This window comes from Rhinichthys klamathensis, unplaced genomic scaffold, assembly GCF_029890125.1.
Source record: "Rhinichthys klamathensis goyatoka isolate OS25496 unplaced genomic scaffold, OSU_Roscu_1.1 h1tg000230l_1, whole genome shotgun sequence".
NCBI classification, from domain to species: domain Eukaryota; kingdom Metazoa; phylum Chordata; class Actinopteri; order Cypriniformes; family Leuciscidae; genus Rhinichthys; species Rhinichthys klamathensis.
In genome coordinates this window covers 785624-857712 of record NW_026606754.1, presented here as the reverse complement: position 1 = coordinate 857712, position 72089 = coordinate 785624, and the positions used below count along the sequence as shown (strand labels likewise).

At 43.6% G+C, this 72089-nt stretch overlaps 3 long non-coding RNA genes across 3 annotated transcripts; 2 read left to right on the top strand and 1 right to left on the bottom strand.

Annotated features, from left to right (window-relative positions):
- Positions 1-4702: 4702 nt before the first annotated feature.
- LOC130099467 (uncharacterized) lies at positions 4703-5410 on the bottom strand. The gene is made up of 3 exons (XR_008808390.1): positions 5076-5410; positions 4938-4976; positions 4703-4820 (listed from the first exon to the last, which is right to left on the bottom strand). It is a non-coding gene; the product is annotated as an uncharacterized LOC130099467 (long non-coding RNA).
- Positions 5411-30649: 25239 nt separating this feature from the next.
- LOC130099498 (uncharacterized) lies at positions 30650-48211 on the top strand. Its single transcript, XR_008808398.1, has 3 exons — positions 30650-30736; positions 47925-47993; positions 48114-48211. It is a non-coding gene; the product is annotated as an uncharacterized LOC130099498 (long non-coding RNA).
- Positions 48212-62128: 13917 nt separating this feature from the next.
- On the top strand, positions 62129-62592 carry LOC130099497 (uncharacterized). The gene is made up of 3 exons (XR_008808397.1): positions 62129-62215; positions 62304-62372; positions 62495-62592. It is a non-coding gene; the product is annotated as an uncharacterized LOC130099497 (long non-coding RNA).
- Positions 62593-72089: the final 9497 nt, after the last annotated feature.

Genomic DNA, 72089 nt, shown 5'->3' with positions numbered 1-72089 from the left:
TTCACTTGCAAAAAGAGCAGTGTGAAAGCGAACCGTACCAAAAAAAAAAAAAAATTATTATTTGGTCCGGACCAAAGCAAGTGAACTATAGGACTTTCCTGGTGTGAATACACCCTTAGACAGTATTCTAGGTTATTACGTGAGGAAGCTTTTTGTCTAATAATTAGAATCTCTCTTTTTTTCAGAATTTAGTAGTAGGGAAATTACTAGTCATCCAGTTTTTTATATTAGCTATGCATTCCGTTAATTTTGTAAATTGGTAAGTTTCGTCAGTGCATGAAGAAAAATAGAGCTGAGTATCATCAGTATAACAGTGAAAACTAATGGCATGTTTCCTAATGATATCTCCTAAGGGTAACATTTACAGAGTGAACAGCAACGGTCCTAGTACTGAGCCTTGTGGTACACCATACTGAACTTTTGATCAATAAGACATCTCTTCATTTACTGCAACAAACTGATAACGGTCAGATAAGTATGATTTAAACCATGCTAATGCAATTCCACTAATGCCAACATAATTTTCGAGTCTATTTAAAAGAATGTTGTGGTCAATAGTATCAAATGCAGCACTAAGATCGAGTAACACTTATAGAGAGATACAACCACGATCGAATGATAAGAGCAAATCATTTGTGACTCTGATGAGAGCTGTCTCAGTACTATGGTACGGTCTAAATCCTGACTGGAAATCCTCGCAGATATCATTTCTTTCTAAAAAGGAACATAGTTGTGAGGATATTGCTTTTTCTAATATCTTTGACAGAAAAGGTAGATTCGAGATCGGCCTGTAATTGACTAATTCTGCAGGATCAAGTTGTGGTTTGTAGTATCACTGTGAGTATCACACTCACAGGTGTCTAGCATTCAATACAGAAATGTTTCTGAAACTTTACTAAGTACATAATTTATTCTTAATGGTAATGCAAAGTGATAGTTTTCTTTCAAACTGTAGATTTCAAACCTTTATTTTTGTTGCATTTGTTGGTTAATAAAATGTAACTACTAGTTGTTGTTTTTTGTTACTAGTGTAAAATATATAATAGGCATATAATATCTCAATATTCAGGCCACTGAATCTAACCAAAATCATGCAATCCTATTACGTGATTGGCTAGTTACTAAGCGCAGGGGGTGGGTCTTGAAGAAAAAAATCCCACTGAATTAAATGTGAACCTTGAAATGTATTTTGTTTTTCTTCCCATTTTAGTCAACCCAATATTATTACTATGCTGACTGGCAGTCTTCTGTAATAAAGGCAGGCAGGCAATTTTTGTTCCTATTTTTAATATAAAAAATAAAATAAAATTGAATATTGAATATCGTGCAAAAGTTTGTGTATTTCAGTAAGTCAAATTAAAAGGTGAAACTAATATATTTAGTATATATAATTATATACATATGCATGATTATACTTTTCAGAGGGCCAACATTTCTGTATTTAAAATCCTTTTTTTATTGATTTCATGTAATATTAAAATATTCTGAGATTTTGAATTTGGAGTTTTCATAAACTGTAAGCCATAATCATCAAAATTATAACTTTTGCACGATATTCAAATTTTTCGAGTTTCACCTGTATACTGTTACACATCTTATTCTCTCCTTTTTTTTCTTTTTTTTTTAAAACGCTTTACGTCAGCGTAGGACATAACAGGTGGTTTACATGAAAACTCCCAAAGTCACTTTGTGAAGAAATACTACGCCTGCACACATACACATTCTTCTACACACTAAACAATACATTTCTATTGGTTGCAGTAGTGGTGCAATAAATCTACACTTTGATGGAGAAGCGTTAATAAAAATCACCATTTTCACACATTTGAATTTATGTAGTTTACACATTTAATAACGTTTCTTTTTCAAAAAACTTGCACTTTTTAAACAAGTTTTCAGGACCCCTAAACACAATTGGCATGTAAAATAAACAGCCCAGATACTCAAGTTTCCCTTTTTCGATGAAAACTGTCATGTAAAACCCCCCTTAGAATAGAATTACAAGGACTACAAAAGTCAACTTCCACATTTACAATGGCATGAAATCACCTTTGTTTTGAACAGAAGAATTTTTGGTAACATTTTACAAAAAGGTTCATTAATTAACATTACTACCTTAGTTAACATGAACTAAGAATGAACAATACTTCTACTGCATTTATTAATCTTATTTAATATTGATTTCAAAATTCACTAATACATTATTAAAATCAGAGGTTTTATTTGTTAACATTAGTTAATGCACCGTGAACTAACATGAAGAGCTGGATATATATTAACTAACATTAACAAAGATTAATAAATACTGTAACAAATGTATTTTTTAGTTAATGCACTAACTAATGTTAATTACTGAACCTTATTGTAAAGTGTTGCAGATTTTATTTTTTATTTTTTTAAAGAAGCACTTTTCCAGAAAGATAACTGGTTTTATTGACTCAAAATGAGATCTGAAAGTGGCAGATGTAGAGACGGACAGATCTACTATGAGACTTAAGAGCACAAGCATTCAGTCAACTTCCCATCAACCTCAGTGGGGACATGGCTGGATTCGGTCAAATTCCAATCCAACTCAGCAGGGACTTGGCTGGACTGTTCACCTGGGACATGGCTGGATTCTGTCAACTTCCAATCCAACTCAGCAGGGACTTGGCTGGACTCTTCAGCTGGGACATGGCTGGTCTCAATCATCTTCCCATAAACCTCAACAGGGATAGATCTTGACTCTTCAGCTGGGACATGGCGGGTCTCAGTCAACTTCCCATCAACCTCAGCGGGGACTTGGCTGGACTTTTCAGCTGGGACATGGTTGGATTCTTTCAACTTCCCATCAACCTCAGCTGGGACATGGCTGGATTCGGTCAAATTCCAATCAAACTCAGCAGGGACTTGGCTGGACTGTTCACCTGGGACATGGCTGGATTCTGTCAACTTCCAATCCAACTCAGCAGGGACTTGGCTGGACTGTTCACCTGGGACATGGCTGGATTCTGTCAACTTCCAATCCAACTCAGCAGGGACTTGGCTGGACCCTTCAGCTGGGACATGGCCGGTCTCAATCATCTTCCCATCAACCTCAACAGGGATAGATCTGGACTCTTCAGCTGGGACATGGCGGGTCTCAGTCAACTTCCCATCAACCTCAGCGGGGACTTGGCTGGACTTTTCAGCTGGGACATGGCTGGATTCTTTCAACTTCCCATCAACCTCAGCTGGGACTTGACTGGATTCTGTCCTATTCCTATCCACCACAGCAGGGACAGGGCTGGATTCTTTCAACTCCCCATCAACCTCAGCAGGACCTTGGCTGGATACGGTCAACTTCCCATCAACCTCAGTGGGGATAGGTCTAGACTCTTCAGCTGGGACTTGGCTGGATTCTGTCCAATTCCCATCTACCTCAGCAGGGACAGGGCTGGATTCTGTCCAATACCCATCTACCTCAGCAGGGACAGGGCTGGATTCTGTCCAATTCCCATCAACCACAGCAGGGACAGGGCTGGATTCTGTCAACTTCCCATCAACCTCAGTTGGGACATGGAAGGACTCTTCAGCTGAGACATGTCGGGAGTTCCCATCAACCTCAGGGGGGGCATGGCTGGATTCTGTCAAATTCCAATCCAACTCAGCAGGGACTTGGCTGGAGACGGTCAACTTCCCATCAACCTCACTGGGGATAGGTTTAGACTCTTCAGCTGGGACATGGCTGGATTCTTTCAACTTCCCATCAACCTTAGCAGGGACTTGGCTGGACTCTTCAGCTGGGACTTGGCTGGATTCTGTCCAATTCCCATCTACCACAGCAGGGTCAGGGCTGGATTCTTCAGCTGGGAAAGGGCTGGATTCTGTCAACTTCCCATCAACCTCAGTTGGGACATGGAAGGACTCTTCTGCTGGGACATGTCGTGACTTCCCATCAACCTCAGGGGGGAGACAGGGCTCTCCGGCGCGGACACGGCAGGGCTCTCCGGCGCGGACACGGCAGGGCCCTCCGGCGCGGACACGGCAGGGCTCTCCGGCGCGGACACGGCAGGGCTCTCCGGCGCGGACACGGCAGGGCTCTCCGGCGCGGACACGGCAGGGCCCTCCGGCGCGGACACGGCAGGGCTCTCCGGCGCGGACACGGCAGGGCTCTCCGGCGCGGACACGGCAGGGCTCTCCGGCGCGGACACGGCAGGGCTCTCCGGCGCGGACACGGCAGGGCTCTCCGGCGCGGACACGGCAGGGCTCTCCGGCGCGGACACGGCAGGGCTCTCCGGCGCGGACACGGCAGGGCCCTCCGGCGCGGACACGGCAGGGCTCTCCGGCGCGGACACGGCAGGGCTCTCCGGCGCGGACACGGCAGGGCCCTCCGGCGCGGACACGGCAGGGCTCTCCGGCGCGGACACGGCAGGGCTCTCCGGCTCGGACACGGCAGGGCCCTCCGGCGCGGACCCGGCTGGATTCTGTCAACTTCCCATCAACCTCAGTTGGCACATGGAAGGACTCTTTAGATGGGTCATGTCGGGACTTCCCATCAACCTCAGGGGGGAGACAGTCGGGCTCTTGGGCGGGGACACGGCAGGGCTCTTCGGCTAAAGAAAATTAGTGTGAAAAAAAGCTGAGATTATCTTTCCTATATAATATAAGGATTATAATATAACACTTATTGCGTCAGTAATTAAAAATAATAATAACAATAATAATAATAATAATATCACCTTTTTGGACAGTTAGCCCAGATGCATTCTGCAAAGACATCAGAACAGCCATATTACACTTCACAACCACTGGCCATGTTTGATTTTGTTTGTTCACACGAAGAAAACACAAGGGGCCATCTAGAAAACAAAAGGTATTATTAAATTTAATACAATAAGTCATCAGGCCTTGTTAAAGTTAACTATGCATAGTGTAAAGAAAAGCATTATATTAACCACTACATAAGGGTTACAAACCTTTGCTCAATAAATGATGCCCAACTGGAAAAGCAAATCCTGAAAAAAAGATGCAAGGTTAAAAAAAAAAGAAGAAGAGAAAGTTACATACATATTTAGAATATTTGAAACATTGCAATAAGGTGAAAACAATATTACCATTGAGCACCAGTTGGTGACACATAAATACTAAAAACATAAAGTTTGAAACTGCCATCTTGATTACAGATGAAACAAATCACCAATCTATCTATTCTTTCTAAACCAGGCTTCAAGCCAGGGCTTTTAAAATAACAGATTTTCGTCACCTGGGTTTCTTGTTACAGTGAAATTAGTGACAGAGGACCTGCTCGTTAACATTCCTGTGCACTCATTGGTTGGTTGTGATTTTCAAAATGTTCAAAGAGGTTTTTACTTTTAGTTTCAACAAGAAAAAGGGGCAGTATCTTTAAAAACATATCAGATTATATGATTTTTCTATTAAACCAGACAAGTATTTATAAGACACAAAAACAAATTAGATGAATAAGGGTGTTTTCACACTGGGCACATTTGGTGCGGTATGATTCCGGTTGAAGAATCACTATAGTTATTTTCAAAATGTTCAAATAGTTTTTGAATTTATTTAGTTTCTACAAGAAAAAGGGGTAGTATCTTCATGAACACGTCAGATTATATGATTTTCCATTAAACCAGACCAGTATTTATCAGACAATAAAACAAAGAAGTTTTCACACTGGGCACATTTGGTCCAATTCCGAGCGTGATTGTTCCTGGTGCCCCCTTCAGCATTGGGCTGGTTTACACTCAATAGCTGGTTTACACTTAATAGCTGTGTCCAAAACAGCATACTCACTAAGTAGGTACTTAATTTCAATAAGTACTTACTTAACGAGTGCTTAAAGGGGTGGTTCAGGATTTTGGACATCGGGCCTCATTTCCAAGTTAGCCTTAGTGTTATTTATCAGTGGAGACAGTTTTCAAAAATTTTCATCCAGTCGTTCCAGTTGCATAGTTCGCCAGTGCTAGGCTAGCACGCGTCAACGGTAACTGCTAGCCTGCCATTAAAAACAGTTTTACCCACTCCACAGTACACCAAAAGCAAATAAATTATAACGCCAGACTATCGATGTAAATGTCTGTTGGAAGAATAATGTTAAAAATCAAACTACTCTTGCATCTCAATGATCGCAATACATTTACAGGAACTAGTTTCTCAGCAGCGGCGGAATTTTCCTTTCCCCCGGTTAGTAGTACTGCGCCGAAAAGTAAACACAGAACCAAAGCGCACTACAGTCGGGACTACCTGCACTACCTCTCTCTCACTACCTCTCTCGGTTGCCTAGGTAACTTAATATCACTCCGCCGCTGCTGTAGACTGTGCTAATAAATACAGGGAACAAAGTATAACTATTGCAATGCAATGAAAGGGTAGTTTGAATTCTAACATTCTCTCAACAGACATTTACATCGATAGTCTGGCGTTATAATTTATTTGCTTTGGTGTACTGTGGAGTGGGTAAAACTGTTTTTAATGGCAGGCTAGCAGTTACCGTTGACTCGCGCTAGCCTAGCACTGGCGAACTATGCAACTGGAACGACTGGATGAAATTTTTTGAAAACTGTCTCCACTGATAAATAACACTAAGGCTAACTTGGAAATGAGGCCGATGTCCAAAATTCTGAACTACCCCTTTAAAGAGTAGGTACTTTATAGCCTGATCTCATTAAGTATGATTGCGAGCCGTACATCATCCACCATGTTGACGTTATCATGTGTCCTATGACGTTATCACAAGCGCAACAACTTAAAAGAAATGAGCGACAGGTTTAAATAATCTATCTGTAAATATCTTGATATTGACGAAACTCATTTTGTGGTCTTGAAGAAACAGCTGCCCATTTGTTTTGTGATGTTGTGTATAACCAATAAATTATGGGTTGATTTAAGTTCTTATATTTTTGTTCTTATATTTTTTAACCCACTAATGTGACCCACAGTTTTATCCTGAAAGATATCATTTATTGTTATGAAACCCCCAAATCGTCATCTTACGGTCTTGGAACGACATGAGGGTATGACATAATTTTCATTTTTGGGTGAACTAACCCTTTAAATCTCCATTGTTTTCCTCTTTTTCTTGTTGAATTTAACTCTCGTTGTATCCCTCAGGATTATAAATAGCAAACAAATAAAATGCATTTTCTTTATGTATTATGATTAAGTAATCAAAGATATTTAACCTCGTCATTGTGATTTTTCCCCCGTGTATATAATCTTATATTATAATTACTCATGATATTTATGGTTTTCGTGTTTTGTTTTTTTGTTATTATGATTGTTCATTGTTGAAAGATACAACCATAGTATCTTTCCCTGATCTTTCTGTAACTATAACAAAATGATATGAGCGACAGGTGCACTAACATCAGTAACTCGACAGCCCTACCTAGAACAGTTTTCCTCAGCGTGGCCACCATGGCCCTATCAAGGGACCCGCAGGCGTGACGTGAAGTGGCTCAGGTTTGGCAGGCGTGACGTGAAGTGGCTCAGGTTTGGCAGGCGTGACGTGAAGTGGCTCAGGTTTGGCAGGCGTGACGTGAAATGGCTCAGGTTTGGAAGGCGTGACGTGAAGTGGCTCAGGTTTGGCAGCCGTGACGTGAAGTGACTCAGGTTTGGCAGGCGTGACGTAAAGTGGCTCAGGTTTGGCAGGCGTGACGTGAAGTGGCTCAGGTTTGGCAGGCGTGACGTGAAGTGGCTCAGGTTTGGCAGGCGTGACGTGAAGTGGCTCAGGTTTGGCAGGCGTGACGTGAAGTGGCTCAGGTTTGGCAGGCGTGACGTGAAGTGACTCAGGTTTGGCAGGCGTGACGTGAAGTGACTCAGGTTTGGCAGGCGTGACGTGAAGTGGCTCAGGTTTGGCAGGCGTGACGTGAAGTGGCTCAGGTTTGGCAGGCGTGACGTGAAGTGGCTCAGGTTTGGCAGGCGTGACGTGAAGTGGCTCAGGTTTGGCAGGCGTGACGTGAAGTGGCTCAGGTTTGGCAGGCGTGACGTGAAGTGGCTCAGGTTTGGCAGGCGTGACGTGAAGTGGCTCAGGTTTGGCAGGCGTGACGTGAAGTGGCTCAGGTTTGGCAGGCGTGACGTGAAGTGGCTCAGGTTTGGCAGGCGTGACGTGAAGTGGCTCAGGTTTGGCAGGCGTGACGTAAAGAGACTCAGGCTTGGCAGGTATGACGTGAAAAAACTCACGGTCTGGGAACCAAAGGACAGGGGTACATAAAACACAGGACTAGCAATCATCAGACCTGGGCATACTGGTGACTGTGATGGGCCAAGGTCGGTGGCCATCGGAGCTTGCTGCATGGTTCCCACCCCAAAGAGTCATCCTCAACCTTCCCAACAGTGAAGGAGGAGCATAGTCCATAAATTTGATGAGTGAACCTCGAGGACCATCACGGATGAGTCTTGTTTGATAGAACTCATTGAGTCCATAACAAAAAAGTCAATAAGGGCAAAATCAGGAAAGTCGGTGAAATGCGCAAGGTCTAGGAAATCTCAGGTGTGGTCCTCGAGTGATTTGTTACCTTGCTGTAAACGGATGAGTTGAACAGCTGGATCAGTGGTGGGTCTGGGTCTTACTCTGCTGCTGGATCTGTGCATGGCAAAGTTTTTCTGTTACGAACTGCTCCGAGACAAGAAGGTTGAGATCCAAATGCAGTTTATTAGAGTAATCCAGAATCATAATCAAACACAGGCAAAGGATCAAACACAGGAAGTCAGTCCAAACAAAGAAACAGGCAGGGGTCAGAGGCAAAAAGTGAATCCAAGAGACAGGCAAAAATCCAAGAGACAACCAGGGAGAATGCTCAGAAATGCAGCGCAACAACATACAAAACTTTGCAGTGAGTGATAAGGTGGACCAGGCTTATATGGTGTGAGCTAAACAAGATAATGAGACACAGATGAATGTGATAATGGACAAAGAGTCCGGGCAGTGAGTTATGGGAAATGTAGTTGTGAGGGAATCATTAAAGTCTGATGTGGAATACACTCTGGTGGCTCTCAAGGGCACTCCACCTGATGAACATTACATAGTCAAAAAGCCACAATTTTAAAGCATTGCAAGGTACAATGTATTCGACTAGTTGAAATTTGCTGTGCTTTATATATAGCCTGGCTCCGCTCTCCTACGTACTTCCACTCAATTTTAATTTTCCGTCCGTACTACATCTGGGTTTGTGGTATATTTGTGGGTTTTCTTCGGTCAATTTTTTACTGGTCCAATCAGCGAACAGAGGGAGTGGCGGAGAACGATGATGTTGAGGTTGTGCGCTAGTTTGAGTCGTCATACGTCACGACCAAACGTTAACGATTGGTTATGGCAGACCCAGAGTGGCTCTAACCAGATCCAATAGTTTTAAACTTCAAAAGAGTACCCGCCTACAAGGAAGTTAACGCTTGTCAATGGAGAGTGTCCAGACTCTCTGTACAAATGAAATGTACGAGAGTCTGGTAGGACCAGACTACTTTATATGGGCCTACACAAAGTGAATGCCTGCAATCATTCAGTCAGTGACGAATGCACAAAAAGTGCAGACTAATAAAAACATTTTGAACTTTAGGAAATGATAAACGGAATGTAGAGGAAGTTCGCGCAGAAACTATATTCACTTTTTTTAAATAATCCATTAAAACTGCTGAGAAACGAGGAGCGTGAACTAAAATTATCTGTTCCACGTGCATACCCAGGAAACTCATGAATATTCATCTAGGCTCCGCCCACTGCCTCTACAGATTCACAACTCACTTTTGCTCCACATTTCACACAGACCAATGGTGCAAAAGGTAGAGCACGCGAAACTTGTCACTTGAAAGCAACAAAGAGTGTTTGAGATTCGTCGCAGCAGATTCAAGCAGTTGTAGTTATGTATTCGTGTTTGTGCTAGAAAAAAGACATCGGTGAGAATATATTCCACAAGTGTGCAACTCTAATTGAACGAATTCACATACTGTTTTAATTATTCTTATTTCTTTTGATTATTTTAATTTCTTCTATGTAAAGCACTTTGAATTACCATTGTGTATGAAATGTGCTATATAAATAAACATGCCTTGCCTTGCCTTACTGATTTGCGGATGAGCTAAATTTCTCCGTGACTTCACATTTTTTGATGTGGGTGTGTGAATGCGTTTCGCACCATATTCACTGAAGCAAAAATGTGAGCGCACAAGTTTCTTAATTTGTGATTTGAAGAATAGGATTTGTGCACCTTGAATGAAAAATTAAAAAAATTCTCTCTGTGACTTTAAATTTACTGATACACATGTGTGGCTATTCTCTACAACTACAAATTCCTTTGTCACAGGCATTCAGTTGATTTGCACCAAAAATATATTCATAGTATTCCAGAAAGCGGGTTATGTGTCATACCCGGATGTGTTTAAGGGTATGTAAGCGGATACTCTCAACTTTCTGTTCCAAAAACGGAGGTAACGTTCAGTAAGTAGCCATAGCAACCTATTCTCTGAATGTAACCTTTTCCGGAGCAGGTTCCAGGGTTAGTTCACTTCAGAGGTGTTCAGCGCATGCATGCCCTATTGACGAGGCTCCAGTGGGCATGACAGACTGCGCACATTATTATGTATATATAGTTATATCGATATATAAAGCTTTATTAAAACAAGGTAATGTTAATTTTATTATAATATATAGCTATATAATTCTCCTCACACATTGTTTTCTATGCTATAATGTATTTCTATAATAAAAGACATGTATGATATAACATCTTTCACGTAATGTGGAAGCAAAATGACTAAAGTTTATTTGTCTGACTCCACTGGGAGAATTTATTCTTGTTCAGCATAAAGCACAGCGGCGCAACGAAGGCTGTCCCCATTCGAAGGGTCCTTATAATGCGGCTTACCATCAGTGTTGCCAAGTCTGAGGTTTTCCCGCGGAATTGGGCTACTTTTAAGTTGTTGCCACGGGTAAACAGTTTTTCCACGGGTTGATTTCGAGATTTCGGGTTGACCCTCGAAAGTACGATTTTGACGCTCCAACACCGCCAAAACATCCCTCAGACGCACAAATCCAGTGGAGAATTAGACCACCAAATGGAGAAGAGCTGATGGGCTTTTTGGGCTACTTTTGTTGCACAGACATGGCAACCCTAACTACTGTCCTTCTTTCCACGGGCCACGAAGGACAGAACGATGAACCAGCACCAGCCAAGAGAAACGAGATCGAGAGGATGAGCTGATTGAGCTAATGAAGTTTCAGAGAGATACAGAAAAGAGGAGATCACAGGAGAGCAGGGAGAGAATGGACAGATTGGTAGAGAAATAAACTTTTGGTTATGTGAATTAAAATGTGTAAATTAAACAATCATATAGGCCTACATTATTTGTATGTAAGTTATAATCTGTAAATTAAACAAAAAATTATTTCTGTTCATTGGTTACGTTTGTAATCCAAGTTATAACTTGTAAATGTAATAAAGAAATTATTCTGTACATTTATTTTTGTTATGTCAATTAATTTGTACATTTGATACAAAATAAATTGTTCTGTACATTTTTAATTATATTTTTACTAACCCACACTTTTTACAACTATTTACAAGATAAGAAAAACAAAATAAACGTTTAAATTAACAGTATACATAAAACAGATTGTAAGAAAACATTTTCTGTAGACTTTTATTGAGCTGAGCAGGAGATCCTGGTGCTGCTGCTGGACTGGGATGGGCTGCACAATAGAGACACTGGTAAGGCCTGTGGGAAACATCTGGGATGAGCGCATATTTCTACTGTCTACCAACAGCTTTGCTGGGCTGACTCAGTCGATGACTGCCAGTCACTGAAATTGTCAGAAAGAGGGAAGAATAAAAGAAATATACTCACATTCTCAAAAATCAAACCATAAAATATTTTAACATGCAAAACTGTCCTATAAGCTAAACTCTGGATGACAGCAGCCATCCAGGACCGAACGTTGCCTATCCCTGATCTATAAAACACAATTTTAGTGTTTTTATTATATACTGTTCATATTTTTTTAAACAATATCTAATATCATAATCTAATATCCATGTGAAAAAAAGTCAGTTTTTCATAAAAAGTACAATATTTGCATCTGAGATGAAGTGTATAACATCTCGTATTTTTTATGCAAAACAAAGTTATACAACGCAATAATAGGGATTCAGTTTGCCTAATAACTGTTCAAGGAAAGATGCTCCCCAAATGAATAAACACTATATCCTTTTTTATATTCCCATGCAAACAACAATAATTGTCAACACCCAAAAAGGAAATACAAGAAAAAGAAAATCAACTACAATAAACAAAACAATGTAACAGATAGGTACTTTACAGGAATTGGTCATTAGGATGCACAATTCAATAAAGTGTAAATTGATGTCTTATCTGATGGTATAGGTCATCAAACAATGTCCAAAGTTGAAGCAGTCCCTTAGTAGATGAATAATCCAACCATTTGCGATTAATTCACTCCAAACGATAACAGTTCTCATGCATCAGACTCTTCCAAATCAGGAACAGTCAAAAGTAAGCCAAAAGTCCCAAGCTTACATCCCTCTGGGCTAACATGCAGTGTTAAAGTCACCGATAAAGAGTCCTTCTAAAATACATACAAATAAACTGTATCAAACTTCTTAGCAACAAACATCATCATCAAGGCATACTTTTAAATAACAGGAAAGAGAACAAATCCTTACTTTAAGTTGAGCTTGAAATGGAACATTTCCCAACCAGGACATAACACAAATGCAGGTAAGCCATGCTTTTTACTGCTGCTGTTCTGTTAACTGCTAACTTCTTCTTCTTCTTCTTCTTCTTCGGCGTATAGCAACTATTTCTTGTGCATTACCGCCACCACAGGACTGGAGTAAGGCACGGGAGTTACTGGCTATTTTAAATATAAAAAAAAAAAAAATATATATATATATATATATATTTCTTATATCCTTTTTAAAAGGCCTGTACTTTTCAAAAAAGAAAGTAAGAAATCAAAATTCTCCCTTGACCTTCTGTTCAATAGTGTTTTAGTTTCTAAAGACATTTTCTTTGCTTTCAACTCATTAACAAACCTTTGCCTTGCCTCATTGTATTTATGACAGTACATTATTACATGCTCTACTGTTTCAGGTATATTACTCTGGCAATACTCACAATTTCCATCTCCATGCTTTTTTATTAAAAACATTGTACTATTCAACTTTGTATGACCCAACCTCATCCTAGTCAGCACAATTTCTTCCTGTCTTGATCTGGTTATGTGTGTGTCTTTTCCCACTTTCCCTTGTATCCTATATAGATGTCTTCCTGAGCACCCATTATCCCAGATATGTTGCCACTTTTTAATAGTTTTAGCCTTAACTATACTTTTTATCTCTGCTTTACTATACTTTACATCAGCCTTTCTCAAAGTGGGTGCCGCGGCACACTGGGGTGCCCCCTGACTTTGTCAGGGGTGCCGCCAAAAAATTACGTAGGCTAAAAATATATATATATATATTTGAATTTACATAAATACATTCTTCTTCTTTTTAAACATATGAACGTATTAATAAAATTGTAAATTCATTTTAGATAAATATATATATATAAAATTAACCATAAAAATCCGTCTCACAAGACCGAAGCAAGACACACACACAACTTGACGCAAGTGACGCAACCTATAGCAACAACTAGTGATGGGCGGATCGATCCTAAAGTATCGATACTTCGATACTGACGTGGTATCGAAAAGGATCGCTCCTCACATAAAAATATCGATCCAAATGGGTATTTTTTTTACCAGTATTTTTTTATTAATTTAGCACGCAATTCAGTGCGAAAAATAAGCGAATGTTAGCGGGTAATTGTGTAGGATATAACCTTTTCTCCTAGTCATCTGTATACAAGACGAAACCAATCAATCACAGAGAGCGTTCGCTGCTGGTGCTTCGCTGAGCTCACATGCCCAGTGCGTTTGGGAAACGAAGCCTTGCTTAGACGACAGAGAAACAATCGGGAGTTATTTCGCAATAAACAAACCAAAACTGTACATAACGATTTAAAATGTTGACGTCAGTAAGATCTTTTTTATGAAATTAATATTTTTATTCAACAAGGATCGATGCATTAAATTGATCAAAAGTGACAGTCAAGGGTTTTACACTGTTAAAAAAAATCTACTTCATATAAATGCTGTTCTTTCAACTTTGTTCATCAAATAATTCTGCATAAAATGTTTCATAGTTTCCGACAAAATATGAAACTGTTTTCAACATTGATAATAATAAGAAATGTTTCCTGAGCAGCAAATCAGCATATTAAAATGAATTATCATCATGACTGGAGTAATGATGCCGAAAATTCAGCCTTGATCACATGAATAAATTACAGTTTACTATGGCATAGAAAACAGATAGCCTATGTTAAATTGTAATATTACAGTTTTTACTAAGAGAAATAAAAATCTTACAGACCCCAAACTTTTGAACAGTAGGCTAGTACTATAATTAGGGTAGTTTTGTAAAAGTCACTGACTAATTAAAGGGGAGTTGAGAGCACAAATCACAAAATAGGACTAGTAGTCATGAAAACGTGTTCAGATTTAGCATATTAATGATGCATTCACCTCATAAATCATGACACACTGCTCTAGCACAGGAAAGTGCATACAAGTTCAAATGCATGCTTTTAAAATGAAAAAGTATCGGTATCGGTATCGATATCGGCGATACTGGCCCTGTATTTACTTGGTATCGGATCGATACAGAAATTTGCAGTATCGCCCATCACTAGCAACAACACCGACCGCGCGAACGCGCGTCACACAGCAACTGCAGGCTCTGACAAACACACATACAAACTATACTATACTTCTGCATAACGTGTCTCTTTTTACAACAAAAATGTGAATTCTGCCGGTATTCAGACAGTCCCATGCAAACAGATACAGATCCGGCCTACAATCGCCTACGTAGGCGAAATTTGTTTGACATATGATGTTTTATAAACAAAGTTCGGGAGGAGCACGTTCAAATAATCATTCCAATCAACTTGTCATCAAACAATTACCATGTCTACCCTATCAGCACGAAAGTAAGCATATAAATATTCACTCTTTCAACTCACCTAACATTCCTTGACAGTTTCAGCATCCCTCCACCACCCCGACTCCTCACTCTTGGCTTATCTTATTTATTTATTTATTTCACAGCCAGGAATACGGGGGGAGTGCTCTGGGTTCGGGCCGAATACCTAACTCGGAGCCCTCTCCTCGGACAGCACGCCAAATACGCATTTATTCTATCTGACTTATTTGTAAGTGTGAACTCGTGAATTCTAATCGTAAACACAGCCATGTTGAAGCCTGCAGTAATGTTTTTCATTGATGTTATGGCAGTCCACTCTGCTTATTGTTTTTCGAGAATCTTGCACTCCTGTTTGTCATTGTGCACGAAACTTCATGCCAATAAATCATCAGAAATATTGCTGACTTGTGCGCGTCTCAAGCGCACTCTTTACGCTCGTGCTAATGCCTGTTAGTTGTCCGTGGATTTGCCTATATTTGGCGCTGAAAATGGAAACGTCTTTAGACATGGAAAATCGATTTTACAATCGATTCAATAAACGTTTATGTCTCAAAAATCGATCAGGATTTTTTCACAAAAGTGATAGCCCTGTAAAGTTATTATTATTGTTATTGTTATTTACAGTTTGTATTATGCTCTGTTCATTACTGTTCTGTCTAAATAAACAGGACATTTGCATTTACATTTGGGTTATGCAGTGTTTTTAATTTATATTTTACACAGGGGTGCCTTGAGATTTTATGCACTTTTGAAAGGTGCCCCGACTGAAAAAAGTTTGAGAAAGGCTGCTTTACATCTATATCTATATTGCTTTTATATGTTGCTCTCTTTGCATGCTCATCGGCCATTTCGTTACCTTCCACTCCTATATGGGCTGGAACCCATAAGAATGTCACCCTCCTTCCTGATGCTTGTATTCATTTGCTAGCTGTAAAATTTCAATTAAAATATCTTCCCTTGAATCAGACCGATAGTTCTGAATACTGAACATTGCTGAACTTGAATCAGAGGCAATCACTGCCTGCAGACAATTGTTAGACTCTAGCCACAAGAGTGCTAACCATATGGCAACCAGTTCAGTGGTATACAGTGCTAGGTCATCATTTATCCTTTTTGCCTTTATTATTCCCACCTCAGGGATTGCATAAGCTACCCCTACTCTCTTCTCAATGTTTTTAGATGCATCTGTAAAAACCTTTACACACTCTTTGTATTTTCCTGTTATATTTTTGCTTACCCCATACTTATCCACTCCATCTTTCTTCCTTTCCTCCAATAGTCCTAAATCAACCTTCAATTCTTCTAACATCCAAGGAGGCACTACTGGATTTGCCACTGTTGGGCTGATGTTCAGAGAACCAATTCCCATGTTATTCACCTTATCTTTTATAACCCACCCATAACTTTTAATTTTCATACTTTCTTTTTCCTGACATTCCCTTAAAACTGTCTGAGACATGTGGTTCTCTTTATGCCCCCTGATATTTGCCCAGTATACCAGTGCTAGCTGGTCCCTCCTCAAATGCAGTGGCATCTCACCCACCTCTACTTGAATTGCAGCTACTGGAGAAGTTTTTATTGCACCACTAATTATCCTCATTGTTTGATTTTGCATACCATCAAGTTTGTTTAAGCTTGTCTTGGAGGCAGATCCATATGCTATACAGCCGTAGTCAAACACTGATCTCATCAGACCTGTATATATGGTTTTTAATGCTGACCTTGTTGCACCCCAATCTATCCCACATAAACACATCATAACATTTATTATCCTTTTACATTTATCTACCATCTTTTGGATGTGACATGCCCATGTCAACCTCTTATCAAACCAGACTCCCAGATATTTAAAGATCCAACCCTCTCAAGCTCTTTATCTAACACCATTATTTTTAATTCTTGGTTAATTTTTTTCCTTGTAAAGAACATAACCTTTGTCTTCTCTATTGATATTCTAAACCCCCATTTCACTCCCCATTGCTGAACTTCATTCACAGCATCTTGCATCTTATGCACAATAAACTCAATTTTCCTTCCCTTCTTCCACATTGCACCGTCATCCGCAAATAACGCTACTCCATCTAGGCCATGCAAGTCTTTAAATATCTGGTCTATCATAATTACAAATAATAAAGGACTCACAATGCTTCCTTGAGGGGTTCCATTTTCTACTCTAAAACTCTCACTTAGTTCCCCATCAATTTTAACTCTCAATGTTCTTTCAGATAGGAAATCTCTGACCCACTGATACATCCGTCCCCTAACTCCCATCTGATTTAATTTAATTAATAGTCCTTCTGACCACATCATGTCATATGCTTTCTCTATGTCAAAAAACACTGCCACTACAGTCTCTTTATTCACTTGAGCCTTTCTTATGGCTTCCTCCAGGCATACCACTGGGTCCATAGTACCCCTTCCCCTTCTGAATCCACTCTGGTAACATTGCAACCATCCTTTTGACTCTACCCAATACATCAGCCTATCATTTATCATTTTCTCCATTGTCTTACCCATCTGGGATGTCAATGCTATAGGTCTATAACTGCTTGGACTATGAGGGCAGTGGCGCAGATAGGATTTTTTAACTGGGGGGGACCAAGCTGTCAGCAAATGATTTAAACTCAATTCGTTATTTTGCGTAATTTGGGCTTTAACTAGTGCTCAAGTAGTTTCTTTATGTAATTTGGGCTAATGATTTGCACTAAAAAGCCATTGGGGGATTCTTGTTTGAAATCATGGATAAACAACAATGAACAAAGGTAAACAAAGGCCTGATAGTATGCCAATCACCCACCAAATCTTCATGTCTTCAGCAAAGTATGTTTTATTTAAACATTTGCTTATCTCAGCATACAAAGTCTATCATTATGAACAAAAAAGCAAAGAACCTATGTGCAAAAAATAAAAATAAAATAACAACAACATATTTTCTACTGTGGCTGCCCTCCTGCAGATCCTCACTTGACTGACTAGGGCCTGCCTTACTGTCATCAGAAATCACCTGAGGCCAGGAGGACAACAGTTTAAATCTTATAATTTCAGTTAACCCTCTATACCTCTATAGAATGTGAATATCAATGTGAAATACAACATATTCCTGAGAATTAATAGCTAAAACTACTATTTCAAAAATGTCTAGGAATAACTAAAAAAAAAAAAATTAAGTGTTAATTACAATTTTGTTGCAATTTATAGATTAGAAATATCTTTCAAATGATGTATGACATATTAAGAAATGTTTTTCATAGCCCATAATTTAAGAATCTATATCCTCCGTTGCTCCGTACAATAAAAAAAAAAACATGATTTCCTGCTATAAGAGGATGCCAAAAGTTTATGTAGGCCTTTATTTGTTGTTTGCATAAACCTTGCACCACACAAATTTACTTATAGTGGTTTACACGACAGTGGACATACCTCATCAATTTATACAGTACAATGGGTTAAATGATAAGATAAAACATTATTTCCTGACGACGATAAATTGTTTGATTTATCCAACCATTCTTTTTGTGTTCATTCATTATTTGTCTCTGTCCACTCACCTAAATGCATAGTTATGGTCTCCACATTTTGCTGTTTACTAAGTGCAAAAGCCTTATTGTCAGACTAGCTATTCCCCTTAACAAATCTAATCTGCCACATCTGGGAAAGTCAACAGGCATAGGATACTTACATTGTTTGTTTTTTGAAAAAACGAGGTGATTGTTTTTGTTTTTTTGTCGCTTCATTGCCTTTATGTGGCATTTATACAGTCGATTTTGTTCAGTTCAGAAAATCACAGACTCAGCTCAGTCATAGATGGTATATGATCACTATGGTTACCGGTCCGCTCCTACAGGCACGATTAAGGCAGCTACTAGCTCCTCATAGGACCCTGGCGACGTCACTCAGGAGGAGTCGTAGCACACACACAGAGAGAGAGTGTGTAAACGTCGGTGGCATGAAGGAGCATCGTGTGTTTAATGACAACAGAACAGCGTGTAGTGAGAACGTGGGTACAAAGTAATGGTGACCGGTGTAGATCAGCCTGCGTCTGCCCCGACCCGATTCTGAAGCAGCGGTGGGCCGGGACACTCTACTTTGGCTAATGTACATATAGCGAAAACATTGGTTAATCCTCTGTTTTACCGATTTTTGTCACCTTTTGTAGGGATAGTGAGGGGGGGACGGATCGGGTCACTATAAATCTGGGGGGGTCATGTCCCCCCCGTCCCCAGTGCCATCTGCGCCCTTGTATGAGGGTCTTTCCCCGGCTTCTTAATTGGTACAATGATAGACTCCTTCCACTCTTTAGGGATAGTTCCCTCCATCCATATCTTATTGTACAACTTCAACAGGACATCCTTACCACTATCACTCAGATTCTCTAACATTGAGTAGCATATAGTGTCTTTTCCTGGAGCTGACTTTCCTAATTTCTTCAGTGCTCTATTCAATTCTCCTTTTGTGAACTTCTCATTCAAACTATCACTATCCCCATTCCGATTCTCAAACACTCTTTGATATTTAGATACAGTTTCTTCTCTCCCTTTTCTTTCTTCATAACTAAGGTTTTCTAAACTGTGTACTTTGGCTAGTGTTTTTCCTATAACTTCTGCTTTCTCCTTACTAGAAGTTATACTGTCATCTCCATCAATTATCACAGGATATCCATATTCCCTACCATTTCCTTTCATTTTCCTAATCATCCCCCAAACCTTCTCTATTGGAGTAGTTCGACCTAAAGAATCACAAAACTTCCTCCAGTACTCCCTTTTTGCTTTCCTGACATTTTGCCTTACCATTGTTTGCGCTCTCTTGTATGCTATCAAATGCTGGAAATTGTGTGTCCTCTTAAGTAATCTAAATGCCTTGTTTCTTTCTTTAACAGCTTCCTTACACTCTCTTGACCACCATTGCACTATTTTATTCAAGCGTTTAGGTTTTGATTTTGGAATAGTGACATCTGCTGCTGCTATTATTCTTGATCTAATTTCTCTAGTTAATACATCAATACTTGCACTACCATCAACACATGATAGCCATTCCTCACTTAGCTCTTCAAACTTATCCCAATCAGCTTTCTCTACAAACCACTTCTCTACTTTCACTTCTTTCTCTTTCTCTATCTCCACACCTGTGTGTACCTTTATAGGATAGTGATCACCACCCACTGTGTTTCCTCTTAACACCTCCCATTCACATTTGTCCGCCACGTTTCTCGTGCCAAAGGTTAAGTCTATTGCTGAGTCTTCCCCCCTAGATACATCTATCCTTGTCCAAGTTCCATCATACTAGACATACTAGTTCTTTCTCTTCTATAAATTCTTCCAACACATTCCCATTTACATCATCTTTATCACCCCATAAAGTGCTATGTGCATTAAAATCTCCACACCAAATAACTCTACCCTCCAAATCTTTCCAAATTTCCTCAAGCTGGCTACTTTTTAACTGATTACATGGGTTGTAGAAATGTATATTTTTAATATTACCCTCCACAGTGACATATTCCAATTCTTCTCCTTTCTTAATTTCCTTGTACTGCAACCCTTTCTGTATAAAAGTCATAATCCCTCCACCTTTCCCATTCTCTCTATCCCTTCTTACTGCATTATACCCTTTTATGATAAAATCTAGCCTAGGAATTAACCACGTTTCTTGAACACAAATAACATTGGGCTTCTCCTTAACATCTTCCACATACTTCTTAAACTCCTGACCATTCGCAATTAAGCTCCTGGCATTCCATTGGAGTATTATTAACACCATTAAAAGGATCCAACCCATGACTGTGATTGTTGAGTTTCCTCAAGGATTTCTCCAATATTTTCCCACTGTAACCCTTTTACATCCAAATACTTCTCAGCGGTTTTTACTATAATCTTAATCCTTTCAGTCCTGCTAGTTGTCTGGGCTGTGCAGTTAATGATTTCTGCCATGAAGAGCACAAAACCTACTTTGCTCACTATCAATGTTTCTTCCTGAATCCTGTCACACTTTACACATCCGTCATTGTCTTTACTGTTGTTCACTGCATTTTGTGGTGTCTTTGGTACTCTCCTGGCTGCTTCAGCATACGTGATTTCCTGATTCACTTTAACCTTCTGGACTTCTTGCATTCGCTTGTACACTTCACACCCACCATATGCAGCACTATGCTCTCCACCACAATTGCAACATTTTTTCCTTGCCCCTTCCTCACATTCATCACATTTGTCTTCACCTCCACATTTACTGCATCTTATTTTCCCTTTACATGCTGCTGCCACATGCCCATATCGTTGGTAGTTGAAACACCTCAAAGGGGGTGGTATGTACATCCTCACATCGTAGCTCATGTACCCTATAAAAATTTTCTCTGGAAGTCTTTCTTCTTCAAAGGTAAGCATTACTGAGAGACTATCACATACTACACCATCTCTTTTTGTTTTTAATCTTTTTGCCTCACTCAACATTTTTTATATTTGTACATATCGTCGCTGTCCGATGAAAACCGCGTATGTCCATTTTGCCGATTTTGAGATTTTTTGACGGATATAATGTCCAGGTTCATTTCCGTATACAGCATGCTTCACATTATCTAAATGACCAATGAAAAGTTGTGAAATCATGTCATCTGATTTTCACGTATATCCATTTGGTGTCAAAGCTGTCAATCACACCGCGTATCTCCCACCCTGTGGATGCATCTCGCCGGTCTCGTGAAGTTTCGAAGCACTGCTACTTGGGCACAGAGATATCACGCAACACCTGAAATAAAGCTTGCCACAAAGAACCGGCGAAAGTAATGATTATGCATGAAACATTTGAATTGTTGATAAAGTTGACGATGCAGACTCGCCATCTTCGCAGTAGTGAACGCGCCTATAGAGAGAAATGCACACTTCATATGAAGTGCTTATTTATTAATCCAGGCAAATTTGTTGATGAAACATTGATTAAAATGAAGATACAATTTATACAAAACGAAATAAAATTTAAAGAAAGGCTTTCTACAAAACAAAACTTAGCAGATCAAAATCTGACCCATTCCAAATGTTTTCCGATATAGGCCTAATTGGTCATCTTATGATCCTATCTTACTCATCTCATGCGGTTCCGTTTTCATATAATCAACATAGATGAAATAAAAAAAAATAACATTGTATTATTTAAACATAAATATGAAACGTATGTTTAAGTTTTTTAACTTATAAGCGTCACACCGCTCCGCTTTGCTCACATGCTAATAATCAAATAATACCCAGCGATCTTCGAATATTATTTTTGCTTGAAAATTTCGTTTTGTATAAATTGTATCTTCATTTTAATCAATGTTTTCATCAACAAATTTGCAAGCTTTATTTCAGGTGTTGCTTGATAGCTGATCTCTGCGCCCAAGTAGCAGTGCACCGCCTGCTTCCCCCTCATAGTATCAGTCTATCATTGCCATGTTAGTGTATTGATTCATTGTCCCTTCATAGTTTGCAAGAGACATATAATAAACTGAGCGTATTAATAAACTGAGACGTAGGCTATTTAATAAACTGAGCGTAGCCTATTCATCTGTCAATATGAAACGCGACTGGGTCATTCTAATTAATGATCGGAAAAACGCGTATCGACCACCGTTACTGTAAAATATGCACGTATGTCCATTTAAACTCAATTTTGGTCAAATGTGGATTATATCATTACACTGGCAAGAATATGGTTACATTTAAAGTTGTCGTACCAAGTATGACAACGCTACGTTCAACTGCTTTTGAAATTACGTGTTTTTTTCACTTCCTGAAAAGTAACCGTTTTGGACATACCTGAGTTTCATCGGGCAGCGACGATATTCCTTCCATTGATTCCTTCTCAGGGATTCCTGTTATTACTCCTCTAATTCTTCTTTGATCTTTCACCCCTTTTATTTTCTGCCCATTTAATGCATTTGCCCTGACTGCCTTCTTTTGTTGAACCTCATCCTTACACTTTACCAATAATGATCCATTCCTCAATTTTTTCACACTATTTACATCCCCAATTTCCTTATGTATGGCTTTCGAAAGTTGTATTGGACTCCATACATCAAAAGTCACTCCCTCCTGCACCAGTGAGATAAACACATTAAACTCTTTTCCCTTTTCCCTATCTTCTACCTCAGAATAAACATCTGATATTCCCAATGAGCTCTTTTTCTTCCGCTTATTTCCACTCACACCCGCACTCTCTACCTTCATTTCCTACTCCGTCCTTTCTCCAGTCCCACGTGGTCTCGACCTTCTTCTTCTTCTTCTTCTTCTTCTTCTTCTTCTTCTTCTCTTAGTTAATGGCGGATTTTGCAAACAACTTAAAGTGCATACCGCCACCTACTGCACTGGAGTGTGTAACATCATATCGCTCAACTATAAACCCTATTAGGTATCTTATTAAGGTACTCTCATATTCTGTTCACCAACCCAGTGTCTTTAAGAAATATAAATAATGCCTTCCTGGTGATTCTTATCCCCTTTCCTTCTCCTTCTGTTCCCAATAACCCCATCAGATTCCATTCTCGCCCTGCCTCCTGTACCCTATCATGAAATATCTGTCATTCCAACTCAAACAATATACAATGCAAAATTACATGTTCAACATTTTCTTTAATCCCACAGTTTTCATTCACTATTCCTTTTCCCCAATAAAAACAAGGTGCTATTCGGACCTGTATGATCTATTCTCAGTCTTGTGATCAACCGTATCAATTTGAACCGGAGTCGGACCCGGAACAAGATGACGGCCGCAAAGAAGTTCGACAATTAAGGCTTGAACAGGACGTTTCTGAATGGTTGGTTGACATAATGTCACTTTGATCTATCTTTGTATGCACTGGCAGGGTAGAGTAACTAAGTGAGATGTACGAACGCTATGTGTTTACTGATGTATACGTACTCAGTTTGTAATAACACAATAACCATAACGCGTTGTTCATTATAAACGTGGGATGCAGGGGAAAACATATAAGGGGAATGATTTGAGGCAGGGGAAAACATATAAGGAGATTAAAACAAAAACACTGGATAGATTTTTATTATTATATGATGGTTGTGTACAGGCACTGCCAACACACATTTCAGTGCAATCAACTTGAAAAAGTGCATGTCATTGTATGACCCCTTTAATTTTCATTAATTTAAAACGCATTGCTGCACAGAGCAGACCTAGGCGACTCGCGCACCTATTGGTTGCTCTGCGGCAACTGCTGCAACCTATCGGTGGACTGATCGTGACGTAAGCACCAATGAGGGCGCGGGCGCCCTTGCGCGTCACGTCCCGCCAGAATGGGCATGGCTTATCTCTATATAAGCTAAGTCCAGATAGGGTGTTCTTTGGTTTTTCATACTGAAGCGAAACCAGAACGCACCACTAGCACGGCAGGGTTACACAACACTCGTTCCCTCATCTTGAGAGAACCGAGGTTACGTTAGTAACCGAGTACGTTCTCTTACGAGAGTACTCTCGTGTTGCGTAAGCTAGCTTACGCTACGGCAACCCAATTTAAAATGCCGTGCGTGCTGAGGTCATCCACATATGGCTCCAAGGGCAGGTGCCCGGGGAACACATAATAGTGATTGATATCCGGGCCGACAGAGAGTGGGCCCGAGAATATATGATGACCATATATAAAGAGTGTGTAGCTTCATATATATCAGTGTTTCTCAACCTCTCCTGCAGGGACCCCCTGACAGGCCTTGTTTCTGTTTTAACCTTGAAATGGCACACCTGATTCAAGTCATTAAAGGCTTAATGAGTAGTTAACTAATTGATTAATTGAACTATTCCTACTCTAATTACTCATTAAGCCTTTAATTACTTGAATCAGGTGTGCCATTTCAGAGTTAAAACAAAAACATGGCCTGTCAGGGGGTCCCTGCAGGAGAGGTTGAGAAACACTTATATATATGAATGAGTGCTTAACACAATATAACAGTCAGCGTGGACGAAAGTCAGACTGAGCTGTATAGAAAGCAGAACTAAAACAGTTCGTCAGACAAGAATGGTCTCAGACCGAGAACAGTTTAGTCTGTAAGGCAGGAACCTCCAGGTTGTAAAACCTTATAAATGTAGACGGAGAGGCCCAGCCTGCCGCTCTACAAATATCTAGGAGTGAAACACCACTAGTCCAGGCCCAAGAAGAGGCCATGCTCCTAGTGGAATGGGCTCTAATGCCTAAAGGGCACCCGAAGGCCTTTAGACTTATAAGCCAAAGCAATAGCATCAACTATCCATCTGGAAAGGCTCTGTTTCGAGGTGGCTAGCCCCTTAGCGCGGCCACCGAACGAAACAAAAAGCTGTTCTGACTGCCTGAAAGCAGCAGATCGTTGAACGTACATCCTTAACGCCCTGACCGGGCAAAGGAGATTTACGTCGTTCTCACCGTCAGTTCCCGGAAGGGCTGACAAGGAAATGACTTGCGCTCTGAGTGGAGAGCACTTTGGGGACATAGCCGTGTCTCGGTTTGAGCATAACTTTAGAGTCATTAGGCCCAAATTCCATGCATGGAATGCATGGAATGGAATGGTATGGAATTCCATGCATAGAATTCCATGCTCACAGAGAGCGCGTGTAAGTCACCCACTCGCTTGACTGAAGCGAGAGCCATGAGAAAAATGGTTTTGAACGAGAGACACCGTAAGTCCACTGACTCGAAAGCGTCGCTCTTCATAGCATCTAGGACTGTGGAAAGGTCCCAGGCTGGAACCATAGGGGGCCGAGGAGGGATTAGTCTCCTAGCTCGCCTAAGGAAACGGATGATAAGATCGTTCTTTCCCAGTGACTGGCCATGCAAGGGTTCTGTGAACGCTGCTATGGCTGCAACATACACTTTGAGCGTGGAGGGGGACCTGCCCTCGTCCAAAATCTCTTGAAGGAAGGAGAGAATCTCCGTAACGTCACAGCGTTATGGGTCTAGGTTTCGGGCCGAACACCGGGCAGAAAACACTGACCATTTAGAAGCATAGAGCCGTCTAGTAGAGGGCGCTCTAGCTTGTGTGATTGTACTTAGTACTCCGACTGGGAGGTCAACGGGTACCTGTTGACAGCCCACACGTGCAGAGCCCATAAGTCGAGGCCCCTGGCCTGAGAGAGGAGATCCTTTCTCATTGGAATCGGCCACGGAGCCGTGCTCGTGAGCTGCATTAGTTCCGGGAACCAACCTTGGTTCCTCCAGAACGGTGCTACGAGGAGCACAGAGCATTTGCTCTCCCTGATTCCCTTGATCACCTGTGGTAATAGTGCAATTGGGGGAAACGCATAAAATGTCCCATAGTAACAGGACTGCCTGAGGGTGCAGAGACCATTCCGCTGGGGGAACGTTGTCTTTGGACAGCATGTCCGGGCCCACATTCTGGTGGCCCGGCACGTGCGCCGCGATGAGCGAGCGCAGATTGTGCTGGGACCACACCAGGAGGCGTTCTGCCAGTGCATGAAGGCTCCAAGATCTGAGACCGCCCTGGCGATTTATGTAGGACACTACCGCCATGTTGTCCGTGTGGACTAGGACATTGTGGCCCTTTAAGAAAGGGAGGAAATGCCCCAAGGCATTCACGACCGCTATCATCTCCAGACAGTTTATGTGTAAGCGCCTCTCCTGGGCCGCACACAGGCCGAAGACTGGCCTGCCCTCCTAGAGGGCGCCCCAACCTGAGTTGGAGGCATCTGTCGAGATAACTTTTCGTGACGAGATCGTTCCCAGATCGATACCTGACTGGTACCAGTCTGACACCTTCCAGGGTTCCAGTGCTGTGATACAGTTCTGGGTCACCCTGAGGCGAAAACGACCGGAAGTCCATGCTCGCAGCGGGACTCGTGTTTTCAGCCAGCGCTGGAGGGGGCGCATACGAAGCAGACCCAACCGAAGCACTGCCGAGGCCGAGGCCATAAGGCCTAGCATCCTCTGAAAATTTTTGAGAGGGAAAGCACTGCCGACCTTGAAGGACGCCGCTGAGCGCTGTATCCGCAGCGCGCGCTGTGACGTCAGCCGCGCTGTCATGTACACGGAGTCTAAGTCTGTCCCCAGAAAGGAAATTTTGAGCTCTTGGTCCAGTTGACTTGGAGACCTAAATCTCGCAAATGGCTGAGCAATGAAGCCCTGTGCGCTATCAGCTCTGTTTCTGACTGGGCTAGAATAAGCCAGTCGTCCAGATAGTTCAGTATCCCCTGAAGTCTCAGAGGGGCGAGCGCTGCGTCCATGCACTTCGTGAAAGTACGGGGTGTTAAAGACAGACCGAACGGCAGGACGGTGTACTGATAGCGGCCCTATCCACGACCACGGCCCTGGAAATGAGGCGAAGTTCAACATCAAAGCTTGTCCGCACGCCGCCAGACTCTTGCACGGAAGGGGCGCGGCTCGGTTCGGGGCCCGACCACCCTTCACTCCCCGAGGCGGCAAGCAAGCAGACATCGTCATCCGCGCCGTCCCCGTCAGACTCCAGATGCACGGCGGGAGCAGTAGGGCGCTGGCCGGCCATGATCGAGGCGGGGGAATCAGAGAGCTATGCACACGGGGACAGTGCCGGCGTGCATTCGCTCACGGTGGTAACCTCAGGCATTCTCTGCGAGCGGCGCTTCTTCCGACGCGGCCCAGACGAGAGAAGCGGAGGGGCAGGATCCACGTTGAAAGTGGCGAGTCGAGCCCGCAGGGTCGACACAGCCATTCAGTCGCATTCCGACGGAAAGTCGCACGCCGCCGACGGAAAGCGTGTGGTCCGCGTGGTTTCTTCCCAGGCAGGAAACACACAAGATGTGGCGGTCCCCGTCGCTGAGGGGGGCTCGGCAAGAGCCGCACTTAGAAAAACAAGGCATTTGTAACAATGCCTCGACTCTTTTAAGAGAAGGTTTAATGCAGTGAAAGGATATAGGCGCCGGATAGCGCAGCAGCAACGACGGCGAAGTGGCGATGGCGGCTTCCGATCGGCAGTGCAGAAGGCTCGTCCCGCTGAAGTGCTGTTTTCGACGGCGCGGCTTCTCCGGAGAACCAGCGATGTGAAGAGGACACTTCGCTGAAGAGATGAAAAGTCAAAGAACACCCTATCTGGACTCAGCTTATATAGAGATAAGCCACGCCCATTCTGGCGGGACGTCACGATCAGTCCACTGATAGGTTGCAGCAGTTGCCGCAGAACAACCAATACGCGTGAGAAGCTAGCTTACGCAACACGAGAGTACTCTCATAAGTGAACCAGGCTCAGTCGGGGGGCCAGTTCTCTGGCCAACGAACGAGCATGGTGTCATTATGATTCAGGCTGCATCGCAAGTCAGAGTTCAGATTGGATTAGAATATTCAAATATTCATCCAGTTCCTTTTACTTGAAGACCGATTCATCAATCCTGTATGGAGCTGAAGCTGGCCATAGGGTCTGTGCGGAGGACCTGTCTGGTTCTTGTGGTCTCTGCTGAGGATCTGTGCCGAAGGTTTTCACGTAGACAAGGCCTTCACAGGAATTGTCTAGTAGACACGGTCTCTGCTGACATTCAGGGCTGCGTTGGGGTTGTGTCTAGGCGCAGATCCACCATCAGATCTGGATACGGAATGTATCCGTCTGACTAGTAACCTCGGGATGAGGATGAGACAGACAGACTATTATAAGCGTTGATGCATCAGGTCTTATAGGACGTGGTCTCGGTTCCGGTTGACCTAAATTATGCAGCCTAACAACCCGTTAACTGATTTGATTAATAGTAATAATAATAAACTTTATTTTCTATAGCACCTTTAAAAGTTAAATCTCAAAGCGCTTTACAAAAATAAGAAAAATGTAAACAGAAATACAACAATATAAAAGAAAAGCATTCATATTACATTCAAAATATACAATACAAATATAAAATATCAAAAGTTTAATAAGTAAATGGTATAGAAAAAAGTTTAAATAATCAAATAAATCAAATAAAAGCTACCCTAAAAAAGTAATTTTGAGGGAAGCTTAAAAAAACACTCAGAGTTTTTTCAGTCCATGAAACATTTCAGTCAGTGCTGTCTTGTGAAAGTCAGAGGATTTTTGACTCGTTGCGTGTACTTGTTTGACAGGTAATTGATCTGATTTGACAGCATTGCTGACTCTGAGCTACCGCAGAAGTCATTGAACTCACTCCTGTGTCCTGCGCACACAACCTGCAGCGCCCCCTCGAACTCAAAGACCTTCAGCAGCAGCAGCAGCAGCATCATTTACACTGCAAGATTGTCATTGCATGATTTTTGTCATTTTCCAGAAGAAATATTTAAACATTTATTAAATCAATATTTACTTAAGGAAAATGACTTAAGATATTAATTATTGTTTTCTGAAAGAAATATTAACAACAATATTAAGCTAGGTTATGATTAAAATAAATCTGTCAGTCAGCTCAAAAAAATAAAATTGCTTTAAAAACATTTTTAAAAATAAAGTTTATTTTTTCTGACTTCACTGGCAGAATTTGTTCTTGTGTTCAGCATTAACTCATGATGATTTTTCAGACAACAAGATTTAATATCTAATGTCATCTTGATTCTCAAGTAAATGTATCTTGATTTGAGAATGTTTAGATACTCAGGAAGAAAATCATTTTCTATGTTTGACTCTTTTGACACTTTCTCTTTTTATTTATCTGTTCAGGGCTGCGTTCAGCGCCGACAAAACGTTGCAGAACGTTTTTTAAACAGAAATGGTGATGCGTTGAACGCACTGTTGTGATGACGCAAGAGTTGCAACTATGGCAGCTGAGAAGGCTTTTTGTGTTCTTTGTGAAGAATTTTCGGAGCCTGATGAAGTCGGTATAAATATGTTTAATACTACAAAATATGCCCGATGTTACAGTTACTGCACTTGCCGCCCAGAACACAAGAGAACATCCCAATCGAGTGAAGGGATTTGTGGAAACTGAAATGGAAGCACATCTTACCTAATAAAGACTAAAACACATCTATTTAGCCTCACATTCTTGTTGTTCATAATGTTTTATTAATACCCTGTATTTTCTTTCTCATTTTTAGGAAAAGCACTTTACATGCATTGTTTATTTCTATACCAAATGTCACACACTTGCAATGAAGCTAAAAATATAAACAACTACATCATTATGTTGATATCCAATATTTTTACAATAATACTTATGACAAACATGTCTTCTGATATCCTTAGTTGTTGCGTATCGAACACATTTGTAAATTACTTCCATTGTGCGAGTTCTCTTTAATACCGTGTGCGTTATATACATGTTGCTGCTGATTGGACTGCAGTTCTGACACGCCCACCAAACAAGAGAAAACGCATCTCAAACCCCGTTGCACACCGGTGCACGCCGTTTCCAGGAAACATGACGTTCAACCTGGAAACCGTAGCAAAACGTTGCGCACCGTTGTGATCTTGAACATGCCCCAGATGTTGTCACTCAAATTCAACTTAGTTGTTTTGGTGTCTGAGAAATGGTCTGGTTTAATAAAAAAAATTCAAATAATCTGATGTGTATATAAAGATAAGGAAAGATAAATTTAGCAAATTACAATAGTGATTTTTCAACCAACCAATGAGTGCACGGGAATGTTAACGAGCAGGTCCTCTGTCACTAATTTCACTGTAACAAACCCAGGTGATGAAAATCTGTTATTTTAAAAGCACTGGCTTGAAGACTGTTTTTAGAAAGCATAGAGAGGATGGTGATTGTTTCATCTGTAATCAAGATGGCAATTTCAGACTTTATGTTTTTGGTCTTTTTGTGTCATCAACTGGTGCCCAATGGTAAAGCTTTTTCCACCTTAGTGTAATGTTTCAAATGTTAAATACTAGGGCTGACTTCTAATAGTCGAGGATTCGACAATTCGATTCGGAGAGGTCTGATTCGACTATGAACCTCATAGTTGAATAGTAGAGAAGTGTTATGTAACCAATAGGGGTGTGACGGTTATTATATAACCGTGAGACAGACGGTTATAGTTGAACACGGTCATCAGAACTCTATAACCGCCAAAACCGTGCTATTAAAATATTTTTTACAAACATTTTTTATCATAGAGAATGTTTAAATACTAATATCATCTTACGAGGAAAACGGAAGCGGAGTTAGTGGTGCTTAAGATGATTCGGGAGAGGTCTGTGCACCTTTACCGATCAGAGCGCGCGCTGACACGGAGTAAAGCCTTGTTTATACTCAACGCGTCCGCACAAGCGCGAAGGTGTGCAAGACCGGCAAGACCCCATTTCGCTTGGCTGTGTGCACAGCTTTTTTTGGAACAGCGCGCGACGCCGCATCCGAGGATGAACGACTTCAAGCCGAATCTACCCGATCATGTAGGCTACGCCTCACCGCACCGGCACGCAGTTTGCACGTCTAAATTGCAAAGTTTTTTTTTGTTAAGGTTTTGTTTACTCTGTGTGTGATTTATTTAAAACAAAGCACGTTCATTGCAACGTTTTTTTTTTGTTTTGTTTTTTGTTTGTCAAGGATTCATTTAATGGAAAGCACATCCACTTCTAGTTGTCTTGCTGTTCATTTTAAATAAATGTAGAGCGAGTTGTCCTATAACACGAACAGTTATTCAACCGAACGTCTAGCTGCTATCTAAAAAATAAAAAAAAGGTTTGACTATCAGTCGACTACGGCAAAATCAAGATTCGACTATGAAAATCCTTAGTCGAAAACAGCCCTATTAAATACATGTATAACTTTTTTACTTTACATCTTGTTTTCAGGATTTGCTTCCCCAGTTGGGCGTTATTTATACCAGACTGATATTGAACAAGCACGCTTGGAGAGCAAAGGTTTGTAACTCTTATGTAGCAATGTTAACTTTAACGAGACCTGATGACATTGTGACGATCTGCGGCTGGAGTGCCCGCTTGAGCCTCTGGAGGGCACTCCTTCCTAGTTTATTGTTTCCATTATGTTTCACCCTGGACTGATTATGGTTTATTTGTTGCACCTGTTTTAGATTGAGCGTCCCTGATTTAAGCCTGAGTTTTCCCTTTGTTCAGGGCTCAGTATTGTAAGTGTTTGTATGTGTCTCACTGCATCCTAGCGTTTTCCTAGTTTCCTAGCGTTTCCTTGTATTCTAGTGTTTCGGTTCCCTGATTATCTGCCTGTTCCCGGTTTCCCGTTTGCCTTATCCCTGCACGGATTTGATGTTTGTTTGGACTGCTTACCTAGTTTTGACCCCTGCCTGTTTCCTTGTACCTGTCTCTGGATTCTCCTCTTAATAAAGCCTGCGTTTGGATCACCTCTGTCCTTGTTCCACGTGCAGTTCGTGACAGAATACTGAGCCACAACTGATCCAGCGGCTGAGTGGAACACGGACCTCGATATGGATCCCACAGCGCAGATCGTAAGCCTCCGTCAAGGAGAACGTCCTCTCAAGGTTTTTGTGACAGATTTTTTGAAGCTCTCTCGTCAGTCCTACTTGAATGGTTTCTGTTTGATGATGTTCTTTCGGGGAGGACTGTCTGAACTGCTCGGCTCTGCTATACCATTTCCGTGTTCAAGCTGGACTCTAACCCAATATATTGACCTGGCCATTTCCATGAGCGGTTCGGCTTTTACTGTGGATTTTTTAAAACTTTTGCTTCACAAAGGACCTGACGATTCGCCACTTTACAAGGTACCCACTGAATCCACGCATCAATTGTCTCCCGATGAACCAGCGCATCACACGTGCTCCGCCGAGTTTGCGCTACATGAAAGCCCAGTTGAACCAGCGCTTCGTAAAGGGTCCGCCGTATCCACGCAACATGTGAATCCCGACGTTCTAACACTTCACGTAAGCTCCGTTATATTCCTGCCTCAAGAGTTTTCTACTGAGTCTGAGCGCGTGCCAGCTGAATCAAGTGAGTCAAGTGCCGAGTCAAGTGAGTCAAGTGCCGAGTCAAGTGAGTCAACTGCCGAGTCAAGTCCCGCCGAATCAAGTGAGTTGGCTAAACGTCTGATGCATATGGTACACTTAACTGGAAACACTTCAGGAATGTCGAAGTCATCATCTGATTTGTTGAATTTTATCGGATTTCCGGGGGGCGCGAGTGTCGCGTTTATTTTCGGTCCGCCGGGAAACAAAGCGCAGACGTGTGATTGCGGAAGAAAAACTGTTGTGTTTACATGAGTGACTATGAGCATTTATCAAGATCAGCTAAACGTAAGAATCTCAAAAGTATGCGAGGTTCACGGCATAGACTCTTGAAGTTTTCTTCTCCTTCTTTGATTTTCTATGCTGACTGACTTGTTGCACGCCGGTCTGTTGTTGTGGGGACATTTCCACGCACCGAAACGTGACGCTGAACGAAACGAACTGTAATTGGTTGTTTGACATGTCGGTCAAACGGCCTTATGGGCGGGCCTTGGCCAAAGAAAGCTGCTATGAGTTCCAGACCTTCAGCCGTCAGTCTGAAGGTCTGGCTACGCGAGACTAAGTGCCGCCGAGTCAAGTGAGTCAAGTGCCGCCAAGTCAAGTGAGTCAAGTGCCGCCGAGTCAAGTGAGTCAAGTGCGGCCGAGTCAAGTGAGTCAAGTGCCGCCGAGTCAAGTGAGTCAAGTGCCGCCGAGTCAAGTGAGTCAAGTGCCACCGAGTCAAGTGAGTCAAGTGAGTCAAGTGAGTCAAGTCCCGAGTCAAGTGAGTCAAGTCCCGAGTCAAGTGAGTCAAGTCCCGAGTCTAGTGAGTCAAGTCCCGATTCAAGTGAGTCAAGTCCCGAGTCAAGTGAGTCAAGTCCCGAGTCAAGTGAATCAAGTGCCGTGTCAAGTGAATCTAGTGCCGTGTCAAGTGAATCTAGTACCAAGTCGAGTGAATCAAATGAGTCGAGCCAAATGAGTGAATCCAGTCAAGTCAGTGTATCAAGCCCAGTGACTCGCCGTCGCAGGAGGAGAAGGAGGACTCGTTTGGTTCGCCAGGCTCCGGTGGGTGTTCCCAGACTCCTCGCCCTGCCGGCCCCGCCTCTGCGCCTCGCCCTGCCGGCCCCGCCTCTGCGCCTCGCCCTGCCGGCCCCGCCTCCGCGCCTCGCCCTGCCGGCCCCGCCTCTGTGCCTCGCCCTGCCGGCCCCGCCTCCGCGCCTCGCCCTGCCGGCCCCGCCTCCGCGCCTCGCCTTTCCGGTCCCGCCTCTGCGCCTCGCCTTACCTGCGCCTCTCAAGCTTCGGGAGCCTTTTCCAGTAGCGGTTTCCAGCCCGGAGGCTTTAGCTTTAAATTTCCCCAAGAACTTTTTTGGGGGGGGGGGGCAATAGGTACCCTAAGAGGGCCATGGAGGTGGCATCTACGTGGACCCTTGCACTACCACCTACACCTGAGAGGGTCATGGAGGTGGTGCCTACATGGACCTTTGCACAACCACCTTCGCCTGAGCTTACCATGTCACTGGTCCTGTCCAGCCCAGTCCTGTGTTATGTGTACTCTGTCCTGTTCTCCTGTCACTTATGCTCCAGCCTGTCTTCCTGCCAAGCATGCTCCGCCCTGGCTACTTGCGGAGCGTGCCTCCCCGTGGTCTCTTGCCCTGCTCTGGTCTCCAGGCCCCAGGTCTCTCCATGGGCCTGGCCCCCTGCCTCTCCACGGGCCTGGCCCTCCATCCCATCCCCCGTCGAACTCCCTCCGGAGCTCTTAGGAGCGTCTGGAAGCCGCTCCTTAGAGGGGGGGTTATGTGATGATCTGCGGCTGGAGTGCCCGCTTGAGCCTCTGGAGGGCACTCCTTCCTAGTTTATTGTTTCCATTATGTTTCACCCTGGACTGATTATGGTTTATTTGTTGCACCTGTTTTAGATTGAGCGTCCCTGATTTAAGCCTGAGTTTTCCCTTTGTTCAGGGCTCAGTATTGTAAGTGTTTGTATGTGTCTCACTGCATCCTAGCGTTTTCCTAGTTTCCTAGCGTTTCCTTGTATTCTAGTGTTTCGGTTCCCTGATTATCTGCCTGTTCCCGGTTTCCCGTTTGCCTTATCCCTTCACGGATTTGATGTTTGTTTGGACTGCTTACCTGGTTTTGATCCCTGCCTGTTTCCTTGTACCTGTCTCTGGATTCTCCTCTTAACCCTCATGTGGTGTTCGGGTCAATTTGACCCGGAGAAGATTTTCTTTTTCCCGAAAATACTAGTTAATGTTATCGCTTTGGACTGAAACTTAGCGACTTTGTTCCCAAACGGTTTAACTAAATCTCAGGTTTTTTTTGAAAATTTTCTTATTTTTTTGTGGGAGTTTTGTTACCTTGTTACACTTGTGGTGTTCCCGGTCAAAAATGACCGGCCTATAAAAAATAGCTTATAAGTCACTCATTATACCATATTTTCACCCAATCTTGGATTCAATCTTTTTGTCAACTTGTTCTCTTTCAATTAGGACTGGTTTTATATTTCTGTTTGCATCTGATTAATCGTGGGCCTCATTTATCTGTGAGTGGGCATCTCATTTTTTGAGTAAAAAACAAATAATTTATGAGGAAATTTGGAAATATGAAAAAAAAAAAGAAAAAAATGGCTACTGTTGATCACACTAGTCTACTCTAATGTTTCACCAGGAATTTTGTTTTGAAACTTTTGTTTTGTAAAAAATATGGCACATAGTCACACTTGTGGTGTTCCCGGTCAAAAATGACCGGCCTATAAAAAATAGCTTATAAATCACTCATTATACCATATTTTCACCCAATCTTGGATTCAATCTTTTTGTCAACTTGTTCTCTTTCAATTAGGACTGGTTTTATATTTCTGTTTGCATCTGATTAATCGTGGGCCTCATTTATCTGTGAGTGGGCATCTCATTTTTTGAGTAAAAAACAAATTATTTATGAGTAAATTTGGAAATATGAAAAAAAAATATGAAAAAAATGGCTACTGTTGATCACACTAGTCTACTCTAATGTTTCACCAGGAATTTTGTTTTGAAACTTTTGTTTTGTAAAAAATATGGCCCATAGTCACACTTGTGGTGTTCCCGGTCAAAAATGACCGGCCTATAAAAAATAGCTTATAAATCACTTATAATACCATATTTTCACCCAATCTTGGATTCAATCTTTTTGTCAACTTGTTCTCTTTCAATTAGGACTGGTTTTATATTTCTGTTTGCATCTGATTAATCGTGGGCCTCATTTATCTGAGAGTAGGCATGGTCAAAAATGGTCACAATGGCCGACCATTGAAAGTGAATGGGAGAGACTGAAAATAACAGAACAATTTAGTTTTCAGGAGCATGTTCATTATTTTCATGTACACATATGAGCATGTGTGCTTGCAAACATTGAGCCCTTGGACCTGTGCATGTATCGATACATTTATACACACGCTACCCAGACACACACACGTTAAAACACACAAACTTTTTTGAGTATTACACACATTCTTTTCCACAGAGAGAAATTTGATTCTACCCTAACCTGCATCTAATATACATTTATCCATCTGACATTACCACACACACACGCACACGCACACACACGCACACGCACACACACACACACGCACGCACACGCACACACACACACACACACACAAACTGGCCGTGACTGCAGTGACCCGGCTTCAAAAGAATCATGGTCTTGTTTCATCACAGCTTCCAGACAAAATATTATGACATTTTGTTTTGGAACTGTGAGGTTCTCACACAGAACTAGACAATATTTACAAATATACATCATGTGATAGCACAGGCATATATAAAATGCCTCACAGCACCTTGCTTGTCATTCATTTGTGGCAGCACAATGGCAAAACAGCTCTGCACATGATGTTATTCATCAGATTTTTGACTCAGAAACTAGTGAGGAGGAGGAAATGCAGGAAGCATCTTGCAGTGAAGATGTTTCTGAAGAGGAAGGCCTTCAGAAGAAAACCTGCCTTGCCTCATAGGTGGGGATGAAGGCCAGGACAAAGTTCCATCTTTTGACCAGAATGAAACGGTAACCTCAGCTGGGCCCTCATCACTGGAAGACTGCTCCTCATCAGTTGTTTCAAGCTCCGTAGCCGATTCAGTGGTGCCTTCCTCTTCAGAAACATCTTCACTGCAAGATGCATCCTGAATTTCCTCCTCACTAGTTTCTGAGTCAAAAATCTGATCACGGCCTGTGTGTGTGTGTGTGGTAATGTCAGATGGATAAATGTATATTAGATGCAGGTTAGGGTAGGATCAAATTTCTCTCTGTGGAAAAGAATGTGTGTAATATTTAAAAAAGTTTGTGTGTTTTAACGTGTGTGTGTCTGGGTAGCGTGTGTATAAATGTATCGATACATGCACAGGTCCAAGGACTCGATGTTTGCAAGCACACATGCTCATATGTGTACATGAAAATAATGAACATGCTCCTGAAAACTAAATTGTTCTGTTATGTTCAGTCTCTCCCATTCACTTTCAATGGTCGGCCATTGTGACCATTTTTGACCATGCCTACTCTCAGATAAATGAGGCCCACGATTAATCAGATGCAAACAGAAATATAAAACCAGTCCTAATTGAAAGAAAAAAAGTTGACAAAAAGATTGAATCCAAGATTGGGTGAAAATATGGTATAATGAGTGACTTATAAGCTATTTTTTATAGGCCGGTCATTTTTGACCGGGAACACCACAAGTGTGACTATGAGCCATATTTTTTACAAAACAAAAGTTTCAAAACAAAATTCCTGGTGAAACATTAGAGTAGACTAGTGTGATCAACAGTAGCCATTTTTTTTTTTTTTTTTTTTATATATTTCCAAATTTACTCATAAATTATTTGTTTTTTACTCAAAAAATGAGATGCCTACTCTCAGACAAATGAGGCCCCCGATTAATCAGATGCAAACAGAAATATAAAACCAGTCCTAATTGAAAGAGAACAAGTTGACAAAAAGATTGAATCCAAGATTGGGGGAAAATATGGTAAAATGAGTGACTTATAAGCTATTTTTTATAGGCCGGTCATTTTTGACCGGGAACACCACAAGTGTGACTATGTGCCATATTTTTTACAAAACAAAAGTATCAAAACAAAATTCCTGGTGAAAATGTTAAGTTGACTAGTGTGATCAACAATACCAATTTTCTCCAGATTTTATTTAATATTTCCAAAATTATTCAAATTTTTACAAAAAATTACTCAAAAAATGAAATGCCTACTCACAAATAAATGAGGCCTATGATTATTCAGATGCAAATCAAAATATAAAACCAGTCCTAATTGAAAGAGAACATGTTGACAAAAAGATTGAATCCAAGATTGGGTGAAAATATGGTATTATGAGTGATTTATAAGGTTTTTTTTATGGCCCGGTCATTTTTGACCGGGAACACCACAGGTGTTATAGGGTTTTGAACACCACATGAGGGTTAATAAAGCCTGCGTTTGGATCACCTCTGTCCTTGTTCCACGAGCAGTTCGTGACAGACATCTTGTATTAATGTTAATACCTTTTAATACCTTTAGTTTTCCAGATGGTCCCTTGTCTATTCCTTGTGTGAACAAGCAAAATCCAACATGGCCAGTGGTAGTGAAGTGTAAAATGGCTGTTGATATGTCTTTGCAGAATGCATCTGAGCTAACTGTCCAAAAAGGTGACTTGTGCTGATGCTATGAGGTTGACACTGACCCTGAGGAAAGAAAACTTTTTTTCTTTTTTTTCTTTTTTAAAAATCAATATTCTTTAGGCATTGATTGGAAGTTGATGGAGTCCAACCCTCTTCCTGCTGAGGTTAATAGGAAGTTGAAAGCATCCAGCCATGTCATGGCTGAAGAGTCTAGCCATGTCCCTGTTGAGGTTGATGAGAAGTTGACAGCATCTAGACATGTCCCATCTGAGGAGTCCAGATATGTCCCCGTTAAGGTTGGTGGGAAATTGGCAGCATCCAGCAATGTCCCAGCTGAAGATTCAAGTGTTGTCCCTGCTAAGATTGATGGGAAGCTCACTGAGGCTACCCATGTCCCTACTGAGGTTGATGGGAAGTTGACAGCATCCAGCCATGTCCCTGCTGAAGAGTCTAGCCCTGTCCCTGTTGAGGTTGATGGAAAGTTGGTAGCATCTGGCCATGTCCCATCTGAAGAGTCCAGATATGACCCATTGAGGTTGATGGGAAACTGGCAGCATCCAGCAATGTCCCTGCTGAAGAGTCTAGCCATGTCCCTGTTGAGGTTGATAGAAAGTTGGTAGCATCTAGCCATGTCCCATCTGAAGAGTCCAGATATGTCCCCATTGAGGTTGATGGGAAATTGGCAGCATCCAGCAATGTCCCAGCTGAAGTTTCTAATGTTGTCCCTGCTAAGGTTGATGGGAAGCTCACTGAGGCTACCCATGTCCCTACTGAGGTTGATGGGAAGTTGACCGCATCCAGCCAAGTCCCTGCTGAGGTTGATTGGAAATTGGCAGCATCTAGCTATGTCCCAGCTGAGGTTGAGGGGATGTTGGCAGCATCTAGCCATGTTCCCAATGAGGTTGCTGGAAAGTGGAAATCATCCAGCAATGTCCCAGCTGAGGTTGATGGGAAGCTAACAGTATCCGACAATGTCCCAGCTGAAGAGTCTAGCCATGTCCCTGCTAAGGTTGATGGGAAGCTCACTGAGGCCAGCCATGTCCCTGCTGAGGTTGATGGGAAGCTCACTGAGTCCAGCCATATCCCCGCTGAGGTTGATGGGAAGATCACTGAGGCCAGCCATGTCCCTGCTGAGGTTGATGGGAAGCTCACTTAGGCCAGCCATGTCCAAGCTGAGGTTGATGGGATGCTAAAAGTATCCAGCAATGTCTCAGCTAAAAAGTCTAGCCATGTCCCGGCTGAGGTTGATGGGAAATTGGTAGCATCCAGCAATTTCCCAATTGAGGCTGATGGGAAATTGGCAGCATCCAGCAATGTCCCCGCTGAGGTTGATGGGAAGTTAGCAGCATCTAGCCATGTCCCCAATGAGGTTGCTGGAAAGTGGACAGTATCCAACAATGTCCCAGCTGAAGAGTCTAACCATGTCCCTGCTGAGGTTAATGGGAAGCTAACAGTATCTGACAATGTCCCAGCTGAAGAGTCTAGCCATGTCGCTGCTGAGGTTAATGGGAAGCTAACAGTATTTGACAATGTCCCAGCTGAAGAGTCTAGCCATGTCCCTGCTGAGGTTGATGGGAAATTGGCAACATCCAGCAATGTCCCCGCTGAGGTTCAAGGGAAGCTTACTGAGGCCAGCCATGTCCCTGCTGAGGTTGATGGGAAGATCACTTGGTCCAGCCAAATCCCCGCTGAGGTTGATGGGAAGCTAACAGTATCCAACAATGTCCCAGCTGAGGTTGATGGGAAATTGGCAGCATCGAGCAATGTCCCCGCTGAGGTTGAAGGGAAGCTCACTGAGGCCAGCCATGTCCCTGCTAAGGTTGATGGGAAGCTAACAGTATCCAACAATGTCCCTGCTAAGGTTGATGGGAAGCTAACAGTATCCAGCAATGTCCCAGCTGAGGTTGAGGGGAAGCTTACTGACTCCTGCCATGTCCCTGCTGGGGGTAATGGAAAGCTAACAATATCCAACAATGTCCCAGCTGAAGAGTCTAGCCATTTCCCTGCTGAGGTTGAGGGGAAATTGACTGCATCCAGCCATATCCCTACTGAGTTTGAGGAAAAATTGACTGCATCCAGCCGTGTCCCAGCTGAGGTTGAAAGGAAATTGGCAGCATCCAGCAATGTCCCTGCTGAGGTTGAAGGGAAGCTCACTGAGGCCAGCCATGTCCCTGCTGGGGTTGATGGGAAGTTAACAGTATCCAACAATGTCCCAGCTGAAGAGTCTAGCCATGTCCCTGCTGAGGTTGATGGGAAGTTGACATTATCCAACAATGTCCCTGCTGAGGTTGAGGGGAAATTGACTGCATCAAGCCATGTCCCTGCTGAGGTTGAAGGGAAGCTCACTGAGGCCAGCCATGTCCCTGCTAAGGTTGATGGGAAGCTAACAGTATCCAACAATGTCCCAGCTGAGGTTGATGGGAAATTGGCAGCATCCAGCTATGTCCCAGCTGAGGTTGAGGGGAAGCTTACTGAGTCCTGCCATATCCCTGCTGAGGTTGATGGGAAGCTAACAGTATCCAACAATGTCACAGCCGAAGAGTCTAGCCATGTCCTTGCTAAGGTTGAGCGGAAATTGGCAGCATCCAGCAATGTCCCAGCTGAGGTTGAGGGGAAGCTTACTGAGTCATGCCAAATCCCTGCTGAGGTTGATGGGAAACTAACAGTATCCAACAATGTCCCAGCTGAGGTTGATGGGAAATTGGCAGCATCTAGCCATGTCCACAATGAGGTTGATGAGAAGTTGACAGCATCAAGCAATGTCCCAGCTGAGGTTGATGGGAAGCTAACAGTTTCCAACAATGTTTCAGCTGAAGAGTCTAGCCATATCCCTGCTGAGGTTGATGAAAAATTGTCAGCATCCAGCAATGTCCCTGCTGAGGTGAATGGGAAGCTAACAGTATCCAACAATGTCCCAGCTGAAGAGTCTAGCCATGTCCCTGCTGAGGTTGATGGGAAATTGGCAACATCCAGCAATGTCCCTGCTGAGGTTGATGGGAAGCTAACAGTATCCAACAATGTCCCAGCTGAGGTTGATGGGAAATTGGCAGCATCCAGCCAAGTCCCTGCTGAGGTTGTTGGGAAGCTAACAGTATCCAGCAATGTCCCTGCTGAAGTTGAAGGGGAGATCACTGGGTAGAGCCATATCCCCGCTGAGGTTGATGGGAAGCAAACAGTATCCAACAATGTCAAAGCTGAAGAGTCTAGCCATGTCCCTGCTGAGGTTGATGGGAAAATGGCAGCATCCAGCCATATCCCTGCTGAGGTTGATGGGAAGATCACTGGGTTGAGCCAAATCCCCGCTGAGGTTGATAGGATGCTAACAGTATCCAGCAATGTTTCAGCTAAAGAGTCTAGCCATGTCCTGGCTGAGGTTGATGGGAAATTGGTAGCATCCAGCAATGTCCCAGCTGAGGTTGAGGGGAAGCTTACTGAGTCCTGCCATATCCCTGCTGAGGTTGATGGGAAGTTGGCAGCATCCAGCTGTGTCTCTGCTGAAGTTGATTGGAAGCTCACTGAGGCCTGCCATGTCCCAGCTGAGATTGATGGGAAGTTGACCGTATCCAACAATGTCCCAGCTGAGGTTGATGGGAAGTTGACAGTATCCAGCCAAGTCCCAGCTGAGATTGATGGAAAATTGACAGCATCCAGCCAACTCCCTGCTGAGGTTGATAGGAAATTGACAGCATCCAGCCAAGTCCCAGCTGAGGTTGATGGAAAATTGGCAGCCTCCAGCCAAGTCCCAGCTGAGGTTGATGAGAAGATAACAGTATCCAACAATGTCCCAGCTGAAGAGTCTAGCTATGTCCCTGCTGAGGTTGAAGGGAAGCTTACTGAGGCCAGCCATATCCCCGCTGAGGTTGAAGGGAAGCTCACTGAGGCCAGCAGTGTCCCCGCTGAGGTTGAAGGGAAGCTCACTGAGGCCATCCATATCCCCACTGAGGTTGATGGGAAGATCACTGAGGCCAGCCATGTCCCTGTTGATGGGAAGTTGACAGTTTCCAGCAATTTCCCAGCTGAAGATTCTAGCCATGTCCCAGCTGAGCTGTATGGGAAATTGGCAGCATCTAGCCATGTCCCCAATGAGGTTGATGGGATGCTAACAGTATATAGCAATGTCCCAGCTGAAAAGTCTAACCATGTCCCAGCTGTGGTTGAGGGGAAATTGGCAGCGTCCAGCAATGTCCCAGCTGAGGTTGAGGGGAAGCTTACTGAGTCCTGCCATATCCCTGCTGAGGTTGATGGGAAGATAACAGAATCCAACAACGTCCCAGCTGAAGAGTCTAGCCAAGTCCCTGCTGAGGTTGAGGGGAAGCTAACAGTATCCAGCCATGTCCCTGCTAAGGTTGATGGGGAATTGACAGCATCCAGCCAAGTCCCAGCTGAGGGTGATGGAAAATTGGCAGCATCCAGCCAAGTCCCAGCTGAAGTTGATGGGAAGCTAACAGCATCCAACAATGTCCCAGCTAAAGAGTCTAGCCATGTCCCTGCTGAGGTTGATGCGAAGTTGACCGCATCCAGCAATGTCCCTGCGGAGGTTGATGGGAAATTGGCAGCATCCAGCAATGTCCCTGCTGAGGTTGAAGGGAAGCTGACTGAGGCCAGCCATGTCCCTGCTAAGGTTGATGGAAAGCTAACAGTATCCAACAATGTCCCAGTTGAAGAGTCTAACCATGTCCCTGCTGAGGTTGAGGGGAAATTGACTGCATCCAGCCATGTCCCTGCTGAGGTTGATGGAAAATTGACAGCATCCAGCAATGTCCCTGCTGAGGTTGAAGGGAAGCTCACTGAGGCCAGCCATGTCCCTGCTGGGGTTGATGGGAAGCTAACAGTATGCAACAATGCCCCAGCTGAAGAGTCTAGCCATGTCCCTGCTGAGGTTGATGGGAAGTTGGCAGCATCCAGCAATGTCCCAGCTGAGGAGTCTAGCCATCTCCCTGCTGAGGATGATGGGAAATTGTCAGCATCCAGCAGTGTCCCAGCTGAGGTTGAGGGGAAATTGGCAGCATCTAGCCATGTCTCCAATGAGGTTGCTGGAAAGTGGACCGTATCCAACAATGTCCCAGCTGAAGAGTCTAGCCATGTCCCTGCTGAGGTTGATGGGAAGTTGGCAGCATCCAGCAATGTCCCAGCTGAGGAGTCTAGCCATCTCCCTGCTGAGGATGATGGGAAATTGTCAGCATCCAGCAGTGTCCCAGCTGAGGTTGAGGGGAAATTGGAAGCATCTAGCCATGTCTCCAATGAGGTTGCTGGAAAGTGGACCGTATCCAACAATGTCCCAGCTGAAGAGTCTAGCCATCTCCCTGCTGAGAATAATGGAAAATTGGCAGCATCCAGCCAATTCCCAGCTGAGGTTGATGGGAAGCTAATAGTATCCAACAATGTCCCAGCTAAGGTTGATGGGAAGCTAACAGTATCCAACAATGTCCCAGCTGAACAATCTAGCCAAGTCCCTGCTGAGGTTAATGGGAAGTTGACTAAATTTGCCAGACTTGAGCACAACCACTCAGATGAATTGATTTAACTTTCAGATCTTGATTTTAGTCAATAAAACCAGCTATTATTCTGGAAAATATCTGTTCTCTTTTGTTTGATTCATCCTCTTTTGCATAACGTGTCCTAATGAACATCTAATGTCTTCAAAAAAATTCCAACAAGGTTATTTCATTGCATTTTTAAATGTCCAAGTCTGCTTTGTTTTGGGGCCTGAAATTTGGTTCTTACGCACAAGTTTTTGAAAAAGAATGTATCATTTGTGCAAATGCATATTACATGTTCAGAGTACACGAGTACTTCACCAAAAGATCAATGGTGGACTGTTTGCGCTGCTCAATATATGGAGTTTATTAACGCTTCTCCAGCAAAATGTAGGTTTACTACAAACAGTGGAGATGTATTTAAATGCGTCTAAGAATGCTTGTGCACAGGCATGTATAAGGGATATAGCCAACTACTGGCCAGGCAGCAGAATACAGTGTTTTTAGTTGCTTTTGTTGATCTATGTGAATGGGGATGTCTTGTAACCGTGATGTTGTCTGTATGTGAAACCTCACATACCTTTTAGTATTTTGTTGTCAATAAAATGCACCCTAAAACTGCATTTAAAAATTGGCACAATGTGGTTTTTGGGTGAGTATTGCATGTCCCTGTGCAGAATGAGAAGTCACCTTTATGAAGCGCTTTATACAAGTTGTTTCAAAACAGCTTTACAATGATAACAGGAAAATTGTGCATTTCAGCTGAAGTCAGTTCAGTGTTGATTCAGTTCAGTTGAAAAGATAAATTATTAAATTAATTTCATCTGTAAAGCCGTTACAAATGTCATCCAGCTCAGTTCAGTTTTCATACAGCATTGTTGTCAGATCAATAATATTGTTGAATATTACTTGTTGCTTTATTCTTTCTGGTATTGTTGGTAACATGCTGTTGCTCAAGCTTTTTAGGTACTGCCAACATGCTTGTTGCCTTGGCTCACTCGGGTAACTGCAAAAAAAAAAAACATTCAGATTTGCGCTCAGTTTATGTTGGGGGAGATTGGCATATGGTTTTGTTTTGGGGGTTATTGCGGCTCTCCCTGCTCTTATGCATTTTAGGCTGCATGGATGCGCAGGGAGTTCTTGCCCAGAACGGAACCATACCCCCAATCCAAACTGTACGCTAATTGTCAATCGTATTTGACGATAGTGGTCCTGACAGAAATCAGACGCCATTTTTCTTATGGTGCAACGAGTACATAAGGATTTATAGGAAGTGTTCCCGGTTCCGGCTGACATAATCTATGCAGCCTAACATTGAATTATAAAAATGTATAATATGTTATGTGTATGCTAGGTCAAAAAGATGTGTAATTTTAGTCTAGATTTAAACTGACAGAGTGTGTCTGCTTCCCGGACAATGTTTGGAAGACTGTTTGAAGACCGCCAGCAGTCGATTTTGATATTCTAGGTATTATCAACTGTCCGGAATTTTGAGATCGCAATAGACGTGAAGGACTATAATGCGTTAAGAGCTTGCTCAAGTACTCGCTAAACCATTTAGTGCTTTGTAAGTTATCAGCAATATTTTGAAATTTATACAATGTTTAATAGGGAGCTGTGGTGGCAAACAATTTTCTATTACTGAGAGACAAACATGTACCAATTGTCTTTAAAGATTATTTATTCCCTTGAAAGGAACGGTCAGCAATCATACAGTCACACAGAGTGGCTGCAGACTGTGACAATGTGAGGAGGGCATCCTTCCTTCTTTATAGTCCCTACCCCACCCCCCAAAGTTATTTCTCTATGCCAAATGATTGCTTTAGCCATAACTAACACTTCGTTAGATTTGCTTGTCTTATAGTGGAGGCCCTCTGTCTCGGTCATACACATCAGCCACACATTACTTTTTGTCAAGTCACCTACACAAGGTCATACAGATTATTCTGTTCTGACCAATTGCGTAGCTTGAGCAAAGCAAGCAAACTTTCATCTGCAATGGTGAAAGTCTCAAATTGGTTAAGTCTTGTTTGTCTCTTAATGTAAGCAAAACAGTTTGCATGTATTTCACTGTACGAAAACAGAACTCGTGATTCCAGACATCATATTTAATGGTGAAGCAATCAAATCTGTGACACATGTTAAATATTTAGGAATAATAATAGACCAACACCTGTCTTTTAAAAAGCAAGTAAGAAGGGTTATAAATAATGTTAAATATAATTTAAATAATTTAAAAATAATTTCTTAATAATTTTAATAATTTCTAAATCAGCTGCACTACTTTTTGTACATACTCTGATTCTCCCTCACTTGTCATATTGTATAACAACTTGGTCACAAGCAGGTGCAACTACACTTAAGCTGGTGTACTCCCTCCATAAACAAATTATGAAAGTGCTAGACAAAAATACAAGGGACTATCATCATTGTACTATTTTGAAAAGGTTCAATTTTTTAAATTTTAATAATTTTGTATTTTATACTGATGTGTGCCTGATGTACTAAATTATTCATAATCTTGCTCCCCCTCCTCTTAAGGGATGCCTGGCCCATAAAGGAAATGCCGGTTGAACTACAGCATCTGCCAGGGGAGATTTTAGCTTTTTCGGTTACAGTAGTGGGGATATGGAATTCCTTACCCACAAACATCCGAAGCATTGATAGCTTCTCAATTTAAAAAAAAAAAAAAACAAGCTTAAGTACTGGCTACTATCAGAACAAATCTGCAACCATTAATGACTGTGTTGTAAATTATCTGTTTTATATACTGATTTAGTAAATCTTACATTCCTGGACATATGTATTGTGATGTTTTATGTGGTGTATATGTAATATTGTATGTTCTTTTGTTTGTTTACCTGCCCAGGGGCAGCAGATGTAAATTAGCTATTAGCCAACTCTGGTGCAATTACTTTTAATTGTGCATTGTCCCTGTAAAAATAAACAATAAAATGAAACGAAATGAAAGGCTTAACAGACTTAGCACACAACTTGAAAAAAGAACTCCAGAAAGCAGTCTTCATAACTTTAGTGAATTTAATGGTGATTCGCTTCTCAATATTTTTTTCTGTAAAACTACAAACAAGTAGAAAAAAATGTATGAATATTATGTTCAAATTTACATACACATAACCAGCTTAACATTAAGTCAGGCAGCTCAGAAAAATAAAACTACTTCTAAAATTATTTTTCTGATTACACTGGCAGAATGTGTTCTTGTGTTCAGCATAAACTCATGAAGATTTTTCAGACAACAAGACTTAATATATAATGTCATCTTGATTCTCAAGTAAATGTATCTTGATTTAAGAATGTTAAGATACTCAGGAAGAAAATCTTTTTTTTTTTTTGTTGTGTAATATTCATGACAAACATCTTTGATTTGTGCACTTCTTGCAGGATAGTGCTCTGGTAAAAGTAGCAACAGTACTATCTTGACTACATTTTTTTAATGTTTGACAGTAGGTTTTAAAATAAAGTAGCCTAATGGGCTAAATAATTCATTTACTTTGTTTGACTCTTTTGACACTTTCCCTCTTTATTTATCTGTTTAGATGTTGTCACTTAAATTCAACTTAGTTGTTTTTGTGTCTGAGAAATGGTCTGGTTTAATAGAAAAAAAAACATATAATCTGATGTGTTAAGGAAAGATAAATTTAGCAAATTACAATAGTTATTTTTCAACCAACCAATTAGTGCACGGGAATGTTAACGAGCAGATCCTCTGTCACTAATTTCACTGTAACAATCCCAGGTGATGAAAATCTGTGTTTTTTTAAAAGCCCTGGCTTGAAGACTGTTTTTAGAAAGCATAGAGAGGATGGTGATTGTTTCATCTGTAATCAAGATGGCAATTTCAAACTTTATGGTTTTGGTCTTTTTGTGTCACCAACTGGTGCCCAATGGTAAAGCTGTTTTCACTTTAGTGTAATGTTTCAAATGTGAAATACACGTGTAACGTTTTTCTTTTTTTACCTTACATCTTGTTTTCAGGATTTGCCTCTCCAGTTGGGCGTCATTTTTACCAGACTGATATTGAACAAGCACGCTTGGAGAGCAAAGGTTTGTAACTATTATATAGTGGTTAACATTATGCTTTTTTTTTTTTTTACCCTATCCAAAGTTAACTTTAACGAGGCCTGATTACTTGTATTCAAGTTAGTAATACATTTTATGTTCCAGATGGTCCCTTGTCTGTCCCTTGTGTGAACAGACAAAATCCAACATGGCCAGTGGTAGTGAAATGTAAAATGGCTGTTGAGATGTCTTTGCCGAATGCATCTGGGCCAACTATCCAAAAAGGTGACTTTTGTGCTGATGCTATGAGGTTGAGGTTGACAGAGACACTGAGGAAAGAAAACTATTTTTTTTTTTTTTTTTTTAAACCAATATTCTTTAGGCATTGATTGGAAGTTGATGGAGACCAACCCTCTTCCTCCTGAGGTGGATGAGAAGTTAACAGCATCAAGCCATGTTCCCGCTGAAGAGTCCAGCCATGTCCGAGCTGAGGTTGATGCCGGGAAGCTCACTAAGGCCAGACATGTCCCTGCTGAGGTTGATGGGAAGTTGACAACATCCTGCAATGTCCCAGCTGAAGAGTCTAGCCATGTCCCTGCTGAAGTTGATGGGAAGCTAACAGTATCCAACAATATCCCAGCTGAAGAGTCTAGCCATGTCCCTGCTGAGGTTGATGGGAAGTTGACAGTATCCAACAATGTCCCAGCTGAGGTTAATGGGAGATTGGCAGCATCCAGCCACGTCTCCGCTGAGGTTGATGGGAAGTTTACAGCATCCAGCCAAGTCCCTGCTGAGGTTGATGGGAAGTTGACAGCAACCAGCAATGTCCCAGCTGAAGAGTCAAGCCATGTCCCTGCTGAGGTCGATGGGAATTTGACAGCATCCAGCAGTATCCCAGCTGAACAGTCTAGCCTTGTACCTGCTGAGGTTGGTGGGAAGTTGACCACTTCCAGCAATGTCCCTGCTGAGGTTGATGGGAAATTGGCAGCATCCAGCAATCTCCCCAATGAGGTTGCTGGAAAGTGGACAGTATCCAACAATGTGCCAGCTGAGGTCGATGGGATTTTGACCGCATCCAGCAGTATCCCAGCTGAACAGTCTAGCCTTGTACCTGCTGAGGTTGATGGGAAGTTGACCACATCCAGCAATGTCCCTGCTGAGGTTGATGGGAAATTGGCAGCATCCAGCAATGTCCCCACTGAGGTTGATGGAAAGTGGACCGTATCCAAAAACATCCCAGCTGAAGTGTCTAGCCATGTCCCTGCTGAGGTTGATGGGAAGTTGACAGTATCCAACAGTGTCCCAGCTGAGGTTAATGGGAAATTGACAGCGTCCAGCCACGTTTCCGCTGAGGTTGATGGGAAGTTGACAGCATCCAGCCAAGTCCCAGCTGAAGAGTCAAGCCATGTCCCTGCTGAGGTTGATGGGAAGCTAACAGTATCCAACAATATCCCAGCTGAAGAGTCTAGCCATGTCCCTGCTGAGGTTGATGGGAAGTTGACAGTATCCAACAATGTCCCAGCTGAGGTTAATGGGAGATTGGCAGCATCCAGCCACGTCTCCGCTGAGGTTGATGGGAAGTTGACAGCATCCAGCAATGTCCCTGCTGAGGTTGATGGGAAATTGACAGCATCCAGCCAAGTCCCTGCTGAGGTTGATGGGAAATTGGCAGCATCCAGCAATGTCCCTGATGAGGTTGATGGGAAGTTAACATCATCCAGCAATGTTCCATCTGAAGAGTCTAGCCATGTACCTGCTGAGGTTGATGGGAAGTTGACATCATCCAGCAATGTCCCTGCTGAGGTTGATGGGAAGTTGACAGCAAATGTCCTTGCTGAAGAGTCTAGCCAAGTCCCTGCTGAGGTTGATGGAAAATTGGCAGCCTCCAGCAATGTCCCTGCTGAGGTTGATGGGAAGTTGACAGCATCCAGCAATGTTCCATCTGAAGAGTCTAGCCATGTCCCCGCTGAGGTTGAAGGGAAGCTCACTGAGGCCAGCCATGTCCCTGCTGAGGTTGATGGGAAGTTGACAGCATCCAGCAATGTCCCAGCTGAATAGTCTAGCCATGTCCCTGCTGAGGTTGATGGAAAATTGGCAGCATCCAGCAATGTCCCTGCTGAGGTTGATGGGAAGTTGACAGTATCCAACAATGTCCCAGCTGAAGAGACTAGCCATGTCCCTGCTGAGGTTGATGGGAAGTTGACATCATCCAGCAATGTCCCTGCTGAGGTTGATGGGAAGTGGACAGTATCCAACAATGTCCCAGCTGAAGAGGCTAGCCATGTCCCAGCTGAGGTTGGTTGGAAATTGGCAGCATCTAGCCATGTCCCCAATGAGGTTGCGGGAAAGTGGACAATATCCAACAATGTGCCAGCTGAGGTTGAGGGGAAGTTGACAGCTTTCAGCCATGTACCTGCTGAGGTTGAGGGGAAGTTGACATCATCAAGCAATGTCCCTGCTGAGGTTGATGGGAAGACGACAGTATCCAGCAATGTCCCAGCTGAAGGAACTAGCCATGTACCTGCTGAGGTTGATGAGAAGTTGCCATCAAGCAATGTCCCTGCTGAGGTTGATGGGAAGTTGACCGTATCTAATAATGTCCAAGCTGAAGAGACTAGCCATGTCCCTGCTGAGGTTGAGGGGAAGTTGGCAGCATCTGGCCATGTCTCCAATGAGGTTGCTGGAAAGTGGACAGTATCCAACAATCTCCCAGCTGAAGAGTCTAGCCATGTCCCTGCTGAGGTTGATGGGAAATTGTCAGCATCCAGCAGTGTCCCTGCTGAGGTTGAAGGAAAGCTCAATGAGGCCAGCCATGTCCCCACTGAGGTTGCTGGAAAGTATCCAATAATGTCCCAGCTGAAGAGTCTAGCCTAGTCCCTGCTGAGGTTGATGGGAAATTGGTAGCATCCAGCCAAGTCCCTGCTGAGGTTGATGGGAAATTGGCAGCATCCAGCCAAGTCCCTGCTGAGGTTGATGGGAAGTTGACAGTATCCAATAATGTCCTAGCTGAGGAGTCTAGCCGTGTCCCTACTGAGGTTGATTCGAAGTTGACAGCATCCAGCCATGTCCCTGCTGAGGTTGATGGGAAATTGTCAGCATCCAGCAATGTCCCAGCTGAGGTTGATGGGAAATTGTCAGCATCCAGGAGTGTCCCAGCTGAGGTTGATGGGCAGCTAACAGTGTCCAACAATGTCCCAGATGAGGTTGATGGGAAGCTAACAGTATCCAACAATGTCCCAGCTGAGGTTGATGGTAAGCTAACAGTATCCAACAATGTCCCAGCTGAGGAGTCTAGCCATGTCCCTACTGAGGTTGATTCGAAGTTGACAGCATCCAGCCAAGCCCCTGCTGAGGTTGAGGGGAAGTTGGCAGCATCTAGCCATGTCTCCAATGAGGTTGCTGGAAAGTGGACAGTATCCAACAATGTCCCAGCTGAAGAGGCTAGCCATGTCCCAGCTGAGGTTGGTTGGAAATTGGCAGGGTCTAGCCATGTCCCCAATGAGGTTGTGGGAAAGTGGACAATATCCAACAATGTCCCAGCTGAGGTTGATGGGAAATTGTCAGCATCCAGCAGTGTCCCTGCTGAGGTTGAAGGAAAGCTCAATGAGGCCAGCCATGTCTCTGCTGAGGTTGATGGGAAATTGACAGCATCCAGCCATGTCCCCACTGAGGTTGCTGGAAAGTGGACAGTATCCAACAATGTCCCAGCTGAAGAGGCTAGCCATGTCCCAGCTGAGGTTGGTTGGAAATTGGCAGGGTCTAGCCATGTCCCCAATGAGGTTGTGGGAAAGTGGACAATATCCAACAATGTCCCAGCTGAGGTTGAGGGGAAGTTGACAGCTTTCAGCCATGTACCTGCTGAGGTTGAGGGGAAGTTGGTATCATCCTGCAATGTCCCAGCTGAAGAGTCTAGCCATGTACCTGCTGAGGTTGATGGGAAGATGACCGTATCCAACAATGTCCAAGCTGAAGAGACTAGCCATGTACCTGCTGAGGTTGATGGGAAGATGACCGTATCCAACAATTTCCAAGCTGAAGAGACTAGCCATGTCCCTGCTGAGGTTGATGGGAAATTGTCAGCATCCAGCAGTGTCCCTGCTGAGGTTGAAGGAAAGCTCAATGAGGCCAGCCATGTCTCTGCTGAGGTTGATGGGAAATTGGCAGCATCCAGCCAAGTCCCTGCTGAGGTTGATGGGAAATTGGCAGCATCCAGCCAAGTCCCTGTTGAGGTTGATGGGAAGTTGACAGTATCCAATAATGTCCCAGCTGAGGAGTCTAGCCATGTCCCTACTGAGGTTGATGGGAAGTTGACAGTATCCAAAAATGTCCCAGCTGAAGAGACTAGCCATGTCCCTGCTGAGGTTGAGGGGAAGTTGGCAGCATCTAGCCATGCCTCCAATGAGGTTGCTGGAAAGTGGACAGTATCCAATGTCCCGACTGAGGAGTCTAGCCATGTCCCAGCTGAGGTTGATGGGAAGTTGACAGTATCCAATAATGTCCCAGCTGAGGAGTCTAGCCATGTCCCTACTGAGGTTGATGGGAAGTTGACAGTATCCAGCCAAGTCCCTGCTGAGGTTGATGGGAAGTTGACAGTATCCAAAAATGTCCCAGCTGAAGAGACTAGCCATGTCCCTGCTGAGGTTGATGGGAAGTTGACAGTATCCAGCAATGTCCCAGCTGAAGAGACTAGCCATGTCTCTGCTGAGGTTGATGGGAAATTGACAGCATCCAGCCATGTCCCCACTGAGGTTGCTAGAAAGTGGACAGTATCCAACAATGTCCCAGCTGAAGAGGCTAGCCATGTCCCAGCTGAGGTTGGTTGGAAATTGGCAGGGTCTAGCCATGTCCCCAATGAGGTTGTGGGAAAGTGGACAATATCCAACAATGTCCCAGCTGAGGTTGAGGGGAAGTTGACAGCTTTCAGCCATGTACCTGCTGAGGTTGAGGGGAAGTTGGTATCATCCTGCAATGTCCCAGCTGAAGAGTCTAGCCATGTACCTGCTGAGGTTGATGGGAAGATGACCGTATCCAACAATGTCCAAGCTGAAGAGACTAGCCATGTACCTGCTGAGGTTGATGGGAAGATGACCGTATCCAACAATTTCCAAGCTGAAGAGACTAGCCATGTCCCTGCTGAGGTTGATGGGAAATTGTCAGCATCCAGCAGTGTCCCTGCTGAGGTTGAAGGAAAGCTCAATGAGGCCAGCCATGTCTCTGCTGAGGTTGATGGGAAATTGGCAGCATCCAGCCAAGTCCCTGCTGAGGTTGATGGGAAATTGGCAGCATCCAGCCAAGTCCCTGTTGAGGTTGATGGGAAGTTGACAGTATCCAATAATGTCCCAGCTGAGGAGTCTAGCCATGTCCCTACTGAGGTTGATGGGAAGTTGACAGTATCCAAAAATGTCCCAGCTGAAGAGACTAGCCATGTCCCTGCTGAGGTTGAGGGGAAGTTGGCAGCATCTAGCCATGCCTCCAATGAGGTTGCTGGAAAGTGGACAGTATCCAATGTCCCGACTGAGGAGTCTAGCCATGTCCCAGCTGAGGTTGATGGGAAGTTGACAGTATCCAATAATGTCCCAGCTGAGGAGTCTAGCCATGTCCCTACTGAGGTTGATGGGAAGTTGACAGTATCCAGCCAAGTCCCTGCTGAGGTTGATGGGAAGTTGACAGTATCCAAAAATGTCCCAGCTGAAGAGACTAGCCATGTCCCTGCTGAGGTTGATGGGAAGTTGACAGTATCCAGCAATGTCCCAGCTGAAGAGACTAGCCATGTCCCAGCTGAGGTTGATGGGAAAATGTCAGCATCCAGCAGTGTCCCAGCTGAGGTTGAGGGGAAATTGGCAGCATCTAGCCATGTCTGCAATGAGGTTGCTGGAAAGTGGACCGTATCCAACAATGTCCCAGCTGAAGAGTCTAGCCATGTCCCTGCTGAGGTTAATGGGAAGCTAACAGTATCCAACAATGTCCCAGATGAGGTTGATGGGAAGCTAACAGTATCCAACAATGTCCCAGCTGAAGAGACTAGCCATGTCCCAGCTGAGGTTGATGGGAAAATGTCAGCATCCAGCAATGTCCCAGCTAAGGTTGAGGGGAAATTGGCAGAATCTAGCCATGTCTCCAATGAGGTTGCTGGAAAGTGGACAGTATCCAATAATGTCCCAGCTGAAGAGTCTAGCCATGTCCCTGCTGAGGTTGATGGGAAATTGTCAGCATCCAGCAGTGTCCCTGCTGAGGTTGAAGGGAAGCTCACTGAGGCCAGCCATGTCCCTGCTGAGGTTGATGGGAAGTTGACAGTATCCAGCAATGTCCCAGCTGAAGAGACTAGCCATGTCCCCGCTGAGGTTGATGGGAAGTTGACAGTATCCAGCAATGTCCCAGCTGAAGAGACTAGCCATGTCCCTGCTGAGGTTGATGGGAAATTGTCAGCATCCAGCAGTGTCCCTGCTGAGGTTGAAGGGAAGCTCACTGAGGCCAGCCATGTCCCTGCTGAGGTTGATGGGAAGTTGACAGTATCCAGCAATGTCCCAGCTGAAGAGACTAGCCATGTCCCTGCTGAGGTTGATGGGAAGTTGGCAGCATCCAGCAATGTCCCAGCTGAGGAGTCTAGCCATCTCCCTGCTGAGGTTGATGGTAAATTGTCAGCATCCAGCAGTGTCCCAGCTGAGGTTGAGGGGAAATTGGCAGCATCCAGCCAAGTCCCAGCTGAGGTTGATGGGAAGCTAACAGTATCCAACAATGTCCCAGCTGAAGAATCTAGCCATGTCCCCGCTGAGGTTGATGGGAAATTGACAGTATCAAGCCAAGTCCCTGCTCAGGTTGATGGGAAGTTGACAGCATCCAGCAAAATCCTAGCTGAACAGTCTAGCCAAATCCCTGCTGAGTTTGAGGGGAACTTGACTGCATCCAGCCGTGTCCCAGCTCAGGTTCTTGGGAGGTTGACATCCAGCCAAGTCCCTGCTGAGGTTGATGGGAAGTTGACAGCATCCAGCAATATCCTAGCTGAACAGTCCAGCCAAATCCCTGCTGAGTTTGAGGGGAAATTGACTGCATCCAGCCGTGTCCCAGCTCAGGTTCTTGGGAGGTTGACATCCAGCCAAGTCCCTGGTGAGGTTAATGGGAAGTTGAATAAATTTGCCAGACTTGAGCACAAGCACTCAGATGAATTGATTTAACTTTCAGATCTTGATTTTAGTCAATAAAACAAGCTATTTTTCTGGAAAATATCTGTTTTGTTTGATTCATCCTCTTTTGCATAACGTGTCCAAATGAACATCTAATGTCTTCAAAAAAATTCCAACAAGGTTATTTCATTGCATTTTTTAAATGTCCAAGTCTGCTTTGTTTTGGGGCCTGAAATTTGGTTCTTACGCACAAGTTTTTGAAAAAGAATGTATCATTTGTGCAAATGCATATTACTGTCACGGAATGCGGATATGAACCCAAACGCAGACAGTAATAAATAAAACACAGATTTAATAAACATACAGAAAGCAAAGACCCACGAGGGGGCAAACGAACGTTGACAAGACTAGACTAATAAACTTGACAATAACATGAGACTAGAACTAACAGGCAGGATACAAACTCTGATCACAGGAATACACAGCTCACAGAACAGGATGACAAGATACAAAACGAACAAGCACCGAGTAACAAACACAAGGACCTTAAATAAGGGACATCATCACCAGGGCACAGGTGACACCGATGAACAATCAAGACTAACGAGGAGAACAAGGGGGCGTGGCAAACAACACAAGACAACGCAAACACATAGCCCAAAACACAGGCCATGTGTTTGCACACACAACATAACAAATCGTGACATAACCTCCCTCTTACGGAGCGGCTACCAGACGCTCCACATGAGACATAACAGACCGTAACTCAGACACAAACCAACAAAACATAACTACTAACAACAATGGCAAACAAGAGTACATAATAACAGGATTGGGGTGACTCAATAAAAATAACACACAAGGGAGGGGGGGTGGGGGAACAAAAGAGTTCGTCAGCAGGGGTCCAGAGTGGATTGGTGAAGCAACAGTCCTAGACTCACTGGACATGGCCGGGGGTTGAGGGCAAGGAAACCGAACAGGTCTGGGTGGAGACACATAAGGTACAGTCTTGGGGAGAACATCTCGGGGTAACACAGTAGTAGGGGTAACCAGGGGAACCACAGGGAACAAAGCAGACGATTCTGAAGCTGGGACCGGACTGGGCTCCTTAGCTGGGACAGGGATGGACTCGTTCACCTTCCCATCTACCTCAGCGTGGACAGGCTTGGACTCCTTAGCTGGGACAGGACTGGGCTCGGTCACCTCTCCATCGACCTCAGCGTGGACAGGACTGGCCGCAGCGGGCTGGAGAGTCGATGCGGGTCCCGGAAGAAACTGAGACGGAGGACATGAAGCTTTCCTCCTCTTCCTCCTTGGCCGCGGAGCAGAAACCATAGCCGGACTTGTAATCGGTACCGGGGTCGTTACAGCAAGTGGAGGGACCACCACCGACAATGCTGACTTAGTAGATGCGCCTTCCGATGCAGACTCCCTCGACACCCGTCTTCCTTGCTTTCCGCAAAGGCTTCCAGCTACGGCAGGTGCTTTGGGAGTCGAGGTGAAGAGAACATGATCCCCAAGCGCTGCAACGGCCAGGACTCGACCCTCCGGAACCACCGGCAATGATGAAGATGTCACTGTCCTAGTAGGACCCTGCCGCTCTCCTCGACACACAAGGTTCACCACTTCACTGAACGGGCGTCGGATCAGCCCCTCCCGTTCACACATAGGAGGAGGTGCATTGAGACCCGCAATGAAAAAGGAGTTTAAGAGGATCTCTGGCATGAAACTCCTCTTCTCATCAACACCCTGGACATATCTCTCCAGGGACTTCTCTCCCTGGGGAGGAAACGGAGTCCTACCTCCCTTCATATCAGTGGTTAGCGTCAGCCACCATTCTTCGTGGTCCTCCGACTGGCCTCTTGCAGGACAAGACATATTGTCTGCTGGGTTCAAAAAATGGCTTGTTCGTTCTGTCACGGAATGCGGATATGAACCCAAACGCAGACAGTAATAAATAAAACACAGATTTAATAAACATACAGAAAGCAAAGACCCACGAGGGGGCAAACGAACGTTGACAAGACTAGACTAATAAACTTGACAATAACATGAGACTAGAACTAACAGGCAGGATACAAACTCTGATCACAGGAATACACAGCTCACAGAACAGGATGACAAGATACAAAACGAACAAGCACCGAGTAACAAACACAAGGACCTTAAATAAGGGACATCATCACCAGGGCACAGGTGACACCGATGAACAATCAAGACTAACGAGGAGAACAAGGGGGCGTGGCAAACAACACAAGACAACGCAAACACATAGCCCAAAACACAGGCCATGTGTTTGCACACACAACATAACAAATCGTGACAATTACATGTTCAGAGTACACGAGTACTTAACCAAAAGAACAATGGTGGACTGTTTGCGCTGCTCAATATATGGAGTTTATTAACGCTTCTCCAGCAAAGTGTAGCTTTACTACAAACAGTGGAGATGTATTTAAATTAGGGCTGTCAATCGATTAATTTTTAATCTAATTAATTACATACTCTGTAATTATTAATCTAAATTAATCGCATACACAATCTTACAATGTTTACATGGTAGAATTTCTGGTAAGCTACGTTTTTATTATTATTGCTTGACACAAATTTCACGATTTCAATTTAATTCTTGTGATTTGATGCAATATTGACTCATTTGGATAAATATTAGGTACACAAGATAGGCATTCATTTTTCTCAAGAAAAAAAACCATCTCACCCAATGCTGTAAAAATACAGAGAGCCATATCAGCTGGTAGTATTTAAGGTTAAAAATAGCTCAAATTAAATATAATGCGTGTTTATTACAAATAACAACTTTGATAAGTAAAAATAAATATAATACATATGTAATATAGTAGTAGGCTACATAAATTTAGAAAAAACACTCTCTATAGCTCTTTTTTTATAGCCAACTATAACGTGCTATCATATGGTCATGAAATTACTTTCCTGAGGTAACTTAGGCTAAATGTTATGTGACATAATTGTTCTCCAGCTGTTTTATTGACCTCTTTTCGCGGTTGAAAAACACTGATTGATCGAGGAATATACATTTCGGTAAGTTTTAGGCTGCCCTACTGTATCTTTCAACATTGTTCATTCGTGTTTATTTACTATTAGCTAGAGATGATTGGTTCACGTGCCGCTATAGGGATCTGTCATGTCACATTTACAAGCGCCAACGGTATTTATTGTTTGATTTTCGTAATAAAATTGACAGAATCTGAGAGCTGAGATTTTTTTAATATCATAAGTAACGTGCTCTGTCTTGTCTGTTTCCGTGTCCTCTCTTTGGTGCGCGATTTTTCTGTACGTGAGAAAATGGTTGTGTGACGTGAAAGACCGTGAAAAGTTACAACACACACACACACAAGCCCGCTTTCTCTCAGACATACTCACCGACTCATGCACACACTCCTGGATGCTTTGCATTGATGTGGTACTTTAGAGTTGACGAACTCCGTTTGTTATAAGTAAATGTTTCAAACAATCAAGCAGCGCGTTCTTGTCTCCCTCCTTTTTACACGAATGGTGGCTACGGCTAGAACGGCTCCGCAAAGGTCAAAACGGAATGGATTAATCTGCGTTATTTTTTTTAACGCGTTATTTCTTCTCAGATTAATTCATCGAAATTAACGCGTTATTTTGACAGCCCTAATTTAAATGCGTCAAAGAATGCTTGTGCACAGGCATGTATAAGGGATATAGCCAACTACTGGCCAGGCAGCAGAATACAGTGTTTTTAGTTGCTTTTGTTGATCTGTGAATGGGGATGTCTTGTAACCGTGATGTTGTCTGTATGTGAAACCTCACATACCTTTTAGTATTTTGTTGTCAATAAAATGCACCCTAAAACTGCATTTAAAAATTGGCACAATGTGGTTTTTGGGTGAGTATTGCATGTCCCTGTGCAGAATGTGAAGTCACCTTTATGAAGCGCTTTATACAAGTTGTTTCAAAACAGCTTTACAATGATAACAGGAAAATTGTGCATTTCAGCTGAAGTCAGTTCAGTGTTGATTCAGTTCAGTTGAAAAGATAAATTATTAAATTAATTTCATCTGTAAAGCAGTTACAAAAAAAATGTCATCCAGCTCAGTTCAGTTTTCATACAGCATTGTTGTCAGATCAATAATATTGTTGAATATTACTTGTTGCTTAAGGCTTTCCGGTATTGTTGGTAACATGCTGTTGCTCAAGCTTTTTAGGTACTGCTAACATGCTTGTTGCCTTGGCTCACTCGGGTAACTGCAAAAAAAAAAACATTCAGATTTGCGCTCAGTTTATGTTGGGGGATATTGGCATATGGTTTTGTTTTGGGGGTTATTGCTGCTCTCCCTGCTCTTATGCATTTTAGGCTGCATGGATGCGCAGGGAGTTCTTGCCCAGAACGGAACCATACCGCCCATCCAAACTGTACGCTAATTGTCAATCGTATTTGACGATAGTGGTCCTGACAGAAATCAGACGCCATTTTTCTTATGGTGCAACGAGTACATAAGGATTTATAGGAAGTGTTCCCGGTTCCGGCTGACATAATCTATGCAGCCTAACATTGAATTATAAAAATGTATAATATGTTATGTGTATGCTAGGTCAAAGAGATGTGTGATTTTAGTCTAGATTTAAACTGACAGAGTGTGTCTGCTTCCCGGACAATGTTTGGAAGACTGTTTGAAGACCGCCAGCAGTCGATTTTGATATTTTAGGTATTATCAACTGTCCGGAATTTTGAGATCGCAATAGACGTGAAGGACTATAATGCGTTAAGAGCTTGCTCAAGTACTCGCTAAACCATTTAGTGCTTTGTATGTTATCAGCAATATTTTGAAATTTATACAATGTTTAATAGGAAGCTGTGGTGGCAAACAATTTTCTATTACTGAGAGACAAACATGTACCAATTGTCTTTAAAGATTATTTATTCTCTTGAAAGGAACGGTCAGCAATCATACAGTCATTCAGAGTGGCTGCAGACTGTGACAATGTGAGGAGGGCATCCTTCCTTCTTTATAGTCCCTACCCCACCCCCCAAAGTTATTTCTCTATGCCAAATGATTGCCTTAGCCATAACTAACACTTCGTTAGATTTGCTTATCTTATAGTGGAGGCCCTCTGTCTCGGTCATACACATCAGCCACACATTACTTTTTGTCAAGTCACCTACACAAGGTCATACAGATTATTCTGTTCTGACCAATTGCGTAGCTTGAGCAAAGCAAGCAAACTTTCATCTGCAATGGTGAAAGTCTCAAATTGGTTAAGTCTTGTTTGTCTCTTAATGTAAGCAAAACAGTTTGCATGTATTTCACTGTACGAAAACAGAACTCGTCATTCCAGACATCATATTTAATGGTGAAGCAATCAAATCTGTGACACATGTTAAATATTTAGGAATAATAATAGACCAACACCTGTCTTTTAAAAAGCAAGTAAGAAGGGTTATAAATAATGTTAAATATAATTTAAATAATTTAAAAATAATTTCTTAATAATTTTAATAATTTCTAAATCAGCTGCACTACTTTTTGTACATACTCTGATTCTCCCTCACTTGTCATATTGTATAACAACTTGGTCACAAGCAGGTGCAACTACACTTAAGCTGGTGTACTCCCTCCATAAACAAATTATGAAAGTGCTAGACAAAAATACAAGGGACTATCATCATTGTACTATTTTGAAAAGGTTCAATTTTTTAAATTTTAATAATTTTGTATTTTATACTGATGTGTGCCTGATGTACTAAATTATTCATAATCTTGCTCCCCCTCCTCTTAAGGGATGCCTGGCCCATAACGGAAGTGCCGGTTGGACTACAGCATCTGCCAGGGGAGATTTTAGCTTTTTCGGTTACAGTAGTGGGGATATGGAATTCCTTACCCACAAACATCCGAAGCATTGATAGCTTCTCAATTTAAAAAAAAAAAAAAAAAGCTTAAGTACTGGCTACTATCAGAACAAATCTGCAACCATTAATGACTGTGTTGTAAATTATCTGTTTTATATACTGATTTAGTAAATCTCACATTCCTGGACATATGTATTGTGATGTTTTATGTGGTGTATATGTAATATTGTATGTTATTTTATTTGTTTACCTGCCCAGGGGCAGCAGATGTAAATTAGCTATTAGCCAACTCTGGTGCAATTATTTTTAATTGTGCATTGTCCCTGTAAAAATAAACAATAAAATGAAACGAAATGAAAGGCTTAACAGACTTAGCATACAACTTGAAAAAAGAACTCCAGAAAGCAGTCTTCATAACTTTAGTGAATTTAATGGTGATTCGCTTCTCAATATTTTTTTCTGTAAAACTACAAACAAGTAGAAAAAATGTATGAATATTATGTTCATATTTACATACACATAACCAGCTTAACATTAAGTCAGGCAGCTCAGAAAAATAAAACTACTTCTAAAATTATTTTTCTGATTACACTGGCAGAATGTGTTCTTGTGTTCAGCATAAACTCATGAAGATTTTTCAGACAACAAGACTTAATATATAATGTCATCTTGATTCTCAAGTAAATGTATCTTGATTTAAGAATGTTAAGATACTCAGGAAGAAAATCTTTTTTTTTTTTTTTTTTTATATTCATGACAAACAACTTTGATTTGTGCACTGCTTGCAGAATAGTGCTCTGGTAAAAGTAGCAACAGTATATCTTGACTACATTTTTTTAATGTTTGACAGTAGGTTTTAAAATAAAGTAGTGTAATGAGCTAAATAATTCATTTACTTTGTTTGACTCTTTTGACACTTTCCCTCTTTATTTATCTGTTTAGATGTTGTCACTTAAATTCAACTTAGTTGTTTTTGTGTCTGAGAAATGGTCTGGTTTAATAGAAAAAAAACATATAATCTGATGTGTTAAGGAAAGATAAATTTAGCAAATTACAATAGTGATTTTTCAACCAACCAATGAGTGCACGGGAATGTTAACGAGCAGATCCTCTGTCACTAATTTCACTGTAACAATCCCAGGTGATGAAAATCTGTGTTTTTTTAAAAGCCCTGGCTTGAAGACTGTTTTTAGAAAGCATAGAGAGGATGGTGATTGTTTCATCTGTAATCAAGATGGCAATTTCAAACTTTATGTTTTTGGTCTTTTTGTGTCACCAACTGGTGCCCAATGGTAAAGCTGTTTTCACTTTAGTGTAAGGTTTCAAATGTGAAATACACATGTAACGTTTTTCTTTTTTTACCTTACATCTTGTTTTCAGGATTTGCCTCTCCAGTTGGGCGTCATTTTTACCAGACTGATATTGAACAAGCACGCTTGGAGAGCAAAGGTTTGTAACTATTATATAGTGGTTAACATGAATTTTTTTATTTTTTTTTTACACTATCCAAAGTTAACTTTAACGAGGCCTGATTACTTGTATTCAAGTTAGTAATACATTTTATGTTCCAGATGGTCCCTTGTCTGTCCCTTGTGTGAACAGACAAAATCCAACATGGCCAGTGGTAGTGAAATGTAAAATGGCTGTTGAGATGTCTTTGCCGAATGCATCTGGGCCAACTATCCAAAAAGGTGACTTTTGTGCTGATGCTATGAGGTTGAGGTTGACAGAGACACTGAGGAAAGAAAACTATTTATTTATTATTTATTTTAAACCAATATTCTTTAGGCATTGATTGGAAGTTGATGGAGACCAACCCTCTTCCTGCTGAGGTGGATGAGAAGTTAACAGCATCAAGCCATGTTCCCGCTGAAGAGTCCAGCCATGTCCGAGCTGAGGTTGATGTTGGGAAGCTCTCTAAGGCCAGCCATGTCCCTGCTGAGGTTGATGGGAAGTTGACAACATCCTGCAATGTGCCAGCTGAAGAGTCTAGCCATGTCCCTGCTGAGGTTAATGGGAAGCTCACTGAGGCCAGCCATGCCCCTGCTGAGGTTGATGGGAAAATGACAGCATCCAGCCAAGTCCCAGCTGAAGAGTCAAGCCATGTCCCTGCTGAGGTTGATGGGAAGCTAAGAGTATCCAACAATATCCCAGCTGAAGAGTCTAGCCATGTCCCTGCTGAGGTTGATGGGAAGTTGACAGTATCCAACAATGTCCCAGCTGAGGTTAATGGGAGATTGGCAGCATCCAGCCACGTCTCCGCTGAGGTTGATGGGAAGTTTACAGCATCCAGCCAAGTCCCTGCTGAGGTTGATGGGAAGTTGACAGCAACCAGCAATGTCCCAGCTGAAGAGTCAAGCCATGTCCCTGCTGAGGTTGATGGGAATTTGACAGCATCCAGCAGTATCCCAGCTGAACAGTCTAGCCTTGTACCTGCTGAGGTTGGTGGGAAGTTGACCACTTCCAGCCATGTCCCTACTGAGGTTGATGGGAAATTGGCAGCATCCAGCAATCTCCCCAATGAGGTTGCTGGAAAGTGGACAGTATCCAACAATGTGCCAGCTGATGTCGATGGGAATTTGACCGCATCCAGCAGTATCCCAGCTGAACAGTCTAGCCTTGTACCTGCTGAGGTTGATGGGAAGTTGACCACATCCAGCAATGTCCCTGGTGAGGTTGATGGGAAATTGGCAGAATCCAGCAGTGTCCCAGCTGAGGTTAATGGGAAATTGGCAGCATCCAGCCACGTTTCCGCTGAGGTTGATGGGAAGTTGACAACATCCTGCAATGTCCCAGCTGAAGAGTCTAGCCATGTCCCTGCTGAGGTTAATGGGAAGCTCACTGAGGCCAGCCATGCCCCTGCTGAGGTTGATGGGAAAATGACAGCATCCAGCCAAGTCCCAGCTGAAGAGTCAAGCCATGTCCCTGCTGAGGTTGATGGGAAGCTAACAGTATCCAACAATATCCCAGCTGAAGAGTCTAGCCCTGTCCCTGCTGAGGTTGATGGGAAGTTGACAGTATCCAACAATGTCCCAGCTGAGGTTAATGGGAGATTGGCAGCATCCAGCCATGTCTCCGCTGAGGTTGATGGGAAGTTTGCAGCATCCAGCCAAGTCCCTGCTGAGGTTGATGGGAAGTTGACAGCAACCAGCAATGTCCCAGCTGAAGAGTCAAGCCATGTCCCTGCTGAGGTTGATGGGAATTTGACCGCATCCAGCAGTATCCCAGCTGAACAGTCTAGCCTTGTACCTGCTGAGGTTGATGGGAAGTTGACCACATCCAGCAATGTCCCTGCTGAGGTTGATGGGAAATTGGCAGCATCCAGCAATGTCCCCACTGAGGTTGCTGGAAAGTGGACCGTATCCAACAACATCCCAGCTGAAGTGTCTAGCCATGTCCCTGCTGAGGTTGATGGGAAGTTGACAGTATCCAACAGTGTCCCAGCTGAGGTTAATGGGAAATTGGCAGCATCCAGCCACGTTTCCGCTGAGGTTGATGGGAAGTTGACAGCATCCAGCAATGTCCCTGCTGAGGTTGATGGGAAATTGACAGCATCCAGCCAAGTCCCTGCTGAGGTTGATGGAAAATTGGCAGCCTCCAGCAATGTCCCTGCTGAGGTTGATGGGAAGTTGACAGCATCCAGCAATGTTCCATCTGAAGAGTCTAGCCATGTCCCTGCTGAGGTTGATGGGAAATTGACAGCATCCAGCCAAGTCCCTGCTGAGGTTGATGGAAAATTGGCAGCCTCCAGCAATGTCCCTGCTGAGGTTGATGGGAAGTTGACATCATCCAGCAATGTCCCTGCTGAGGTTGATGGGAAGTTGACAGCAAATGTCCTTGCTGAAGAGTCTAGCCATGTCCCTGCTGAGGTTGATGGAAAATTGGCCGCCTCCAGCAATGTCCCTGCTGAAGAGACTAGCCATGTCCCGGCTGAGGTTGAAGGGAAGCTCACTGAGGCCAGCCATGTCCCTGCTGATATTGATGGGAAGTTGACAGCATCCAGCAATGTCCCAGCTGAAGAGTCTAGCCATGTCCCTGCTGAGGTTGATGGAAAATTGGCAGCATCCAGCAATGTCCCTGCTGAGGTTGATGGGAAGTTGACAGTATCCAACAATGTCCCAGCTGAAGAGACTAGCCATGTCCCTGCTGAGGTTGATGGGAAGTTGACATCATCCAGCAATGTCCCTGCTGAGGTTGATGGGAAGTGGACAGTATCCAACAATGTCCCAGCTGAAGAGGCTAGCCATGTCCCAGCTGAGGTTGGTTGGAAATTGGCAGCATCTAGCCATGTCCCCAATGAGGTTGCGGGAAAGTGGACAATATCCAACAATGTGCCAGCTGAGGTTGAGGGGAAGTTGACAGCTTTCAGCCATGTACCTGCTGAGGTTGATGGGAAGTTGACATCATCAAGCAATGTCCCTGCTGAGGTTGATGGGAAGTTGACCGTATCTAATAATGTCCAAGCTGAAGAGACTAGCCATGTCCCTGCTGAGGTTGAGGGGAAGTTGGCAGCATCTAGCCATGTCTCCAATGAGGTTGCTGGAAAGTGGACAGTATCCAACAATCTCCCAGCTGAAGAGTCTAGCCATGTCCCTGCTGAGGTTGATGGGAAGTTGTCAGCATCCTGCAATGTCCCTGCTGAGGTTGAAGGAAAGCTCAATGAGGCCAGCCATGTCCCTGCTGAGGTTGATGGGAAATTGTCAGCATCCAGCAGTGTCCCTGCTGAGGTTGAAGGAAAGCTCAATGAGGCCAGCCATGTCCCCACTGAGGTTGCTGGAAAGTGGAAAGTATCCAATAATGTCCCAGCTGAAGAGTCTAGCCAAGTCCCTGCTGAGGTTGATGGGAAATTGGCAGCATCCAGCCAAGTCCCTGCTGAGGTTGATGGGAAGTTGGCAGCATCCAGCCAAGTCCCTGCTGAGGTTGATGGGAAGTTGACAGTATCCAATAATGTCCTAGCTGAGGAGTCTTGCCGTGTCCCTACTGAGGTTGATTCGAAGTTGACAGCATCCAGCCAAGTCCCTGCTGAGGTTGATGGGAAGTTGACAGTATCCAGCAATGTCACAGCTGAAGAGTCTAGCCATGTCCCTGCTGAGGTTGATGGGAAATTGTCAGCATCCAGCAGTGTCCCAGATGAGGTTGATGGGAAGCTAACAGTATCCAACAATGTCCCAGCTGAGGTTGATGGTAAGCTAACAGTATCCAACAATGTCCCAGCTGAGGAGTCTAGCCATGTCCCTGCTGAGGTTGAGGGGAAGTTGGCAGCATCTAGCCATGTCTCCAATGAGGTTGCTGGAAAGTGGACAGTATCCAACAATGTCCCAGCTGAAGAGGCTAGCCATGTCCCAGCTGAGGTTGGTTGGAAATTGGCAGGGTCTAGACATGTCCCCAATGAGGTTGTGGGAAAGTGGACAATATCCAACAATGTCCCAGCTGAGGTTGAGGGGAAGTTGACAGCTTTCAGCCATGTACCTGCTGAGGTTGAGGGGAAGATGACCGTATCCAACAATGTCCAAGCTGAAGAGACTAGCCATGTACCTGCTGAGGTTGATGGGAAGATGACCTTATCCAACATTGTCCAAGCTGAAGAGACTAGCCATGTCCCTGCTGAGGTTGATGGGAAATTGTCAGCATCCAGCAGTGTCCCTGCTGAGGTTGAAGGAAAGCTCAATGAGGCCAGCCATGTCTCTGCTGAGGTTGATGGGAAATTGACAGCATCCAGCCATGTCCCCACTGAGGTTGCTGGAAAGTGGAAAGTATCCAATGTCCCAGCTGAAGAGTCTAGCCAAGTCCCTGCTGAGGTTGATGGGAAATTGGCAGCATCCAGCAGTGTCCCTACTGAGGTTGAAGGAAAGCTCAATGAGGCCAGCCATGTCTCTGCTGAGGTTGATGGGAAATTGGCAGCATCCAGCCAAGTCCCTGTTGAGGTTGATGGGAAGTTGACAGTATCCAATAATGTCCCAGCTGAGGAGTCTAGCCATGTCCCAGCTGAGGTTGATGGGAAGTTGACAGTATCCAATAATGTCTCAACTGAGGAGTCTAGCCATGTCCCAGCTGAGGTTGATGGGAAGTTGACAGTATCCAATAATGTCCCAGCTGAGGAGTCTAGCCATGTCCCTACTGAGGTTGATGGGAAGTTGACAGTATCCAGCCAAGTCCCTGCTGAGGTTGATGGGAAGTTGACAGTATCCAAAAATGTCCCAGCTGAAGAGACTAGCCATGTCCCTGCTGAGGTTGATGGGAAGTTGACCGTATCCAGCAATGTCCCAGCTGAAGAGACTAGCCTTGTCCCAGCTGAGGTTGATGGGATATTGTCAGCATCCAGCAGTGTCCCAGCTGAGGTTGAGGGGAAATTGGCAGCATCTAGCCATGTCTCCAATGAGGTTGCTGGAAAGTGGACCGTATCCAACAATGTCCCAGCTGAAGAGTCTAGCCATGTCCCTGCTGAGGTTAATGGGAAATTGGCAGCATCCAGCCAAGACCCAGCTGAGGTTGATGGGAAGCTAACAGTGTCCAACAATGTCCCCGATGAGGTTGATGGGAAGCTAACAGTATCCAACAATGTCCCAGCTGAAGAATCTAGCCATGTCCCTGCTGAGGTTGATGGGAAATTGGCAGAATCCAGCCAAGTCCCTGCTGAGGGGAAGTTGACATCATCCAGCAATGTCCCCGCTGAGGTTGCTGGAAAGTGGAAAGTATCCAATGTCCCAGCTGAAGAGTCTAGCCAAGTCCCTGCTGAGGTTGATGGGAAATTGGCAGCATCCAGCAGTGTCCCTACTGAGGTTGAAGGAAAGCTCAATGAGGCCAGCCATGTCTCTGCTGAGGTTGATGGGAAATTGGCAGCATCCAGCCAAGTCCCTGCTGAGGTTGATGGGAAATTGGCAGCATCCAGCCAAGTCCCTGTTGAGGTTGATGGGAAGTTGGCAGCATCTAGCCATGCCTCCAATGAGGTTGCTGGAAAGTGGACAGTATCCAATGTCCCGACTGAGGAGTCTAGCCATGTCCCTACTGAGGTTGATGGGAAGTTGGCAGCATCTAGCCATGCCTCCAATGAGGTTGCTGGAAAGTGGACAGTATCCAATGTCCCGACTGAGGAGTCTAGCCATGTCCCAGCTGAGGTTGATGGGAAGTTGACAGTATCCAACAATGTCCCAGCTGAGGAGTCTAGCCATGTCCCTGCTGAGGTTGATGGGAAGTTTACAGCATCCAGCAATGTCCCAGCTGAAGAGTCAAGCCATGTCCCTGCTGAGGTTGATGGGAAGTTGACAGCAACCAGCAATGTCCCAGCTGAAGAGTCAAGCCTTGTCCCTGCTGAGGTTGATGGGAATTTGACAGCATCCAGCAGTATCCCAGCTGAACAGTCTAGCCTTGTACCTGCTGAGGTTGGTGGGAAGTTGACCACTTCCAGCCATGTCCCTACTGAGGTTGATGGGAAATTGGCAGCATCCAGCAATCTCCCCAATGAGGTTGCTGGAAAGTGGACAGTATCCAACAATGTGCCAGCTGATGTCGATGGGAATTTGACCGCATCCAGCAGTATCCCAGCTGAACAGTCTAGCCTTGTACCTGCTGAGGTTGATGGGAAGTTGACGGTATACAACAATGTCCCTGCTGAGGTTGATGGGAAGTTGACAGCATCCAGCCATGTCCCTGCTGAGGTTGATGGGAAATTGACAGCATCCAGCCATGTCCCCAATGAGGTTGCTGGAAAGTTGACAGTATCTAATAATGTCCAAGCTGAAGAGACTAGCCATGTCCCTGCTGAGGTTGAGGGGAAGTTGGCAGCATCTAGCCATGTCTCCAATGAGGTTGCTGGAAAGTTGACAGTATCTAATAATGTCCAAGCTGAAGAGACTAGCCATGTCCCTGCTGAGGTTGAGGGGAAGTTGGCAGCATCTAGCCATGTCCCCAATGAGGTTGCTGGAAAGTTGACAGTATCTAATAATGTCCAAGCTGAAGAGACTAGCCATGTCCCTGCTGAGGTTGATGGGAAATTGTCAGCATCCAGCAGTGTCCCTGCTGAGGTTGAAGGAAAGCTCAATGAGGCCAGCCATGTCCCTGCTGAGATTGATGGGAAATTGTCAGCATCCAGCATTGTCCCTGCTGAGGTTGAAGGAAAGCTCAATGAGGCCAGCCATGTCCCCACTGAGGTTGCTGGAAAGTGGAAAGTATCCAATAATGTCCCAGCTGAAGAGTCTAGCCAAGTCCCTGCTGAGGTTGATGGGAAATTGGCAGCATCCAGCAGTGTCCCAGCTGAGGTTGCTGGAAAGTGGAAAGTATCCAATAATGTCCCAGCTGAAGAGTCTAGCCAAGTCCCTGCTGAGGTTGATGGGAAATTGTCAGCATCCAGCCATGTCCCTGCTGAGGTTGATGGGAAGTTGACAGCATCCAGCCATGTCCCTGCTGAGGTTGATGGGAAGTTGACAGCATCCAGCCATGTCCCTGCTGAGGTTGATGGGAAATTGACAGCATCCAACAATGTCCCAGCTGAAGAGTCTAGCCATGTCTCCAATGAGGTTGCTGGAAAGTGGACAGTATCCAAGAATGTCCCAGCTGAGCTTGTTGGGAAGCTAACAGTATCCAACAATGTCCCAGCTGAGGAGTCTAGCCATCTCCCTGCTGAGGTTGATGAGAAATTGGCAGCATCCAGCAATGTCCCAGCTGAGGTTGAGGGGAAATTGGCAGAATCAAGCCATGTCTCCAATGAGGTTGCTGGAAAGTGGACAGTATCCAATAATGTCCCAGCTGAAGAGTCTAGCCATGTCCCTGCTGAGGTTGATGGGAAATTGTCAGCATCCAGCAGTGTCCCTGCTGAGGTTGAAGGGAAGCTCACTGAGGCCAACCATGTCCCTGCTGAGGTTGATGGGAAGTTGACAGTATCCAGCAATGTCCCAGCTGAAGAGACTAGCCATGTCCCTGCTGAGGTTGATGGGAAGTTGACAGTATCCAGCAATGTCCCAGCTGAAGAGACTAGCCATGTCCCTGCTGAGGTTGATGGGAAATTGTCAGCATCCAGCAGTGTCCCTGCTGAGGTTGAAGGGAAGCTCACTGAGGCCAGCCATGTCCCTGCTGAGGTTGATGGGAAGTTGACAGTATCCAGCAATGTCCCAGCTGAAGAGACTAGCCATGTCCCTGCTGAGGTTGATGGGAAGTTGGTAGCATCCAGCAATGTCCCAGCTGAGCAGTCTAGCCATGTCCCTGCTGAGGTTGATGGGAAGTTGGCAGCATCCAGCCCAGTCCCAGCTGAGGTTGATGGGAAGCTAACAGTATCCAACAATGTCCCAGCTGAAGAATCTAGCAGTGTCCCCGCTGAGGTTGATGGGAAATTGTCAGCATCCAGCATTGTCCCTGCTGAGGTTGAAGGAAAGCTCAATGAGGCCAGCCATGTCCCCACTGAGGTTGCTGGAAAGTGGAAAGTATCCAATAATGTCCCAGCTGAAGAGTCTAGCCAAGTCCCTGCTGAGGTTGATGGGAAATTGTCAGCATCCAGCCATGTCCCTGCTGAGGTTGATGGGAAGTTGACAGCATCCAGCCATGTCCCTGCTGAGGTTGATGGGAAATTGACAGCATCCAACAATGTCCCAGCTGAAGAGTCTAGCCATGTCTCCAATGAGGTTGCTGGAAAGTGGACAGTATCCAAGAATGTCCCAGCTGAGGTTGTTGGGAAGCTAACAGTATCCAACAATGTCCCAGCTGAGGAGTCTAGCCATGTCCCTGCTGAGCTTGATGGGAAGTTGGCAGCATCCAGCAATGTCCCAGCTGAGGAGTCTAGCCATCTCCCTGCTGAGGTTGATGGTAAATTGTCAGCATCCAGCAGTGTCCCAGCTGAGGTTGATGGGAAGCTAACAGTATCCAACAATGTCCCAGCTGAAGAATCTAGCCATGTCCCCGCTGAGGTTGATGGGAAATTGACAGTATCAAGCCAAGTCCCTGCTCAGGTTGATGGGAAGTTGACAGCATCCAGCAATGTCCCAGCTGAGGAGTCTAGCCATCTCCCTGCTGAGGTTGATGGTAAATTGTCAGCATCCAGCAGTGTCCCAGCTGAGGTTGATGGGAAGCTAACAGTATCCAACAATGTCCCAGCTGAAGAATCTAGCCATGTCCCCGCTGAGGTTGATGGGAAATTGACAGTATCAAGCCAAGTCCCTACTCAGGTTGATGGGAAGTTGACAGCATCCAGCAATATCCTAGCTGAACAGTCTAGCCAAATCCCTGCTGAGTTTGAGGGGAAATTGACTGCATCCAGCCGTGTCCCAGCTCAGGTTCTTGGGAGGTTGACATCCAGCCAAGTCCCTGCTGAGGTTGATGGGAAGTTGACAGCATCCAGCAATATCCTAGCTGAACAGTCCAGCCAAATCCCTGCTGAGTTTGAGGGGAAATTGACTGCATCCAGCCGTGTCCCAGCTCAGGTTCTTGGGAGGTTGACATCCAGCCAAGTCCCTGCTGAGGTTAATGGGAAGTTGACTAAATTTGCCAGACTTGAGCACAAGCACTCAGATGAATTGATTTAACTTTCAGATCTTGATTTTAGTCAATAAAACAAGCTATTTTTCTGGAAAATATCTGTTTTGTTTGATTCATCCTCTTTTGCATAACGTGTCCTAATGAACATCTAATGTCTTCAAAAAAATTCCAACAAGGTTATTTCATTGCATTTTTTAAATGTCCAAGTCTGCTTTGTTTTGGGGCCTGAAATTTGGTTCTTACGCACAAGTTTTTGAAAAAGAATGTATCATTTGTGCAAATGCATATTACATGTTCAGAGTACACGAGTACTTAACCAAAAGAACAATGGTGGACTGTTTGCGCTGCTGAATATATGGAGTTTATTAATGCTTCTCCAGCAAAGTGTAGCTTTACTACAAACAGTGGAGATGTATTTAAATTAGGGCTGTCAATCGATTAATTTTTAATCTAATTAATTACATACTCTGTAATTAATTAATCTAAATTAATCGCATACACAATCTTACAATGTTTACATGGTAGAATTTCTGGTAAGCTACGTTTTTATTATTATTGCTTGACACAAATTTCACGATTTCAATTTAATTCTTGTGATTTGATGCAATATTGACTCATTTGGATAAATATTAGGTACACAAGATAGGCATTCATTTTTCTCAAGAAAAAAAACCATCTGACCCAATGCTGTAAAAATACAGAGCC